General features: G+C 42.9%; 1 protein-coding gene and 1 long non-coding RNA gene across 6 annotated transcripts; one reads left to right on the top strand and one right to left on the bottom strand.

Moving 5' to 3' along the window:
* Window positions 1–12345: 12345 nt before the first annotated feature.
* lingo3b (leucine rich repeat and Ig domain containing 3b) lies at window positions 12346–70246 on the top strand. Of its 4 annotated transcripts, XM_081722486.1 has the most exons (5): window positions 12346–12483; window positions 12585–12702; window positions 33306–33801; window positions 62051–62566; window positions 62749–70246. In XM_081722486.1, the coding sequence occupies exons 4-5, from the start codon at window positions 62096–62098 to the stop codon at window positions 64090–64092; spliced, it is 1815 nt and encodes a 604-aa protein (XP_081578612.1). In that variant the 5' UTR covers window positions 12346–12483; window positions 12585–12702; window positions 33306–33801; window positions 62051–62095; the 3' UTR covers window positions 64093–70246. The 4 variants fall into 4 exon arrangements, with proteins under 4 accessions (XP_081578612.1, XP_026877571.2, XP_026877570.2 ...); XM_027021770.3 differs by lacking the exons at window positions 12346–12483; window positions 12585–12702 and adding an exon at window positions 47082–47183 and having other exon boundaries at window positions 33257–33801; XM_027021769.3 differs by lacking the exons at window positions 12346–12483; window positions 12585–12702 and adding an exon at window positions 37421–37510 and having other exon boundaries at window positions 33257–33801.
* LOC145659676 (uncharacterized) lies at window positions 26754–33387 on the bottom strand. Of its 2 annotated transcripts, XR_014125764.1 has the most exons (3): window positions 33248–33387; window positions 28455–28573; window positions 26754–27237 (listed from the first exon to the last, which is right to left on the bottom strand). It is a non-coding gene; the product is annotated as an uncharacterized LOC145659676 (long non-coding RNA). The 2 variants fall into 2 exon arrangements; XR_014125763.1 differs by lacking the exon at window positions 33248–33387 and having other exon boundaries at window positions 28455–28845.
* Window positions 70247–72089: the final 1843 nt, after the last annotated feature.

Genomic DNA, 72089 nt, shown 5'->3' with positions numbered 1-72089 from the left:
AAACCTCACTGGAGCTCTACAAGACATGATGGGGGGGGGGGAAAAAATGTGAAAATGAAGTTTGGGAAGCAGTGTAATGTGTCAGAAGAGGGACTGAGAGGCAGGAGGGAGATAGGAATCAGTTTGTCTTTATGAAATCCAACTACATGTATCAGTCATTCTGGTGCCGGGAGGAAGTGGGGGATTTGGCTTTAAGCCAGAAGATGTTTTTTGACACTCTCTTAGTCTCTTCTGTCTGCTTTGAGGTGATGAGGAACATGACTCTTGTTCTAGTTGGAGTGTGTGTGTGTGTGTGTGTGTGTGTGTGTGTGTGTGCGTGTGTGCGTGCGTGCGTGCGTGCGTGTGTGTGTGCGTGTGCGTGTGCGTGTGCGCGTGCGTGTGCGCGTGTGTGTGCGCGTGTGTGTGTGCGTGTGTGTGTGTGTGTGTGAGTGTGTGTGTGTGTGTGTGTGTGCGTGCGTGTGAGTGTGTGTGTGTGTGTGTGTGTGTGTGCGTGTGTGTGTGTGTGTGTGCGCGTGTGTGTGAGTGTGTGTGTGTGTATGTGTGTGCGCGCGTGTGTGAGTGTGTGTGTGTGTGTGTGTGTGAGTGTGTTAGTCTCTTCTGTCTGCTTTGAGGTGATGAGGAACATGACTCTTGTTCTAGTTGGAGTGTGTGTGTGTGTGTGTGTGTGTGTGTGTGTGTGCGTGTGTGTGTGCGTGTGTGTGTGCGTGTGTGTGTGTGTGTGCGCGTGTGTGTGTGTGTGTGTGTGTGTGAGTGTGTGTGTGCGCGTGTGTGTGCGTGTGTGTCTGCGTGTGTGCGCGTGTGTGTGTGAGTGTGTGTGTGTGTGTGTGAGTGTGCGTGTGTGTGTGCGCGTGTGTGCGCGTGTGCGCGTGTGTGTGTGCGCGTGTGTGCGTGTGTGCGCGCGCGTGTGTGTGTGTGTGTGTGTGTTTGTGTGTGTGTGTGCGTGCATGATTGAGAAACAATTGAGAGAGAAATAGAATCACAATAAAGAATAGTTTGGTATGGGAGGTGCATGGAATAGAGCAACAGGAACAGACTGATTCAGTGAATCTGTTTGTTTGTAATAGTAGATGTGGTCAGGTCTGGTTGTTCCTAAGGTGGACTGAAGAGGGTGTGGTTTCGTGTTGTGTTTCCATATATTAATGTGGAGGACTGTTAAACATGAATGGGGTATAGAGGACATGTATTAAGACCAGACAGACTGTGTGTATTTGAGTTTTTTACACATAGAACCACTTGACACCAAAATTACCAGTTTGAGTTTCATTTACCTACACAGAATTTATAGTTGTATCACTGTTCTGAAACAGAATAACATTACCTCTTAAAGGGTTCTAAAGTCAATCCCAGTTCTGGATATGGAGGACAAATATAACTTGAGCAATGAGCTATGTGTAGCCCAAGCTAAAATTAAATTCTGAAAACAGCAAAGAAGCATGAGCACTGAATTAGGACAAGCTGGGAAAGAGGTAGACACATGAAACTGTTGTGCATTTATGAAAGTTTCCAGCAGTGGCTGAAAGAATTCTCAGCTCACTCTGTGGGCAGTGTACATGTCTGTGTGCCTCTGTATGTGTGTGTGTGTGTGTGTGTGTGTGTGTGTGTGTGTGTGTGTGTGTGTGTAAGAAGGCAACGTGACTGGTTTGAAAATGACAGCCCCTCAGTAGCAGACCCAGGCACACCACGAATGGCGGAACTTCCATGTTCAGCCTGGTTCTCTGCGCTCGGCTCATCTCTGGATGGTTATAAATTGCAGCTGTAGTCACACCGAGGATAAGGCACAGGCCAGTAGATTAGCCCTCGCGCTGCCAAATACAACATCAGCAAGCAGCGCTTCTAACCAGCAGGGTGCGCCGATGCCATTATGAGCAAGTTGTGCCAAAACCCATCAGCATAACACATCAGCTGGCGAAGCCGAGATCACATCAGAATTCTCAGCTCAATCACCAAATCATCACAGAACAGGAAGACACACAGCTGGGGCCACCAAAAGTGCCTCCTTCTCTTTGTGACTGTTTGATGGAGTGATGCAACATTTTCTGGTGAAGTCTTTAAGCTTTGATCAAGCCCAAGGCATCTGTAGAGTGTGTCTTGTCAAAAATAAAACCATCACTGACAACCATCACAGACTGCTTAGATAATCTTTAATGGGTAGAATCTGTTCTCCAAGATGGTCTTATTTCTCAAGTATGAATGCTTTAATGGCATCTGACCCAGGATAGCAGAGTAGTGGTAATATCTGTACGTTGGCAGCAGCTGTGGACTCTTATAGAATGGAGAACTCTTATAGAGTATGGCTTTAGATTACAGCTGTATGGTTTTGATATTTGTTAATGAAACCCAGACACCTGCCCTTGAAAGGATGCCAGTCCACCAGTTTCTCTCTCTGCACATTTGGGCAGGTGTGGGTGGAGCCTCAGAAGAGGTTGCTGTTTGTGAATAAGCTCCAGGCAATTTGTGTGCTGAAACCCCAGTGTTCAGACCAGTATAGTGAAGAGTGCTTCAGCCACCTCTCTCTCTCTCTCTCTCTCTCTCTCTCTCTCTCTCTCTCTCTCGCTCTCTCTCTCTCTCTTTCTCTCTCTCTCTCTCTCTCTCTCTCTCTCTCTCTCTCTCTCTCTCATACACACACATTGTTTCTCTGTCTTTTTCTCTATCTCTTTTGCTCTCTTACTGTCTCTCACACTGTTTACCCCTAATCTCTCTCTCTAATTCTTTCTGTTTTTCTCTCATTTCAAGATTTGCTTTAGTTTAAGATATGCTTTGACATGACAAGTTTAAATTTGTATTGTCCAAACACTGCAACCATACAAATAAAACAATAAGTTATACCTATGGCATGTATAACAATCAAGAAGAGAAACTGCTCCTAATCAAATATATCTATTCACTGATAATAAAAAAAATTATTTCACTGAAGAATGATCAAGTATGTGTGCATGTGTGTGCGTGTGTGTGTGGTATTGAGATGTGCTCACTAACTGTCCTCTTACACATACCTGGCTGCAGTAGATGCTGATTCACCCTCTCCCAATACAATTGCCATTTTAGCATTATCATCCTAACGTTCTGAAATCATGTAACATTTCTGAAATTGACTAAAATATTTATTCCTGATATTTTCGTATCAGGCGCATTTTAGTAGGAAGTGCGCCTCTCTCTCTGTTTCCTGTCTCACACTGTTCACACATTCTTTCCTCTCTTGTTAAGAGAGGTTATTGAGTCTGTATTTGGTCAGGTTCTCTCTCTTTCTGTATCTGTTTCTCTTCTGTTTCTCGCTCCCTCTTTCTCTCCCCTTATCGGTCTGCCATTCTGCCCTTTTCCTGTTCACATCTCTTGGCCTGGAACACTTGCTGTCTTTTTGTTTCAACCCTCATTTATTCAGCATAGGTGCAGCACTGATGTCCAGACGTATGCCCTCAAACACATGCATTTTGGAACCAAATAACCAGATGACAAGTATGTTGGCAATATTTCCTGATAACGTACAAAAGCGGGTGGTATATTGCATGCATATGCCATTAAATGTTGGACTGTAGATTAGTTTACTTCCATATGTTCATATACATTGGATTTCTTTTTTGCATTGACCTTTTCACTAGACGAAACACCTCTAAACTAGGCTTGATGGGACTGGAGTTTGACTATTGGGTTTTGTGGAAACATGACATGATATTATTGGCTAATTTTATTTTGCCCTTCCTGTTCAACCTTGTTGATGCATCTAAAAGAAAAATAATTTGTAGAGGCAGGTAAGAAATATTACATTTTAATAAAATATTACACAAGATTTTTTTCTTTTAAATCATATAATACTAATGAATTATGCTCATTATGATCAGGGCAAAGAACTACCAAGGTGATAAAGATCAACCTAATTTCATATTCACTTGTGTCTAGTGTGTGAAGAAAGACCATGCCAATGTGGTGAGCTCGTTAGGATGCATACAGCAGTGGGAGAGAGGCTAATTTGGTATTTGGTGCCCTAAAAGTGCAATATGGCTTCCTAGAGCAAAGAGAGGAAAGCAGTCTGGCTCAGGTGGTTGCAATATTAAATAAAGGATTGGGGTTTATTGCAGTAGTGGTCGGTGTGGATCTCACTGACTGAAGTTGTGTCACGTCCCGTAGTGCTCTCGGCCATTGCCACAGTCCTCTGTAGTACTGCTCTGTCATGTACTGCAGTGATGTGATACCATGCAGTGAATCTGCCAGTGAGGCCCCTTTCGGTGGTACTGTGGTAAGACTTGTAAGAAGTGGCTTCCCCAAGGCTCATTTCTTTAAATGCCACAGACGATGCAGGTGCTGTTGTGTTTTCTAAAGATGTAATAAGGGAGATTTTCCATAAAATATATTATTGAGAATAAGGAACATTTTTAATGGTTATGGCAATATTTAAAGCCCAATGACAACCCATAGGTCAGAAAATGTGGACATAATAAGAGTATATTGTCTAACAAGCAAAAAATCACACTACTGTATGACTCACTCTGTGTGGATTTTATGCAGTTGTTTGTTGCTCATGTTCATAGAAGTGATTGAGAATTCAGCAGCTCCAATATGTTGTTCTGTAGCAAGAGCAAATTAAAACCCATTGCAGTCAATAGGGCCCTTGCCAGCTTCTCTCCAAATATGACTTTGTTCGTATGTTATTATTCCAATTATTCAGATTATTCTTTTTTATCAATTTAAGTGTGAGTTTAACTTAGGCTATGACCGAGTTCATCATAAAGTTGTATAAGGCGTCTAGAATCCCTTTATGCTTAGCTCATTAGAACGGAACATCAGTCCTAAAGTAACGTGATCCGATGCAGTCAGCTGTGGCTCTACTTCAATAGAACTCTTCCCGTTAAAGCGCCCTTTGATATGCGCGTTGTGGAATTGAGCCAGCGTTTCCTTGACCTTGCCGGATGGTTAACTCTCGGTGGAGAGGCGAGGGTATTAGGTCCAGCGGGCGAATCTTGACGGCTGTTTGTCCGATGAAAGCAAAGACGGCGAGCTCACTAGCCACTTATCAGCCGGTCAATTACAAGCATTAGCGGCCCTGACAGCATTCTGATGCATGCGCTGAGCTGCAGTGCGCGTTCGGGCCGCGGTGGCTAAGATGAATAGAGAGTAATTAATATGTACGGCCCCCTTGAGACTCCAGTACAATCTCATGGCAAATTGCTCCATCAATAAGCCTGCTTTTACTCGCGGCATCCAAGCGTATCTGCTTTCGCGAGGCTCATGGCCGATCCTCGGGGTTTGTAGTAGGCCTATAGTCGGGAAACGGCAACCTCAGTGAGCCGCAGTAATTTCATCTCAGAAGTATTTAGTCGTGATGGCTACATTTTATACAAATACGCAAATTTGTTTTTAGTATACTAGTTAATGGATTTGGTTAATAGACGAAGTCTGTCACATGAGAGTTTCGTTTTCTTCAAATAGCTAATAAACTATGTTGATTGTGGCTACAGGTTACATGTTCAGCCTACTCATAAGAGAAAATGTGAATTGCCTATCTTGAACACACCACATATTAAATTATCCGATCTCTCTATGCATCCCTCTCCTTATCGCTCCTTCCATCCCATCCTTGTCCGCTGTAGCCGATTTAATGCCCTCTTTAGTAATCGATAGCCCATTTCATCCATCACAGCTACTTCTACACTATTGATAAACTCGACAGTCTATCGCATCTCTGCTGGCTGTCACTCAAACTCGAGTCCCGGCAGGCCGTAAATACGATATGAGCCTCGATAGACAATACTGCGAAATGAGCTCGCGTTGAATTTTTTCGGAGTGTCAGTTTGATCTTCATATGGACCGCAAGATGTGGCGTTATCGGGAGTAGATCTCTAATATCGTCCTAGCGGTGTCGGTATGGGTTAGTTATATGAGATAACAGTGCTGCCTCTTGTTGTTTTAAGAAAAAGGATGGGAAACCACATGTGCCCTTCGGCCCCCAATCATTAAGGGATCCTGAGCTTCCACTGCTTTGTTAGGCCTGTTATGTATCCATCAACCTCGTGGCTGCCGTGTGATTCAGACCACACATGCGTAACCCCCTCCCGTTTCTAATTGTGTAGCCCTGTACAAGGTGTAGCCCTTCGAAATGATTCCGTTTTCTACACAGACTTTACTTCGTGTGATTTCCGAATTTGCTGATATCTGAGCAGAATGGCGCTCAAAGTTTGTGTACAATAACTGATTTTCTCTGTGTCTCATTATGTCCAGTGGGTGATCATATCTTTTTCTTCACACTCAAAGAGAAGTACTGGAAGCTGCTGACGTCAAGACCAGAAAACTCATAATGCACGTGGTACTTCATCCAAGAGCCATCATTCAAAGGCTGTCCACCAGCTGGACGGATGGAAAAACAGGCTTATAGAGGCCTAATGAGTTTTTATGATAAAGACATTGATCATCACACAAAAAGGTCAGTATTTATTCTAACAGAAAAGAGAGACACATTCTGTTTGTAAAAACTAGACAAATAAGGAATTTGTCTACTTATAAAAATCCTACCCTCACCCTATTGACACCACTATGTGGCGCTATAAACCTAGTAACCTGTGATCCTGTAGAAGCTCAGGAACCATGGAATTTTCCCTTTCCTGAGATCTTTGTTCATCATCAAGTTTGCATACACATGGTGGTGGTTAGAGTGGTTTTTTAAACTCTGGATGAAAATTCCCATTCTGTTATGACGGACAGCAGTGGGATGGAGTTCTCTGTATGGCAGTGTGTGCACTCGGAGATGCATGAGGTTAGCGGCCGTGTTGATAGAGCTACCCTACTGAATCTCATGCATATAATCTGCATTCACTATCACTCATGTTTGCCCATAGAGGTTTACTTGTGGGTGAAGCAGAGAGAGGGGAGAGAATGTGCTTAAAGAGATGGAAGGAGGAAGGAGTGAGTGAGTGAGAGAGAGAGAGAGAGAGAGAGAGAGAGAGAGAGAGAGAGAGAGAGAGAGAGAATTGAAAATGTTTGTTATGTGTTTGGAAAGAGATAGAGAGAGAGAAATGAGAGTAAGGGCAAAGTTGTGCCTGTGTGTGTGTGTGTGTGTGTGTGTGTGTGTGTGTGTGTGTGTGTGTGGGTGTGTATGCGTGTCTACTGGGCATTACCCTATAAGGTGGAGTATTTGATGTGTGTGAATTCTGATGGGGTTTTACATATCCTTTGACACTACAATCCCTCAATACCTAACGGGAAGAGAGCGAAATAGCTTATCTCTGCACCGGCTGCCCTTTCAAACGTGTGCAAACACATACACATACACTGGCACACATGCACACACATGTACCTTCTGTTTGCAGGTCTACTAACTGAGTGTTCAGTGGGAGTGGGAGTGAATTAGAATGCCTTAGAAATGTCATTCATGCCACACTTCCGTCCAGTGACCTTAGAACTAACATTATCTTTCACTGAGAGAGAGAGCAAGAGAGGGGGGGGGGAGAGTGAGGGGGGGAATAACTATCAGTGACAGGGATAATAAAGCAAGGGACCTTCATCCAGTGTTTTTTTTTCTTTCTAGTCCTTCCAGAACAGTAATTGGTCTCAACAGACCTCACATTTGCCCTGCTAATAGGCCAATGTGACATTGAGAGCGAGACATCTCAACATGTCTCTTATTTGCTCGGCTTATGAGATGCCAATAAGGCAGTAAATACATTGCTATCTGCATTAGAAGACTCTGAGCTTCAGTGATGCAGAAAGGAACAGACCTACACAAATGGTTTACCAATGTCTGCTTTAATATTCAGCTCCACACTTCACAACTTTATCACCTCTATGGAATACCTGCCACTCTCTAGGTCTCTGTTTGTCTTCTTTTCAGTTTCTTTTTGTCTTTTTCTCTCTCTTTCTCTCTCTTTCTCTCTCCATCTCTCTTCCTCTCACGCCTTTGTTTTCCTCTCCCAGTTATTGACTCTCATTTCACCCCCCTCTGTCTCTCAATCTTTGTTCTATCCTTTCTTCCCAGTCCACTATTTCTCCTTTATCCCAGCCACCCTGCACCAACCCACACACACACATTACCTCGGTTGGCCTCCATGGCAGACTGGCTGTACGTGTTCTTCTCAGCTGATTGGCTGCTGCTGATGACTAATAATTATATTATTACAGCAGCTTTTTGGACGCGCAGCTGACGGAGCACTCGGCCCGCGTGGCTGCTAAATCCGCTGCTCACGGGAGCTCTCACAGCCTTGCCTTCTCACTCTGTGTACAGACTCACCCATCCACGGCTTTTCCACACCGTAAGTGATAAGGGTTCCCAAAAAGACCCTTAGCACTCGCCCCTTTGAGTGCGCGATACAAGTTAGTGATCTGCTCCACTCCCAACGCCTCAAACCTTTGTGGAGGATGATACCTTCTAATGTGCAACAGAATTTGGAGCTCACGCACGTTTACTGGCAGAGCAAAAGTGCAGTGGGGAGCGACGGCATCCAGAAGGCCTAAGCGGAGCTCAGTAAACATGCTGCCCTGGTTCAGAGGATGTGGACTCACTGCTTTGTTCTTGCTGTTCAAAGTCACACAGAGAACTGGCTTGCTTGCTGCAACAAATCCTTTGGGGAATTTTTTGGGGGGGAGGAATTTTTACAGCTTTGAAGCCCTCTTCAAGATATTCCACATTTTAAAAGAAAGTGCCTTATAAATGCCTTATGCATTTGTGATAGAGTTTTATAACCTGTTGGCCGCACGTGCCTCATTCTGAACCTGCAAACATGCACTATAGATTTTACACATAGGGTCTGCCAAACAGATGTGTACTGTGGAAAATTCAGCCCCATTCATGGTCTTCTGTTTTACACACACTGGCAGTTACAGATGGATTGACTTTGAGAAATCCTTCCTCCTCTCCCTGGGTGGCAGTCTAGGCACAGGAGGGAGCAGTAAACGATTTCTTTCCCATGTGTTTCACTGATCTGGGGTCTGATGCCTTAAACTGCATCTGATGCTTGCTGGGCGCAATTGTGAAAAAGTGCATCTGATGTGTCTCTCAGGCTCTTATCTGTGTCTGTGCATTTGCATCCACATGTATGTATGCATGTAAGTAAGTGTATGCATATATGTTTGCATTTGCATTTATATGAAGGCATGTAAGTGTGTGTGCATGTGTGTACATGTGTATGAATGTGCATGTGTGTGCATGTTCTGTATATGTGTGGGGGCTAATGGGTGATAAGAGTGATACAATTCCCACACACCAGCTCAAGCCCTCTGGCCCACGTTCACACACGCACACATGTGCACAGCTTTAGGTGCTGAAAACATGGTAAGTGGGTGGTGAATTTTAAGTGAATGTAAAAAATAAATAGACGAAAGATGTCCTTTGTTGTGTTATTTTTCAGTTATATTGTTATAAGCCTTTTAAAATAGTTTAGGCAAACAGATTTCATGAAAGAAACCTGAGGACTCTTGACTTAATGCTGTTACAAATGTATACATGCAGTGCTGGTCTGATTGTGCATGAATCAGAAACGGTGCTTCTATTTGAAGAAGAGAGCAAAGATTGGTTTGTTTGCCAGTGATAAGTTCATGTATTCCGTGGAGAATGTCTGTGTCTATGTGAATCAGAGACTGAGAACTCACAGGACAAGGGGATGCCATGCTGAGCCGTTATTTCTCTCTCTCTCTCTCTCTCTCTCTCTCTCTCTCTCTCTCTCTCTCTCTCTCTCTCTCTCTCTCTCTCTCTCTCACACACACACACACACACACACACACACACACACACACACACACACACACACACACACACACACACAGAGATATACAGACAGGACTGCACCCACAGGCAAAGCTACTGAAGACATAAGATCAAAGCAATATGGGAACATGAGTGTGTTCCTTGAGACAGACAATTAGACCTGCACAAACACACACACACACACATGCTTTCATGCTCACTCCGCTTCTGTGGCTTCTATTCTCAATTTACCTGGCCCGGTGCTACACCATTTTGTATTCGTCTTTTCCGAGCCCACGTGTATATTTGCTTATCAAGGTTCAACTCTTGTCTGGACGGTGAGACCGACTGGACATGCTGGCTTGTCCTGTGCACCCTGTAGAACCTTCCAGAGTGCAGGAGTGCCATAGTGACAGATTTTTGTTTTTTATTTTTGCTGAACTCAGTAGTCGTCAGCTGTACAGTTTTGTTTTGTTTTGTTTTGTTTTGTTTTGGGGGGGGGGGGGGGGGGTAGTGTGTGTCTGTGTTTTGTGTTCCTTTTACAGCTGTCTGTCCAGGCAAGTTTGAATAAGCTACACTGGCTGCCCTTCCTCTCGCTATCCCTCCTTATCACTCCCCTGCATCCACACAAAGTCAAATCAGCCATCACACGAAGAGCTGGATGATTAATTGGCAATTGGCAGTCACACGTACACGCGCACATAAACACACGGTTACACTGACAAATAGTCAGCCAGCTACTTCTTTATCTCTCTCTCGCAGGCAAGCAGAGAATGTCAGTTCAGTCTGAGAGCCAAGCGCAGGCGCACAGAAACTTTGATGTGTTTTTATACGACCATAAGCCTTACGTGTACATATTTGACGACCGTCGAATTCATTCTAGAGTGCTGAGCTTTATGCTGCTATGTAACTTTGGGTATAGCGTCACCAGTGCGATGATGATGATGATGATGGTTATTCTATAAATTATTTATTTTTGAATGACCGTTTCATACATATCTTCATGATTAATCAGCTGTGATGTGACTTATTGCCAGCCCACGCTGAAGTTTGTTTTTTAATTGTGGGGTTTGCCTTTGAAGGAGTCGGATGAATCTGTACATCAGCGTACTGATGGACTCGATATTCTCCTGCAGCCTTTGGGATGCGCGCGTCTGAGAACAAACCTTGGCGAGTGCACGTATATGCATCTGAGGGCGAGCTAAAGGTTAGCAGGCGATCATGGTGTGTATCCCAGCAGCTGCGTTGGAACGGGAGAAAGAGCCGCTTGTGCACTACCAGCGTTTTGCATCCAAACGCTACCCCCCTTTTGCGCAATCGCTATTCGTGCCGTTTTAAAAGCCAGTAATTCGTCTCCTGAGCCAACCTGCGCTTTAGTAGCCTAGCTGTGGAAAATAATCCAATGTTGTTTCCTCAGAAGGACCGTTGCTGTTGTCGACTTTAGCCGTAGCCATAATGGAAAAGGAACTGCTATCTATTCTGACATGTCTTGGGCTCTGCCATCCTTGGACAACGCCTCCATATTGGATTTTATTTATTTATTTCCCCGCCTCTCCCTTCATGCCGTTTGTTAAAATCTCACTGGGAGAGAATGTCATCTCGGTGGAGTTTATTAATCGCTCCCGAGAGCGTGACGGCCCAATTACGGGCCGAAGCCGGCGGGTCTGCGCGCTCTGCTTCTCTCTTTTTCCCTGGAGAAAGAGAAATATGTGTGGTTGAGGTTTACAGAGAGACTGTGTGTTTGTGTGTGTGTGTGTGTGTGTGTGTGTGTGTGTGTGTGCGTGCGTGTGTTAAAGAAAATATATATGCATATTCATTTGTATTCATTCATATGTTTGTGCATGTGTGCACACTGCTCACTGATGCTGATTTTAAACTATACATTGCACATGAAGTTTGTGTAACATTTACACATGCCACGACTGAGGAGCAGTTTCCTCCAAACACACACACACACACACACACACACACACACACACACACACACACACAGAGACAGAGAGAGAGAACCATGTGACCATACTTATTCACACAGCAGGAAAATTAATCCTGAGCCGCCATGTCCTCTTAGTTTGTCCTTCGCTCGTTCAGGCTGTTGTTTTCTCTCCGGGCAATGGATTCCGGGCTGCACTTGTAATCATGCCAGCTCCATGACAGCCTGTCCCCAGTGGTGTGGGCTCCGCGTGCCCCGGCGCCTCCACCCGGCTGCCCAGTGGTGCAGCAGAGGAGGACGAGAGGAAGGATTCCTTTCCTTCTTTTCCTTCTTCTTCTCCTCTCTTTCTTTTTCTCAGTTTGTATGAACAAAAGAAGCAGGTGAGAAAAGGGGGTGTAGGGAGTCAGTGTCTTGTTCTTATATAATAAACAGGCACTCAAGGGCACCTTGGTGTGGAGCTACACACACCCAGAGTAAAAAAGGACATAGGCTTGAGATGACTGCATGAGTGTTTTAAAAACAGGCGTGTGTGTGTGGGAGTTTGGACATTTTATTGATCTTTTGGTTTTTAATTTTTTTTTTTTTTGGGGGGGGGATGCTTGTATTTGGTCAAAGTCACTGAATGCTGTATTTGATTGTGTGTGTGTGTGTGTGTGTGTATGGTCTGCCCTTCTGTTTTGGTCCTACTCTGTAAGTAAACAGTCATTAGGATGCTCAGTGGAGCGGGTCAGCGAACAATACCCGGAGTTCTAGCACAGCCGCCGGTGCCACACGGACCTCTGATCAGATGACGTCGCGGGACCAGGGCGCAACCCGTGAGGCCCAGCCATGCGTGAAAACATGCTTAAACTGCAGACAGTGCAGCTCGGAGCTCCGCAGATTACAGGTGCAGGCGTTGCTCTGAGGTCTGCGTTCTCTGCATTCTGGTCCTCACCTGGCAAGCTGGCACATCCATGTGTTTTTATTTGTGTTTTCTTTTAATCTCAGCTCCAGCTCGATGACGTGCAAGGGAAAAACATGTCACAGATTTGTAATATAAAGGGATCTTGCTCAAATAGAAATTCCAGGTAGAGAGATGCAGAGAAAGAACGAGAGAATAAAGGAGGTAGGTGCATTTGCTAATGAGGAGGTGTGGCTAAGGAGGTGTCTCTTGTGCAGATGCCCTTTAAATCCATTACTACAGCACAATCTACTAACGGCAGGTTCGTCTCTGTGAACTGTCAAACGCATGTCACGGGCATGTTGTGTGCTTGAGGTGTGCGTCCAAAAAAGTGAGCGTGTGAGCTCTTGGCTACCTGGTGTGCCGAACCACAGGCAGTGAGCACTCTTGCCTCATCAACACAAGCTGAACATCGTTCATTCACACAGCCTTGATGAATCTTCACTGTAATGGCAGACCACCCCCCTCGCCCCATTCACACACACACACACACACACACATGTGCACTCATGTACACAGACATGCAAGATGTGCACATGTGCTTCCAGTGCAAGTCTCAAAGGAACCGGGGGTGGGGGAGGGTAGAGTGTGTAAATACACTCAGGATGGCAGCTCATAGTGAGTCTATAAGCAGCCCCGTGTGCCTCCGAACTCCCTAATGAACAGCCATCATTCCCTAGCCAGCAGCATCAATCAGAGCCAATCACTTGCTGCCAATTAGCCAAATAAAAAGCCTGATTCTGTCTCAGTGGGACAGCTCATGAAATTCTGCTGTGTTCATGGAGCCAAAGGCAGTCGTAGAGAAAAGGAACTGCTATAGTTGGCTGTCTAGGTCATGCTGTTGTAAAATTTCAGCCCACTTTGGAATTATGATCGATGATGCTCATTAGGTGGTCAAAAATATCAATAATGACTGAGTCTTTGCAGCCATTGCAACTTAATCACCCTGTCTAAATAAAGAGGTTTAATCACTTTGTCGCACCAGTTCATTAGACCTCAGTGTTTTTTGAGCCTCGGGGGTCTTCGAGAAAGCAGATTTTTGTCCTGTGCCATTTGTCACATGATTTCGGATTATTGATTTTCCCAGTGTTCTGTGCTCTCGACGGCAGCGGTCATGACAACGTGGCACCGCCTTGCAGTTCGACCTTGGTGCCATCTGTCTCTGCAAGGACATTTCCCATAATGCTTCAGCTCCTCGGAGCAGGTGACAGAGACGGAGGGTGGCCATTTTAGCTGTCCATTCACGGGAAGCCCATTTTCCCCTCTGCCTTCCTCTGACTTTATCGGTCCATCATGAGCTGTCACGGTGTGATTGATTAGCAGTGTCATGCTCCAAAACGGGCGTCAGTGGCCGGGATACGTGCCCTTTGCTTCGAGGTTAGCATCTTGCAGCTGTGCGAGTGTTATCAGAGAGGAGTGTTTTTCTCCCTCGCTGCTCAGAGACACCGGTGTGCGCTCAGAGCAGTCCCCAGGGAAAGAAGAACAGTGGCGGTGTCCAGTGCACACTGTTTTATTTTTTTAAATCTTAAGGGATGTTATCTTTAAAACTGCAGTATGGGAGACCTGTAAACAAACATTAATACTCGTAGTCAGTCATGTTATCCTCATGCGGGTGTTTCACACTAAGCCAATCTTTCGCCTGAACGCCTGCCGGGTGTCTGTAAACAATAATAAACAATAACAAGCATTTTCCGTGACAACTGTTGCCATTATTGTTTTGCTAAGGCACTGAAAATTCCATGAGGTACATATATTGCATCAGACCCTTGTGGGAAGATGTTGGCCTTGCCAGAGCATATTGTACCCCTGGGGTTCCAGATAGGTTTGCCACATGGGACACCCAGAGCATATCATGTTTCTGGTGCTTGGTGGGATGATGTCTCTGGTGCTTTGTATGCTCCTAGGAGGAGTGGAAATAGCTATTTATTCCATAGATTTGGCCATAAAGTTGACATTACAGTTGCCAGGACAAGACTGTGCTAGGAAGCAGAAGGTAGATGATGAGAATACTGTATATTGTTTAAATCTGTATGTTTGTGTGTATTTGTGTGTGTGTGTGTTTGCTTGTTTAATTCCTGTATGGAATTTGGGTGCATGTCCTATGTGTCGCTGTAATCTTGTTAGTATATGTACGTCAGAAAGAGAGAATGTGTGTGTGTGTGTGTGTGTGTGTGTGTGTGTGTGTGTGTGTGCGCATGTGTGTGTGGGTGTGTGCGTGTGTATGTGTGTGCGTGTGTGTGTATGTGTGCGTGTATGTGTGTGTGTGTGTGTGTGTGTGTGTGTGTGTGTGTGTGTGCGTGCGTGTGTGTGCGTGTGTGTGTGTGTGTGTGTGTGTGAGTGTGAGTGTGTGTGTGTGTGTGTGTATGTGCATGTGTGTGTGTGTGTGCATGTGTGGTGTGTGTGTGTGTGTGTGTGTGTGTGTGTGTGTTATAAAAGGCCAGGTACAGTCAGAGTGTGTTCATGTGGGTGGAAGCTGTGGGAGGTGGGCAGCTGTGGGCTGGTAGCAGTTCTGCATTCCTCTTTTGCTGTATTAACACTGTAATTGGATTTAGATTCAATGTGTGTGTGTGTGTGTGTGTGTGTGTATGTGTGTGCATGTGTGTGTGTGTGTGCATGCGTCTGCGTGTGTTGATATTTGTGTGTGATTGATGCTGTAATTGGGATGCATGTCACAGTCTCTTTGGCTGTGCCTGACCATGAGCTAATTTCTCTCAGTCTTCTAACTCATTCAGAATACAGCCTATCAGGATTAGTTAGAGATGACACTTTTAACTCATTCAGAGTACAGCCTTAAATGATTGTTTAGATGATGACACTTCTAAGTCATTCAGAATACAGACTGACAGCGTTGTTTAGACAATGACACTTCTAACTCATTCAGAATACAGACGGACAGGATTACTTAGACAATGACACTTTTAACTCATATTACAGCCTTACAGGATTGCTGACACTCTGGTATCGTGTGCTGAGCATGTTTTTTTTTTTTTTACTTTGACTGATCTGGACTTGAGAAGTCACATCCTGATGTGAACGATGTCATCGAACCGAGGATTAAACATTCAGAGTACTAGTCCCTCTGGACAGCCAATCAAGAGCAGAGTGACAGGGTTACTAAGACGGTGGATGTGTGGGGGTTGCTCTCAGGTACCGGCTGTGTGATGTGTTATGTAGTCTTGCAGGAAATCAGAAAGACACACCTTAAAATGAAGAAGCATCACCATTGTACTACACTGTTTTTCAATGACTGTTGCTGCCCGAGCAAGCAGTCTCTCTCCAAAGAACTTCACCTGTCTGTGCACTTAAGGATGGGTTAAGTATCCTCTGTTGCTGGCTCATTATCCTTGGGTTTATGCCAGACACCTGGACAACATAAAATATCTCATTACTGTAGTGGCCCAGGCCTCTTTTAAAGTGTAATAGGTGTTCGTGTATGATATCGGTAATGGTGTGTGCCTGGTGTGTAGGTGTAGATCTAGTCATTGTGTATTTTGTGCACGTTGGGGCTGCACAGTATCATTTGTTAAAAAATTATTGTAAAAACAGCCTTTGCAATGTTGATATGCAAATGAGCCTTTTAACAAATCGCAATTTATTATTTTGTGACTGTGCGTGTGTGTGTACTTTAAGCAGTCTGACTAATCTCAGATGTTCCAATGTTCTGTGGGCGTTTTGATGAATCACGGCATTAACATGGTCCAAAAATCACCACCACATTTTGGTTAAAAAGGCCAAAATATACCCACCTTACACCAGTGTTTTTAATGTATGGAAATATGTATTGCAGTAAAGTATACAGTAAAATATAGGGTTTTGTCTATATTGTGAAACCTTAGAGCATGTGTTTGTGTATGAATGTGTACATGTGTGCATGCATTTGTGTGTGTATGTGTGTGTGTGTGTGTGTGTGTGTGTGTGTGTGTGTGTGTGTGGAGAGAGGGACATCACAACGTTGTGTATTCAGCACAGCTTGTTGCTCTCCTGCATGTGTAAGTGTGTGTATGTTTACGTCACCAAGCTTTGTAGGTAATGCCTGTGGCTGAACAGATGGTATCGGTCACTGTGCTGTCTCCCTCACCCTCTATCTTTCCGCTGGCCGTCAGTCCCGACATGCATTGCCATCATGCAGAAGTGCACCCGCTGCCAACCACATGACCACACCCACCTCGTGCACGGATGTGGCCCCTCCCCCTTGGCATGTCCTTTACCACCCTCAGACTCTAAACCGACATCCAGAGGAGAGGAGGGGAGAGCAGTCATACGGCCCACCTCTCTGAGGGCTTTGCTGGCTTCCCTGCCTCTCCTGCCCCAAGCTCTGAAGGCTCCAGGGAAGTGGTTGGCGTTAGTAGCAGGAAGGCTAAACAGACGCTTACTCAGTGCCTAAGCTTATAGTTATCTTGAGCGAAGGCGTCATTAGGAGAACAGACTGAAACCTGCCAATCAGCAAACTGGGGGTAGGGATGTCAGCTTTAACCATGGAAACAGAAACCTCATATGATGACCATTTCAGTTTTTTTAAAAAAGTAGGATTTATTGGATGAAGCGTACAGTTTTAAGATGTCAGGGTTAGTGCTTTTTAAATCTCTGGAAACCATGTAATGATCGTTTGAGTTTAGTAACTGAATAATACACAATTGTTACTAAATATTATGCCTTAAGATTAATTGCAAAATAATAATAAGCCTTTAAGGGGTTAAGCAATGTAGAAAAAGATCAGCTCCACTGCCAAACCTTTCTCTTCATTCCCTCTAGTACAGCAATAGCAAAATAAAGCTTAATATGCTTTAAGATTAGAGGCTACATTAAAAATAAAGGCTAAAGGTTAAAGAAACACAGCATAACTGTGATTGAGTGATTAGTGATTTATATATATATATATATATATATATATATATATATATATATATATATATATATATATATATATATATATATATATATATATATGCATGTGTGTGTGGTGTGTGTGTGTGTGTGTGTGTGTGTGTGTGTGTGTGTGCGTATGTGTGTGTGTGAGAGAGAGAGCGAGAGAGAGGGAGAGAGGAAGTAAAAATTCATGCATGTGTGGGTGTAATACACAGGTTACCAGAGAAACAGAATGTTTCAGTCAGAGGACCTTCATCAGCTCTGCAAGCAAAGTGCTTCTCAAGGTGAAAGGAGTTTATACAGCTGAACAGCTGATGGAGAATGAAGGATCGCTGTCTGAAACATTCTGTTTCTCTGAAAACATCTATGATAATTTTTACTATATCAACACACTCACACACACACACACACGCACACACACAAAATGCTCCATGCCATTTCAGTTCCACAAACACCATCTGCATCTGATACTGACCATTCTGTTTTAGGTGTTAGCCTCTATTTTGGACAATAATTATGGTATGATCCAACACAGCACTTCAGTGGTAATATTTCAGCATCAGACTGTGCACTGGTGGCACTGAGAGGCTGTATGACACACGGTGAACCAGACCAGTGATTGGCTGATTGATAGGTGTTCTCTTAAGTCTAGAAATGCCCTTTCATGTCTTGTTGAGTTATGGTTACTACAGATAGCAAAGTATTATGTTCTTGTTAAAAATATATTAAACTATTTCAGTATAGTCCCAAGACTGATGTCATTTTTGAGATGTTAAACTGCGCCTTGATCAATGATGTCAAAAGTAGGGCTTAACTCCTTTAAATCCCTCATCTTAAGAAGTTCTATCAAGAAGAATGAAGTCAGATACATTATTCATTCCAGTTTTGTCTCTTAATACATTTATCAAAGCTGTTTCTATACTGGTCCTAACACTAGGAGGAAACCTATCATGGAATATCAGTCATTTAACAATAAACAACTACTATATGATAGATACAACCCATTTAGAGGAAAATATAATGAAATGAACTTTTTAATTTCACAAAATATCGAGTTTATAAAGAAAAGGGTCATTTCTGAAAGTGCATTTAGTTGCCAAAAAGACACTGTGTCTTTTTAGTGTAGTTGTGGGAAATGTGTACCACTAGAAGTTGTTGGTCAAGTTCTTCAGGCAGGGCACAGTCCGTGTACAAAACTGCAAGTTCAGAAACTCTGTCCTTTTCCACTGAACATGTCTCATTTAGCGTTTGCTCCTTAGCTATACTTTCTTGGACAAAAGTAATGGCAATCTCACTTGCTCTGCATGGGTTCCTGAAACCCAGCTTGTGATTGGGAAGGTGACTTGTATAGAACCATGGCAAGTCTTTTGTTAATTTCCTAGTTCATGCTGAGTCTTTACTTCTAAACCGAATGAAATAGAAACTTGAAGTTCAGCTGAAGAAAAATAAAATTACTACCTTTCATCGGGTTGGGTTGAAGAAATGTCTGAGAGTTTCTTTCTGATACAATGAAAAGTCTTCATAACGGACATGCACGGTAAACCCTTGCAGACCTTCTGTATACCTAACAAATACAGTGAGCTTTTTAACAGCAGTGTGTAATGGTGCTTGTAGGTCAGTGTGGTGAACAAGTGGTTTTGAAGGTTGGGATTCACTATGCATTGACAACTCAGCTGTCCAGGGTTCCAGTACTTTTGAATGTATTGAAGTATCACAACAAAAAAAGAAACTATTTGCACTCATGAGATAAGACAAATTAAAAAGTATACAACCCCATTGACCCCACGATCAATATCCAGTAGTCATTCCATCACTATGGACTACAGCTGTCTGAGGTGTAAATTTAGCCTGAAGCTGTGAAGCCAGCATAGACTCTCCCTTCAGTTGAATCTCTTCCTCCTTTAAACCTGTAGCGCCTCCCACAATTGTCCTTGGCACTACCAATAACAGGCATATTGTTACATGAAACCTGTAGAAGTTACATTGTTGAAACATGCATTAATTGCAACACTCCATTCAAGCATCATTATCGTCATCATCTTTATCATGGCCATTTCCTAATTCCTACATAGATATAGTCATCAACCAGCTCAATTTAATAATGTATTTTCTTTGTTTTTCAGGGGTACCTTAATCCCCCTCTTTCCCAGATCATCATTATGATGACATCATCACATAATATGCAGTCCATTCAGCTTCTATAAAGAAATGCCCAGCTGATGCTAACATAACCCGCAGCTTTCTTAAGTCTTTAGTCTGTTGTAGTTAATGCGAAGCACGCTGATAGTTCAGCTGATCTTTTCTAGTTTGCTGTCTCTCGCTGGGCCTCGTACAGATGTTTGAATCTATTTTGCATTGCTCTTTTGAGTATGACTCATAAGCTTTAGCTCGTCTTTTCAATTAGTGTTTTGCTATGGCTTTTCATCACCTCACAGAGTTTATATCTTATGTTTATTTTATTTATGCCCATATTTATTTTATTTGTAAGTCTCTTGAATGTCTGTTGAGAATCCAGAGTATTTGCTTAGTTTAGTTTGTTAGTTTGTGTTTGTTTAGTGTGATATATGTTGTGTGTGTGCACTTATCAAAGTAATCTATAACAGGAAAATGGATGGAGATCAAACAGAGTGGTAGTACTCAGGTAGTAGCGATGCAATGATGGGGAATTATTTTTCCTAAAAGTCCGGTGGCAGGGGCATAAAGCCATGGAAAGACAAACATTCGAAAGAAAATATACTAGAATTTGTTTAAGGACAAAGGTAAATTTTAAATGTAAGGGCTTCCAACTATAGCAAAATTTGGGCAGGTATTCCAGCAATAGCAAAGAGCCTTTTTTCAATCTATTATCACTTGCTCTGTCTAGTGGCTCTTGCCAGCGCTCTCTATCCCACACTAACTCTACCTGGCTATTGTCTGCTCTTTACCTGCTCTTCAGCCTTGGACTAGACCAATGACAGGTAACTTTACGTTTAGAGTTCCTAGCATCTCCCATTCATTTTGTCCAAATTAATACCTTCAGCATTTAATACATTGTCAATTATCATATACAAAATGTCATTATTAAAATCCACTCATGTTAGAACGTACAATACAACAACCAAGAATACTTCCTCCCTCTTCAACATTGGAAATTTCTTAATACTAATAATGTGATGAGTAAAGAACACAATAAATGTGATGAGTAAAGAACACAATCAATGTGATGAGTAAAGAACACAATAAATGTGATGAGTAAAGCACATCAACTTCCAGTGCTCCGGTTCTTTGACTTATGGTGCACCTGCAGACACGCTTGATGCAACAAGTATAATCTCTAGAACCAAGCACACTTTGAGTCATGTGTATATGGAGAAATCCTACCAACATGCAGGCAGTAATGGCAGTACAGAAAAAAGCTCTGAATACAAGATCAATATAGGCTGGGATCTACTACACCAAGCAGGACCCTGGATGTGCAAAAATGCACCTGAGACAATCCAGAACATAACAGCGGGATGCAAGATGCTAGTAGGCTGTTCCACTATGTGGCACCACCATATATGGCTGGCATAGTATACAGAAACATCTGTGCTTATTATGGGTTGAAAGTAAAGAGTGGGATACACCCCCAAAGGTAATGAAAAATGACCATGCTAAGATCCTGGGGGGCTTCCAGATACAGACAGACAAAGGGTAATGGCTAAACAACCAGACATAGTAGTGGTGGAAAACAGCATAAGAGGGCTGTAGTGATAGAGGTAGCAATTCCAAGTGAACAAGGAACACAAAAGGCTTGAGAAATAGCCAGGGATGAGAGAAACGCTGGAAAAGATGTGGAAGGTGGAGGCCACAGTGGTTCCAGTAGTAATTGGAGAACTAGGGACAGTGACCCCCAAACTGGGAGAATGGCTCCAGCAGATCCCTGGCACAACATCTGAGATCTCCATCTAGAAGAGTGCAGTCCTGGGAACAGCTAAGATACTATGCAGGACCCTCAAGCTCCCAGGCCTCTGGTAGAGGAAGGCGAAAAATCTGCCAGAGTAAGGCAAGTGGGGAAGTTTTTTATAGAGAAAGAAAAGGAGAAATATGTAGAGGTAGGCTAAACTGCAGCATTGTCATGCAGTACACAAGTTTTCCAGAGAAACAGGATGTTGCAGAGAGGTCCATCATCAGCCATGCAAACAAAGCACTTTGGAAGGACCTCTGTCCACTAATGTAAGGAGATTACAATTCGTCCTGGAATGGGTGCATTTGTTTAACTTGATACTGGTCACATAGAGTTGAAATAAAAATAGCCTTTAAAGTCATATTCGTGGTGCACATCATCTTTCCTGCTCCACTATTTTATTGTATATTCTTACGTATAAAATAGCTGACACAATATGAATGTGAATATAATTCTGATTCTGATGGTAAACAGCTCTGCCCAAGATTTTTTCATAAAGGCTTTCGACAAATTGTCTAAACCAGTCTCATTATTCAATTTGTAACCCCCTCTGAATAGCATTATGATACGCTGTGTGTGGTTGTCAGAAATGTAAACCCAACATTATTCTTTAACTTTAAGTATTAGTGCTTGTTCCTCTCTAGCCTTCTATTGAACGTGCTGCCTTGTTATGCGGATGATTCTGTAAATTCGGATGAAAAACAAACAAACAAAAAACACAAACAGAAAACATCTTCCCTGCGAGGAGGGCTGAAGGCCAGTGAGAGTGCTGTTCTTTCCTCTGGGGGACTGACAGCACTGACACATGTGTACATAGTTATTTTTACCTTTACCTCCATCACTGTTCCTCTTATGTTTCCATCCTTGGACCATTTGCATTTATGTCGTTTAGCAGATGTCCTTTTGCTTTAGTGCTTTAGTTGTCTACTCAGTTTCCTTAACTAGCAGAAATAGATATTCCCAAAATACCCTTAACCAAAACCAGGAATGAGTCTAAGTGCTGAAGCCTAGCTTGAGAGACACAATACAATGAGTGTCATTGAGTGTCAGTGCTGAAATGAGTGTCAGTGAGAGTCAGTGAATGTCAGTGCTGAAACTTAGATTAAGAGATACGATGCAATACAACGCTATAGTATACAAGACAATTGAAAAACAATTACTAAACAGCACAGGTCAGGTACAAATATGAAATCTTCTTCCAAGTGCCTGATTAGGTTTAATTTACATGCCTTTCAAATAGATGAGTCTTCAGTCTGCATGTGAAGACACTGAAGGACTTGTCCAGACAACAGTGGCAGTTAATTCCACCAACGGGGAGCTAGGATGGAGAAGAATATTGATGCTCATCTTCCATAAATTTCAAGGGTCATGGTTCAACCTGGACCATACTTAAAGATCGAAGGGCTTGAGGTACAGATACTTGACCACTATCATCAAATAGGAGGGAGCAGGTCCATTTTTGACCTTGTAGGCAAACATCAGAGATTTTAATCTGATATGAACAGCTACAGGACTCCAGTGAAGTGAGCGGAATAGTAGAGTGATATGGGAAGATTCAGGAGCATTGAAGACCAGCCTTGCTGTAACATTCTGGAGATGAGAAGAAGTTGAACAGACACCTGGGTGGCCTCCCTGGAGAGAAAAGGGCAAATTCTCTGAATTTTGAAGAGGAGAAACACAAATTTGTGACATGACCTGAGAGCGACAGCTGGTCATTACACCAAGGTTTCTTGTGTTTTCAGATAGAGTAATTAAGGAGGTCTTGCTGGGATTCAGCTTTAGGTCATGAGCAGCCATCCATGATGAAATTCCTGTCAAACATGCTGAGGTGTGGATCAAAACCTGCATGTCTGAAGGTGGAAAGGGTAGAATTAATTTGGTATCATCAGCATAGTAATGATAGGACAGTCCATGGGAGGACGTCACCAAGGAAATGAGTGTAGATAGAAAAGAGGAGCCTGGCCACCCCTACAATTCACACCTAAACCCACCAACATTTCACTGGAAACCACTAATGAGTACTAATTACAAGTTCTTCTTGCACTTCTTATATTATATAACATGATATCTCCTCCCTCGTTTCTCTGCTGTAAATGTGAAACTATAAAACACCGAAATAGAGAAGCAAGTTGGAAGTAAGGTTGGTATGGTGTCGTGGGTAACTATGCTGCTGCGCCTATAAGGGAGTGGGGTTCAGTCCTCTGTCACGGTGTTCTATGCTGTACCACTAAGGGTCCTTGCGCAGGACTCCTAACACTAAACTCATCGACCTTTGTAACATAACTGAAAATTGCTCTGGATAAGAGTGTCTGGTAAATGTAAAGAAAGTTCGTGACTGATATTGACTGACAGTGCATAGGCTGATATTAAATATCGGCACTTCAGTTTAACCGAATATTTGTCACACTTTTTTCCTTTGTGTCAAGTTATTCTGAAGCATTCACTTCTGGGTGATAAGAAATTAGATGCAGTCCATTCAAAGCACTGAGATTTGTGATCAAACCAGACTGAAGATTAGGCTCAGGCAGCTCACCGCAAGTGTCTCAGATCATTTCTGCATAATCTCAATACTTGATCTGATTATCTGACCCTTGATCCTTCATCTGACTGTGGGTTAAGATGCCTCTATCTATGTGCTTTATTCATGTCCTTAACTGTGCTGTAAGAAAACAGCAGCGAGATTACACACATTGAATCACTGGCAAATTATACATATAAGGATTTGTTCACATTGTTGGAAGGCAGCAAGGGCAGCGTTCATATTCATTTCCTACTTGAAAAGCATCACTGCTCTATTGTTTCTTTGTCTCTCAGTGTGTTGTTAAAATACCCCCTAAGCCCTCAACTCCTCCATCACCCAAACCTGTGTGTGTGTGTGTGCGTGTGAGTGTGTCTGTGTGTGTGTGTGAGTGTGTGTGAGTGTGTGTGTGTGAGTGTGTGTGTGTGTGTGTCTGTGTGTGTGTGTGTGAGTGTGTGTGCGTGTGTGTGTGTGTGAGTGCGTGTGAGTGTGTCTGTGTGTGTGTGTGTGTGTGTGTGTGTGTGTGTGAGTGCGTGTGTGTGTGTGACTGTGAGTGTGTGTGTGTGTGTGTGTGTGTGTGTGTGTGTGTGTGAGTGTGTGTGTGTGTGTGTGTGTGTGTGCGTGTGTGCGTGAGTGAGTGTGTGTGTGTGTGTGTGTGTGTGTGTGTGTGAGTGTGTGTGTGTGTGCGTGAGTGTGTGAGTGTGTGTGTGAGTGTGTGTGTGTGTGTGCGTGTGTGTGTGTGCGTGCGTGCGTGCGTGCGTGCGGGCGTGTGTGTGCGCGTGCACGCGTGTGTGTGTGAAATCAAAAGAAGCATTTCAGGAAAATTTTCTTGTCACAAGTTTCCACAAGGCTTTGAATGAATTTAAATGCAGAACATTGTCCACTGCTTAGTGATTAGTGAAATAACAGTCCAAACTACAGCATTTCCTCCTCTCTCTCTCTCTCTCTCTCTCTCTCTCTCTCTCTCTCTCTCTCTCTCTCTCTCTCTCTCTCTCTCTCTCTCTCTCTCTCTCTCTCTCTCTCTCTCTCTCTCTCTCTCTCTCTCTCACAGACACACACACACACACACCATATTTCCGGGTCATGGAGTCCTGTTATTCTTTCATGAATCCATAGAGATGCACTTTTTAGTGTTGCACGTAAACACTGTGGAACCTCTAAGCTAATAAGGACCTCATTTGCATTTCATCAGCTTGCTTGCCATGACACCCCCATGTCTTGTTGGCACTGCCTGACTTGAACCTGGATATTTTTGGAAGAGTTCCCTCAACTGCCTTCATGTGTTTGCAATGTGTGTTTGCATTTTTCTGCCAGACAGGCTCCTTTTGCAGAGGTAGGTGTGTGTGTGTTCCAGGTGTTTCAGCATATGGCTGAGCAGTCTGCTTTGGCTCTGTTTTCCAAGCCATGCTTTGACCCTATGGCAAATCCACAGGGACATATGAGTTTGAGCTGAAGCTTTGGCTTAAATTCATTCCTACGTTGTTTTACTGAGTGAACTTTGAAAAGTGTTTTATATGTATTTTTGTGCTAGTCTTCAAGGCACAAGATAAGGCAAAAAATCAATGACTTTTCTCCTTGGACTGTCCTTGGAATAAAACAATCTTTTCAGTTAGGTACCTGAATTCCAACAGGCTTTGGTGCACTGATTTCAGGGACATCATCAAGAATTAATATATGTATGCTAAAAAATTACACGAGACTCATTAAACATGAATAGAAGTGAGTTAGTTATTACAGTCATTACAGTTATTACACCTACTTTGTTAACTACCATATTATTTAAAGTTTTCAACAGGCTGGTTCCTGACAGGATTCTCAGTTCTTGTTACAGGCACATATATTCCTCACATTGTTAACTAGATTAACTTTTCAGTGATGCTACTGAATAATTCACAGTAGGTACTGAACACTATGCTTTATGATTAATAACTAATAAGCACCTCAGGAATCCGCTATGAACCGCAACAGCAGCACTGGACCTTGCGACCCGTAACCGAGGGCTTGATTACTCTTTCAGACATTAACGTTCACAACCCCCAGGTCTTCATAACCAGGCAGCCTTGTGCTTGATGCCAACCTCTGAAATAATGGCCCAAGGAGAGTCTTAATGGCCCAAGTGGTAGCTGTATCTGCAGGTGTTTGCTCTTGCTATGCGGCCACACATCGGCGGGTACTAATTATGTGCCCACTGTTGTTGAGGAGGAGAGCTCATTAGTGGAAGCAGGTGGCACGGACCTCAAACGAACGCTTGCAGACAGCGTTGAGAGCAGGCTCTGCATGGAGGAGGCGAGGGAGCCGAAATGCATCCACCTAGATTTCCTTTGAGAATGATCCTTGGAGTGTTAGATTATGAGTATCTGTGATCTTTTGGTGAAGTGTTTGCCCGTGTGCCTTGGCTACCGCTAGCAGTTCCATTCTTCGTGGCTTGCTAAGTGACACAGCTTTCTTCTAGTGTTGTGCTTCGGTTTTAAAAACTCCATCAGTTTCCATCGGCCAGCAATAGGCCAGTCACTGCTATTGGTCGTATCATTCCCTCCAATTAAGTGGAGAGCAAATCTGTTATAATTGGCCTTTTCTCTTTAATGTAGGTCTACAGATTCAAGCTCGACCCGGAAGTGAACATTCCAGAGGCTAGGCTCCTTCATCCTGACAGTGTAGACATTAGTCTTGTGTTCAGCAGTTCTGTGCTTCATGTTTTCCCTGTTGTGATCAAAGCTGGTATCACTAAAATCCCAACTTTTAGGTGTGAAATTCAAATCAAATATACATGTTTCTACTTTTATATTATGTACTTATACAATATAACAATCTATTTCTATGTTTCATAATATGACTTGAGAGGGAATGCAAAACTGAGCTATATGTGTAGTTGGGCACCGAGAGTAAGAAAACATACACTACTGTGTAGGCTTTTGACCTTTTAATGAAATAGTACAACAAATATATGATAGTCAGTATGGTCTGTGCTGTATCTTTAAGGATTACTTCACTTTTGTTACATAATATGTCTTTAATGATTTAATTCTGTATGTTTAGTAAAAATAAATCTCCTATACAAAAACATACAAGCACATACACATACTCACAAACACACACACACACACACACACACACACACACGCACACACACACACCACAGTTGGTAAACGATATGGCTCGCCCACACACACACACACACACACACACACACACACACACACACACACACACACACACACACACACACAGTTGGTAAACGATATGGCTCGCCCACACACACACACACACACACACACACACACACACACACACACGCTGGTTCTTCCTTGAGATGGCAGCCTCAGGGCAGCTTAACCTCCAGTCCTCAGTACATTCCCTCTCTCACTCTTCGTCCTTTTCTCTCTTTCACTCTCTGAAATAAAAACACACCTCTGACACCGAGGTTTTAGAGACGGGGGCCAAGGGTCTATTGATTCCTTATCTTGCTCAATGCACTAGTCTCAGTGTGTTACTTAGAGAGGCGTAAACACGCAATTAACAAGCTGATCCTGAGCTGAAGCTTTTGGAAGACTGATGGCTAATTATACTGTGATGAAGCAGAAAAACTTTACATACTCTCATTCTCTCAGTCTTATTGTGTAATACAAAGCGAGTCGGCTGCCCTATGTCATAGTGAGTGCCTCAGACTCTGTGGGAAACTGGCAGCCTCGTGGGATGTGTGTGTGTGTGTGTGCTTATGAGTGTGGGTGTGTTTCTGTCTATGGGGTAGGTGTTGTCATTCTCCATCTCCTCTCATTGCCGTTCAAAGTGCACGCTGTCATTTGTACATTTCCACTCTCTCTCAGTCTCTCTCTCAGTCTCTCAGTCTCTCACTCTCTTTCCTTTCGTCTCTGCCATCCTCTCTCTCTCTCTCTCTCTCTCTCTCTCTCTCTCCCTTCCTCTCTCTCTCTCTCTCTAGGACCCTTGACCTCTATTCACAGGCTTTTCACAGCATTAAATCAAGTCTCTTTGTTGGTGCTCTGAACTCCCCTTGAGACACAGCCCGAGAAAAGTGTACCTGTACATTTTTTTGTGGTCTGTTTTTGGAGCAGAGAGTTTCAAGCCAGTGCCTGAAACTCAGGTGCCCTTCTCTCCATTAAATATGACCTGCCCTCAGTGGCACAGCAAACAGTCTGTTCCAGTGATATCTTACAGATTGATTTATTTATGAGGAAATGGGTTGGTAGGCTGCTTCACAGAGGGGTGCAAAACCATATAGCATGGTTCTTTTTAAATGTATATAGTGATGCTTAATAGTATGTTACATAGGTTATTGCCCCAGAGGTAAACTAAGACTCAGATTTAATTTAAATTTCAGCATTTGGCTAATGCTCTTATTCAGAGTAATTTACACGTATTTAGCAGTATTACAGTATGTGTTCTCCCTGTGAACTAAACCGATGATCTTGCCTTTATTTGTGTACTTGCTGCAGTCTTATCATCAAGGAACACTCATTGCTTGCAGGATCTTAGAGTGCATGTGCACGGGGCGGAGCCTCGGACGCACTGCTGCACTGACGCGGCCATGGCGACGCATTTACATGCATGTCAGGACTATGGAGGTGCTCAGGCAGAATAACAGCAGCCCACCTCATCGCTGCAACATAGCCACCGTTGCCGCGGCAGCACAGCAGGATCCTCACAGGGTCTCTGGAGGCTTCCAACGGACAGACGCGTGGGACAGTCAGACAGATGAGGCAGTGAAGAGACTGACATTTGAAAGAAAAAAAAGAGTCCATCAGTTCTCTCTCTCTTTCTCTCTTCAAAGCACAGGCACAGAGCTACTGAAGGGCCAAAATGGCATTTTATAGCTGTGGCTTTTACTGCAGAGGGGAAGGTTTGTTTCTACTCATTTTAGTTTTTTTCACCATATCCATTACATGAGTTCATAAATTATTTTCTTCCCTATGAGGAATAATTCACAAGTACATCTTAACGAATCATTCCTATTTGGGTGCTATAATTTTTCACTGTCTCAGACATGAGTAACAGGGACAGGGAAAGAGCAGCTAAGAACATTCCCTCTTGCGTTGCCTGGGTAGAGGGTGTCTGAGCAGGGGAAGTGGACTGCTATTCTGGAAGTTGGCTGTGAGGTTGGCCTTGGGCTGAGAGTTGTACCATACACACACACACACACACACACACACACACACACACACACACACACACACACACAGTGTGATAGATGCAGTAGTTGCTGGACGCATGAAGCCTGGTAAAGTATAAGCTATAAAAATGTGACATTATGACCATAGCAAAAATTTGACAAGAATCATTTGTGAAGTGCTGTCATAGAATGGAATTCTTGCTGTATATTAACATTAAACCTTAAAATGGAGGTATCGCTATCAAACACATAGTAGTGTATCAGCCTGTGCAACTACTTCTTACTGGATTTAGTTCAGTCATTATTAGTCTTTTTAATTTTTTTATCATGCCTCAGAAGGTGTTGTTTGTGAACACCGTCCTCAGTAATTCCACATGCCATGTTAGCTGTCCTGCTCCACCCCTTCTCTCCCTGAATGTGCTACTTTCTCCCTTCAAATCTTCTGTGCGCTTCATTTTCTTAAACACTTTTATTGTTCGTCCTCTAGGGCTCGTCCTGCTAAAGGCAGCGTTGTTGGGGACAGGGTTAGTCTTTTCTTCCTTTGCTTCTCTCGCTCTTACTCTCTCTCTCTCTCTCTCTCTCTCTCCCACCCTCTTTTCTCCTATCTCTCTCCTCCTGGCTAATGTGCTACCTAATGAAGTTGTCAGGGCTGATCTATTGGTCCGTCCCAAAATGCAGCATTACATAGATATCAAGAGAAAGAATGCTGTTAGTTTGGGCTCGCGAGTAAAAACAAACAGGTAATTGCCTTATGTGTCATAGTTGGCCATTCAGTGCCTCTGCCAATGAAATCATATATCTGTGTGTGTGTGTGTGTGTGTGTGTGTGTGTGTGTGTGTGTGTGTGTGTGTGTGTGTGTGTGTGTGTGAGTGTGTGTGTGTGGGGGGGAGAGACACATGATAATTTATTTTACCTACTGCATGGCTTTTCACATTCTATAATTACCTCAGACAATCTATGCTTAAAACACAAAGTAAATAAATTAGTAAACAGTACTTTAATTGCACAATTAGTTTTGAATGTTAATTTCAAATGGCACTTTGATGTGTGGAGAAATAGAAATCATCTCTTTATTTCAATGGCCAGAATGCTAAGTTAAAAGTGATAGTAATCTTTATCAACTAAATCAAGCCCTTCATACCAAGTTAACAGTACATATATATATATATATATATATATATATATATATATATATATATATATATATATATATATATATATATACATACACACACACACACACACACACACACACACACACACACACACACATATATATATATATATATATATATATATATATATATATATATATATATATATATATATATATATATATATATATATATATAGGGTAAAATTAAGTAATACTTACTTAATACATCAGTGCTTGATTCAGTCAAGTCTAAGAGGTGTCACAGTGCTTTGAAGTTAGTTGAAATAAATGTGCAAAGTGTTTTCCTTTGACTAAGTAAAACGTAACATGTAACAATCACATTTTACATTGATATAATGTGAAAACAAGTCTAATTTAATGCTGGTAGGTAAAATATAAAAAGCCAATATAGCCTTGAATGACCTCCCAAGTCTATAAAAAGATTATATAAATATGATGAATATTACATGATGAAGAAGATAACTTCAAATATTTATTGTTTGATGCCCTTGGTGTACTGCTGCCTTGTTTTTGAGAGGTAAATATATATGTGTGAAGACAGAAGATGGTCAGAATGGATTCTAGTTACAGACTTTAATAACTTGAGCTCTGTACAATCAAGAGGATTTTTTTTTTTTTGCAATTTTGTGTGAACACTGTTGAAAATGACACATTAAATGAGGCCTCCATTTGATACATCTAAGGCTGGTGAATCTTTTAAAACTACACCTGGAATTCTAATGAACAAATTTAAGAGGTAGTGAATTCAGCTTTGGGTTTTTTGCATCAATTGGCTAGTATGGCGAAAACATTCCAGCTCAGCTATCCCACGCTTTCATTTTGTCAATGTCAGTTTATCTGAATTCTTCCCAAGAGCTGTTCAAGTGAAATTCAAAAGATCCATTGCTTTGAAGTAAATTGCTTAATTAAGTAGACTTGAAAATTTTAGGGAGATTGGTTAGTACAAATTATGCATTGCTGAATATTACAAATGTGTGTGTGTGTGTGTGTGTGTGTGTGTGTGTGTGTGTGTGTGTGTGTGTGTGTGTGTGTGTGTGAGTGAGTGAGTGAGTTGAGTGTGAAAAATAGAAATAGAGGCAGAAAGGGAGAAAGTAAGAGGTACTGAGATGGAAACAGAGAGGGGTATGGAAGAAAGACAAGGTCATTCCTACACTGTAACAGGCGTTCCTGACCTTAAAGACAAGGTCATTCCTACACTGTAACAGGCGTTCCTGACCTTAAAGACAAGGTCATTCCTACACTGTAACAGGCGTTCCTGACCTTAAAGACAAGGTCATTCCTACACTGTAACAGGTGTTCCTGACCTTAAAGACAAGGTCATTCCTACACTGTAACAGGCGTTCCTGACCTTAAAGACAAGGTCATTCCTACACTGTAACAGGCGTTCCTGACCTTAAAGACAAGGTCATTCCTACACTGTAACAGGCGTTCCTGACCTTAAAGACAAGGTCATTCCTACACTGTAACAGGCGTTCCTGACCTTAAAGACAAGGTCATTCCTACACTGTAACAGGCGTTCCTGACCTTAAAGACAAGGTCATTCCTACACTGTAACAGGTGTTCCTGACCTTAAAGACAAGGTCATTCCTACACTGTAACAGGTGTTCCTGACCTTAAAGACAAGGTCATTCCTACACTGTAACAGGCGTTCCTGACCTTAAAGACAAGGTCATTCCTACACTGTAACAGGTGTTACTAACTTTAAAGGCAAGGTCATTCCTACACTGTAACAGGTAACAGGTGACATCAGGACACAGAGGTCAAGGTGGTCATGGTCTTATATCTGGGGGGCTGGGATTTGTAGAGCAAGTGGCAAAAATGGCCCTAATTTCTCATAATAAATTAAAACTATCTTGAACTCAATCTCATATCTCAGCATCATTACACAATGAACAATGTTTTATACAAAGTTAGCATGCAGCTAAAAAACTCTTAATCAGTTGAAAAGGTCACTCTGACAATGTTAGAACCAAGGTCACAATCAATTGCCCTAATTTGTGTCCCAAACACTGACATTCAACAAATATTACCCAGCCTGACAATGATCTTTGCTTCCACTGGGATAGTGTGGAGTTTTCATGGTAAAATACAAAATTTCAACTTGAGCTTCTATAAAGCCAAACAGAACTATCAGAACAGAATGAAGAATATGTCAAAAATTGAGGGTTTGGTGAGGTATCCACACTCACAATTTATATATCTAGCCATCTTATATTGTTTTATGTTCATTATTGTATCTTAATGATACCTTGCATGTGGCCTTAAATAATGGCTTGAAAAGTAGGAGAGAGAGAAAGAGAGAAGGAGGGGAGAAAGAGAGAGAGAGAGAGAGAGAGAGAGAGAGAGAGAGAGAGAGAGAGAGAGAGAGAGAGAGAGAGTGCCACAGGGAGTCTGGATCCAGAGCATCTAAAGAGGCTGACTGAATACAGGTCCTAATTCTCAAATAGTTCAACTCCTTACATGTTTTCTTTTGATTAAGTTTTCCCCCCAAGCCTAGCATGGACATCAATTACAACTGTTCTTTATAAGTCAAAAATATGTAGGACACTAAACATATGCGGCAGTTTCGTCTAAAAATGCGTGAACACATAATTCCAGATATGCAAAAACTATTGTGTGGTGACAACCAAGTGTTCTAAATTCATTTAAAAATGATGTGCTGTGACCTCAGGACCCTCCACAGCAATTACATGATGTCTTTGTTTCAGACTCAATGGGGGCAATGGGAGGGACCTCCTGCAGACAGGCATGGAGGGTAGAAAGAAGAGTGTCCATACCAGAGAGCTACTTTAGGTGCTCTTTGTTAGGGATTCTGTCCCTCTAGATATTTGTGTTTGGACCTGCCCAAAGGTTGTAGAGAGCAAGACAGAGGTTCCGTATTTCGGAGGAGCAGGAACCTGAGCCTTACTGGCAGAGGTTAATGAGACACTGATGTTTGAGCTGTAGCATTACACTATTGATTTATCTCACCCTGACACTGGTGGGCACAAAGCTCGTGTCCAAACCATTTTAATGTCAGATCAGTGATACCAATTATCACCCACTCCCTAGAATCCATTGGCAACAATCTTAAGTTATTTTCTTCTGATTATCCCTTACCGATTCTGCGTATTTGATTCGCATCTGCACTTGTACCACAATCCCTCTGTGTCGCCAGGGCGAGCGGTAAATCCACACTGCAAGAGCGGCGGAGAGACGGCGGCAGCAGCAACAGCTCAAAGCTGCTCCGGAGAGCAGCGGTGCGCTCCAGAACCCCCCAGCCTCCCTTTACACACTCACACACACACACACACACACACACTCACACCGAAAGAAAGAGAAAGAGCACTCTTTTAGCCTACTGTACTGCCTTTAAACAAGGGTAGAGTGTCAGATGCTGGCTGGTCTATCTGTGGAGAAGAGGGGCCCATGTTTTGGAACACTGAAACACAGAGAAAAGAGAAAAGACGCGTCTGTACCGCTGGAAAACGACCCGCTAATAGACTGTGGGAGGAGGAGAGTGTGACTGCAACGCACACAGGCGCGCACACACACACGCTAACTGGCGTATACACACAGTTCGACTTGAGGACGATCGCCGAATCCGTCGTCTGACTTATGGACAGAGGAGGCGGGCGGATGATGAGTGAAGAGAAGCCACGCTTCAGTCGTAGGTGAGTAAAGTTCTTTCGTTCTCACTCTCTCACCTTTCACGGTCAAATGCATAGCCGAACAGATGAGAGGTCACTATACTGCTGCAGACCTTATCGATCACCTTAGACCACCAAGTCCATGGAGATCTTTCTGGATTGGACCGTGTTCCTGTTAAGTGCCCGTAGGAGTTTGCACTGTCGTAGGTCGTCTCGTCTTTCCGCATCTCTGTTTCAGCACAAGCCCTCATCACAATCATGTCCCACTGACTATGTGTTATTTCGACAAAACTGTTGTATCTATTTAGTGCGTTTTCAGTTGACAGGTATTCATAACTCTAGATGGCCACAACTAGTATTTTTGGTATGAGGAGCAGTCGTGAGACTAGAGGATATTGCGCCTGGAGTTTTGAGAAACACTGACATAATAGATGTTCCTGCTCACTCTGCCTACATTTATGGCATCGTTATGGGAAAACTGAGAAGCGGGGTAAACGCCAGAAAACAGAAAAGCCTCTGAATTTATGTGTGTGTGTTCTATGTGTGCATGTGTGTTGCTATGCCCGTGTCTGTTAAGTGATCACCATGGATGGCTAAACACTTACACGCGTACCTGCCAATGTTGCATGCCCGCCTCCGTGCGGCTTTTGCAAGGACGCGCATGGCGCGAGGTTAAAACCATATTCGGTCACATACATACAAAGGGTGTTGTGCTACTGCTATCTCCCCCGCTCGCGCATCCGTGCCATTATCAGCGAGAGCGCTCCTGACAGGCGCTTTCCTGCGTTGCCCTGGGCGATGAGGCGCTTTAAACAGGCAACAGGAGAACTGGCAGCATAAGAATCACAGCCGGTCAGGCAGAGACAGGCAGGAGTGTAAAAGCAATCACGGCCGCTTTCGCCTCTTCATGTATTTGTGGATCTGTGTATTAAGGGGCTAGGCTAGTTATTCATGATCCGAGTCTCCATGTTATGACAGTTGTACTCTCGGATACTTAATTTACTGAATTGGCCTCTTCTAGTAATAAGACTGAGTGTGAAAATGTGCAGATGCCCTTACAGTGCATGGCTTAAGCAGATGCCTTAACATTATTTCAACTAGTGTGACTGGATGTGAAATGCTGCGTGTGAACTGTAAAGCAACCTTGGGTTCCTTGAAAGGCGATATATAAATATAACTTCATTCAAAGTACATTATGTTCCAATTATGGCCGTGGTCTCATTGTAAGAGCTCATTATTCTGAATGATTATGGACTTACTCATGAAATCATTATATAGTTTGGAGGTTAACATGTGCCTTATGTTAAAGTAAATACCTCAAAGGAAGACCTGCAGAGCACTGGATTAGCCAATAGACCTCAAAGTCATTTCCATCAAGAAAGGGATTTGTGGGAGCAACACGTGTTTCACCTTGCAGTAGATTTATTCATTGTCTCTTTTGCTTGACTGCTTAGATACAGATTTTGTTGCATGTCTAAGCGTAATTAAAACATGGAATCATGCTGATTATGGAGATCTGCCAAAATCATTAGCACCTGCTGGCATGACCATAATGAATAAAATCAGCAAATTAGAATAAATACATTGTTTACCATGAAGATTAGCCAGACCAGAGAGTTAATTATAAATATTATGCATTATTGTTGCCTAAGGTCAAAAGTTGTATAATTTGTTTCTGAAGGATTCCAGTCTGGAAGAAGTCCAGTCTGGAGTACTAACAATTCCAGATAATAATAATAATAATTATTATTATTATTATTTCAGACTGGATTTCTTTCCCAGGCTGGAGTCCTACAGACACCCAGGAAGGGAGGCACCTGAGGGTATCACGTAGCACATCCTGTGTGTCCTGGGAGCTGTCAGTGGTGACAGTGGTAAAGCAGTGTACTCGGTGAGGCCCCACCCACTTGGCACAGGGTCTAATGAGCGCACCTCTAACCTTGCCTGCGGCCAGTGGAGGGGTTCTGGGCACGTAGTCTCACATGACTGCTGACCGGCACTTTATACAAACTTGCAGCTTTCTCGACTTGCATGAAATAAGAATGCCAAGCAATTTCATATGAGTGCAATAGAGCATGTGCTTCCTCACACTATAGAGGTTGTTTTTGTGTGTGTGTGTGTGTGTGTGTGTGTGTGTGTGTGTGTGTGTGTGTGTCTGCTTGCCATTGTTGACTTGTGCACTTTGAACAGATGGTAGTTTTAAGTGACTTGCTGAAAAACTAATGTTCGTAATGAAACAAGGAAGCTTCTATGCTTTAGATTGAATTCCTGTCATTAGTATTCCGATCAGCAGCACTGTCATATATATTAGACTGTCTGATATGAAGAAATTACTAATTCAGTCAATTTCAAAAGATGTCACATTTGTTACCTATTATCTCCTCTCAGCTTGAGTAGGTGTTAGTGTGAAAGAGAGAAGGGATGTGGGGGCAATTCTAAGTAATGCAAAAATCAATTTTCTGCACAGTCATTCAGTGTTTGGCCCGGAGGCTAGTTGGACATGAAGAGGAAAAAGGTTTGGGATGAGCGTGGGTTAACAGCACAAAAGCGACTGTAACCATTAAATATTGGCAGAGAGCGTACACTTACACTGATGTCCTACATGCCGATTTGGCCACTCCGGTTAGAGTGTGGAAGAAGGGCACTGAAAGTTGTCTGGCTTGCTCCCCCTGTCCAGCCCAGGATCTGTGCATACCTTTGTTCTCCTTTAAGGATGGAGGCAGGTGAGAGTAGGCAACCTTGATTAGGAAGCACTTTTATTTTTATAGCCCATTTATGTGTGAGTTCTCTCACTGCGCTAACCGCAACGCCTCCTTGCGTCAGCGACCTTAAAGCAGGAGCGTAAGAGGATCATCGTACGACCGAAAAGCTCTGCCGTGTCTACCCTTATCTTCCGTTTCATTAATCATTCGCGCACCCGCTCTTTCAAAGGCGCGCAAGATGAAGCTAACAGCGCTAATCCGCGAGCGCCCCCCCCCCCGCATCGCTACGCAGCACCGCCGCGTTGTCTGAGCGCTCGCACCCAGCGCGAGACCTGCGGACTGCACAGGCAAGACACGTCAAGGTCAGCCCTTCATACAGTGGCAGAGTCCACCCCCCCTCCCCCGTTTCCATGGAGTGTACTACCCCACCCCACCCCACTCCACCCCCACCCCTCTGCCAGTGCTGGGGTTCAAAGCCGTGTGGAAAACATGGAGTTAGTGTCTGTACTTACCAGCCCCTGGAAGAAAGACTGACATTGTGCTCAGATTCAAAGTCAGAGGGGCGCAGGGGTAGACTAGCTCCTCTGTCATGTGGTATACTGTTCTATGGCATTCTGTCGTATGGTTTCAGCAGTTTTCATTATGATAAAGCTGTGTTTTAGTGGGGGTTTTTAATATTAGCTTATTGTTACTGTTTAAAAAAACACACAGCCAGATGGGTCTCTGGCTACATCAGGCATCAGTCTCAAACTTTCAAGCGGCCCTTTATCAATAATGCATCCTGATTAATCATTAACTAATTAAAGAGGCAGATGGCCTGTGGAAGGCATGTGATCAATACGAAGGGAAATTACAGACATTGTGGACATGGAAGGAGTTGGATCCTGGGGTTTCCGTCTGCAAGATTTATTCAGTTGATTACATTTTTAATGCCCCTTCAGAAAGAGCTGAGCCACTTTGAGCTGCACGGGCCTGTGGCCCTGACTTCTGACGGCGTGGGAGCGAACGGCAATCCTGCAGGACACTGCCAGGTTAGCTGCATGTGAGCGGCACAGCGATGAATCCATTTACTCGCACGGTATTGACTCTGTAGCTGAAATGTTGTGCACCTGACCTCAGCTTTTGTTATCGTGTTCTGCAGAGCACCATGCCCTGTGTTTGCTTTCAAAAACATCCTAAATATCTTGGAAAGCCAGACAACATCCGGGACCATCACCAAAATGCTTTTAGCTAAAGCTACATGTTTCAGATACATTTGTTTAAAATGCAAAATTGTTGCTGAGGTTAAGTTTGGAGTTAGGTGTAGTTTAGGTGGGTTAGATATAAAATATCAGTTATTGCAGACAATTAAAAGATGAGGCACCTTTCTTGCCCTGGGGAAACACGGGCCATCATTAATACATCTTACAACCTAACAATATTGAATTAACACACAAGTACTGTGTATGAGTTCATGTGTGTGTGTGTGTGTGTGGTGCATGCTTGTTTGTGTGTGGGTGCATGTTTGTGCATGGATTCCTGGGTGTTTGCATGTGTATGAGTACCTGTGTCTTTGTGTGTGTGATGTTTGTGAGTGCGTGTGTTGGTGCATTGTGGGGTGGGTGTGTGTGTGTGTGTGTGTGTGTGTGTGTGTGTGTGTATGCTTGCATTTGCCCTTTTAAACCAGACCAGGCCAAGTGTTTAACTGGCAGATATATAAATAAGAGGGTTGTATGTTTGAAAAGCTTACTATGTGACTCTTACTATGTGCATTCCACCATACCACAGTTACTGACAGAGCACATTTATAGACAGAACCACAACACAGTTACTTACAGAACCACACCACAGTTACTGACAGAGCCACAGCACACTTACTGACAGAACCACAGCACAGTTACTGACAGAACCCTGCTGTTTACAAAGGAGACATTTTCTTACATTTCTCCTGATCTTTGTGTGCTCCATAGCCATTGAGCTCTTTTTTCTCAATCCCACTATTGGGTAAGAAGTGACAGTGCACGCTTTTATTTTTTGCCTATTTTCTGTCTCTTCCTCACCGTCTCTTTCTCACTCTCCTTCCTCTTCCTCACTGTCTCTTTCTCTCTCTCTTGACTTATCTCTGCTTGCATCATCATGCTCCTGTGTATCTTCACTCTTTTTATTTCATGCACTCAGTGACACGACAGGCTGCAAGTGAAGACAGAATTTGATCAGGAAGGCACGGGGGGGGGGGGGGGGGGGTGGCTGTTCTTCCCCTGCTGTGGCGTTACCGTGGAGCTCCAGATGAGGACTTCACCTCCGGGTGGCTGAACACAGCCAAAGAGGGTCACGCAATGACCACAGGCTACAGTCTGTACCAGCTCAGTTTATGGCAGGGTATAGATGAGAGAGAGAGGGGGGGAGTGGCAGTGAGTTGGGGGAGCCAGCTGGACTTGTTCATTCTGTTGTGAGAGAACAGATCCTCAGGTATTAGTTCTGCATCACTGTCTTTCTCTCTTCGTCTCCCTCTGTTTTTCGTACACACACACTTTGTCGCACACACAGGTGCATAGGCTGTTCGCCTCTCGCTTGCTCAAGCACACAAACACGTACACAGGTACATAAACTGCTTTTCAGCTAAAGACCACACACAGCCCGACCGACCCAAGCACACAATAATTTCTCAACACACACACACACACACACACACACACACACGTAATAGAACATGCACAAACTCTCACAGGCATAAGTGTTCTGAACCCCTTTACTCTCCCTGATCAGTAAGGCACAGTATAATAGTATAACAGTATAATAGAGACACTGGGACTTTACTCCCCTTTAATGAGGAGAACTATCAAATTGAATATGCTAATACATCATGAAAAATATATGCTACCAGTGTGGAGCTCTTACAAGTCAAAACTTCTAAAGACCCATGCATTTGCTTTCTCCTGTTAACCTGTCACCTCTACTCAGACGCTGCACCACCCATCCCCACCCACACGCAGGAAAAATGACTGAGAGCACAGGCGGCATTGAGCGAGAGAGAGAGAGTGAGGGAGAGAGGGAGAGAGAGAGTGAGGGAGAGAGGGAGAGAGAGACGGAAGGGATTCTAGAGTGAGAAGTGACAGCTCCTGTTTTAAAGTAGTATGGATGATGTCAGCAGCGAATTTCACTATTATACTTCCAGTGCAGGAAAATGCTGAATTATTTATCATGAGCCACTAGTGAAGGTGGAGCCAGGATTTGGAATCAGAGGTGGATGTTTGGGTGACAGAAGGGGCTCTGGGGTGGGTGGTGGGTGGGAAAGTTGGGGGGATAGAGGGATTCGGAATGTCTGTGAGCTGCTCTGTGAGACTGCAGAGGAAGGCCAACAGACAGAATAGTCCAGAGGAGCGTGTCCATATGTTGTTGTCATATGTACATAACATCACCTCCAACTGTATGCCTGGTTCTTCATTTGTTCACATGGTCATTGAGTCTAATGTTAAAATATATAAATGTTGACACTCTCGGGCCACTTTCTTGAAGTCAATGGCTTCTTGAAACCCGTTAAAAGGAGGCCAGTATACCATAAAGCTGAGAGAGAGAGGGAGAGATTTGATGCACAGCTGAGCACATGATTCAGATCAATGATAAAAGAACAGTGCGTCCCAGGCGAAGCGGGACGGCTCCTTTCAAACGCACGCCGCCTGCTCCACCCACACACGCTCACTGCTGCCGTCGCTGTCATGTATGACTCTATTGAGACTTTTCTTTTGGGTCATAGATTGAGAATGCAATTTATTCTGGTGCATGTTGTTTACAGCCTCTTCAATCTGTGTGTGTGTGTGTGTGTGTGTGAGAGAGAGAGAGAGAGAGAGAGAGAGAGAGAGTGAATGCCAATGGTTTTATTTGGATCGAAAGGCCTATAGTTAGTTAAATAATGTTTGCCAGGATTTACAGCGCACTCTCTAGTGGGGTGAAGAGATCGGTTCGGTATTTACTCAAAGCCCTGCTTTATTTAACATCTCACTGCATTTAATTATTCATGCCTGTTTATCAAAAGAGAAGGCTTTGGGAGTTCCTGCATCTTCTGTTTGATAAGGCTTGATAAAACTAACTCTGGATGTTCATAATGCATGTTTCCCCAAATTATAGTAGAAGAAAAATCTCCATTTTAAAAGGCTGATTTTACCCACCCATTTTGGAGAACGGCACTGAGTTTAAACTGTGTTCCTTTTCAACACGGTAAAACAGTTTATTCATGTGAATGGTGGATTACACCACCAGATTCTGCCCATCAAGATGTTTAATTATTACCTTCACAGCACACATTAAACATATTTAATTTCTAGGTCTGTTATTCTAAACTGACTTTGTATCTACTATTGCACAGCCTGACACATTCATAAATATAACAACCAAGCAATCTAAAATCTGCCATGAAACTTTTGAAGTCATTTGCCGTGAAAGACCATTGCAGACCAGATGCGATCTATCAGCAGTATGGATCGGCCTCATCTCTCATCTCTGACCTTATCTGTGGTGGACTGTGTGCATAAGTGTGTGTGCTGTGCTCGCTGCTGTGTGGGGGCAAGCTCTTGGAGTCGGCAACCTCACACAGACTGGGCTGATAAAGATCAGCGGTGACCACACAATTGCCACTGCTCATGACCCAATATAACGCATCAGAATAACATTATAACACATTGTCATACATCCATAAAGTTCATTCACATAATTAATGCATTTTGGAAAGCTTGATCTTTCCATACTGCAGGCCATGACTGACCCGCTAATAACCTCACAGCTGCAATTCCTCTCTCACTGTATCTCTCTCTCTCTCTCTCTCTCTCTCTCTCTCTCTCTCTCTCTCTCTTAGTTTTCTTCTCTCTCCCGACTAAAACTTGAAATAAATGTTCCCATTGGGACTGAGTGGGGGTGTGCAGGGTCCTGCAGAGAGTTCAGGGTTGTTTTGTTCTGACTCCTTGACTCTACTTCCTCCTGTCAAAGTGCTTTTGAACCCTTTAGAACCCCTGTGTAGAGCACCAGATTCAGGCAGCCTGGAGACAAGATGCGACCTCTCTCTCCTGCTCTCTCTCGCTCAATCTCGCTCCACCACTCCCCTCCTTCATGGAAAAATATCCTAAATCCCAAGCCACTTTAAGATTCCCTGCTCTCCTTTTTTATCCCCTGAAAATCCTGGATTTCCTTTTTTGGCAGTAAACCACTACAATATTAAAACCTAGAAAAGATAAATATAATATATAATAAAGAGCCCCCGGAACCTGCCAAAATCGTTCTCTTTTTATTTCAGGTTTTCAGACTTTTTTCCCCCTTCTACCAGGAGCTAGAGTAGCCTTGACATCACCCTGCAGCACAGCCGCCCACCCCCACCCCCAGCCTCAGACCAGCCTCCACCAGCACCTTTCTGAGATTCATCTTGGGGGCAGCACTGTCACCTCTGATTAGCTCAGGCTGGGCGTAGCAGAGGCCAAATGAAAGCTCCCAGTGCTGATGATGACTGAGCCTGTGGGCCTGCAGACCACGTTGCTGCACACACACACACACACACACACACACACACACATACACACACTGGAGTAGTTTCCAGTGATTTGGAAGAACTGGAAGCAGCCGACATCCTTTTCCCAGACTTCTCGTTTGCCTTTAGCAGTGATCGCGTCGTCCCGTTTCTCCCACTCTCCTTTGCTTTTCTATTCACCTTTATTCTTATCTCTCCTTCATCATCCTCCTCTCCCTTGGTACCCCTCCATCCTCTCATTTCCTGCACACCGTGTGGATTCATTGGCCATTATTTCCATTATCTGCTCCTCGTTACTGAGAGGCTCATTTAGAGCCAAGGTGAGAGAGAGAAGGAGAGAGCACAAGCTCATCACTTTATCTGTATGGAACTGAAGGACACTCCAGGCAGTCCACTGTCATTGTTTCCCCTGGCAGGGGAGATGTCATCCTTCAATCCCTCCTTCTACACTTCAGCTCTTCAGCCTTCTCGAGCAACCCCTGCTCCATCTCTCTCTCTCTCTCTCTCTCTCTCTCTCTGCTCAGCACAGAGCACACCATTCCTTACCTCCTTTTAGAAGGTTTGACTCTTTGGCCTGCAGAAGCCCAATAAAAAACTCAAAATGATGATTTGTTCAGCACAGTTCTGTACCCTGTGTTACGGATATCCATTTGTACATCCTTAAATTATGTACGTTATATGTTTGACCCAGTGCGTGTGCTCCTTCCCAGGGATTAATGGATTTTCTTTCTGTGATCATATTTATCACTTATGGATGACTATCTTTCCTCAGAGGGAAAATAAATTCCATCTTTCCTTTCCTGTCTGGAACTAGTCTTTTTCCAGCAGTGGCTCATGGCACCCAAGGCCCTGCTTCAATGGCTATTTTACTGACTAATTCAGAATATTTTGTCCCATGCATTAAAGCAGTTGTAATTAAAAATAAAACTAGTTAAAAGCTTTTTAAAATTTGTAAAAATGTCATTCTTGAATCAGATGCAAATGTATGCATGATAACTTTGTAATTTAATCTTAATTTATGCATCTTAATTGAATTTAATAAAGCCTTTGTTTCCAGCATGATAATTAATGTACACTCTCATCGTCTAGCGATAGCAGTCTCTTTCCCGTTTTCCCCTCTCTTCTAAAACCTGTGCCACTTACACTACTTAATTATAGTTTTGGTACAAACATCCCTACATGCAGTGGTGGCTACAAGCAGTTGGCGGAAAAAAACAAAAAAAATCTGACCAAACGCATTCATTATTTAATTGTTCGACATCAAAGAGATACCATAAAACACTAGCTAGCTAATCAGAACCCTTGAACACAACCATGAAACGCTTGTATTCCAGCGGCGCCCATAATAAAAAGCAAATTAAGGAAAAGAAACTAGGATGGTTCAGTTCTGACTGCAGTAAGAAGACAGGTAAAGATTGTATTTTGCTGTAAAAAATAATGTCTTTGATTAGAGTCCCCAGACATGACTTTGCTTGGAGGCCCAGAAATGCCAAATCCGCCCCTGCCTACACGGGCCTGGCTGTCTTAGCCTAGCAAAGGAGCATTTGTCTTTCTGAATGTTATCTGGATCCCTCTGTTTCCAGATGAAATACACATAAAAGAAGAAGATGATCAAATCTACAGAGAGTTTATGCTGATATTGATGTCTTCAAATGTGTGGCTGTGCTGAGCCTAGCATGCTGGTGGTGCTAGATATAAGCTAGGGTCAACACTGTCTACTGCCCTCTGTAGTACTGTATGAAGGCGATGAAAAGAAGGATAAAATGTGTGGGTGAATCTTGCCATGAATTACACAGAGCAGTAGATTTATTTCAGTAGACCTTCAATATGTGATTTCTGCATTATTTGGCTTCAGTTATAGCCAGATGAGACCATGCAGTAATATTTACATATAGCAATAAGACAATTCCATTTATACACTAATGACACTTTGTCTGCCCACATTGAGCTACGGGTTGACCCCTGACCCTGTGGATGATTTGATCAGCTGAGTATGTATGGGAGACTGTTCTGGGTCCCTCCAAAGCCATCAGTCTGCCACTCACCCCTCAGCCATACAGCAGACACATGACATCTCTTTCGTGAAATAGTGTTTTGGATGTCCGTCAGACCAGAATCTGAATGCCTTGCCCATCACTTGAGGACTGAGATTGAAACCTGGCCAACTCCAGCCATGCTGTTCTAATCGGATGGAGCTGTACCCACCATCTGTCACATACAGATCTTAATGGAGAAAACAACCTCGTCCATGTTGGTATACCAGTTCTTGTCCATCATCCTTGGGGATTTTGTGAAAATAAAAACTACTTGAGAGATTTTCACATACAGACAATATTGCACATGAATCCATGTAGCCGTTCTTTTGAAATAAGCGTCTTCCTTTTTGAGTCACTGAGTTATCTCACCTCACCAATAAACCCATTTTAACTTTAACACTATGGTACTTTTTTGCTAGCTGTCTATATAAGCAGCATTGAAAACTAAACAGCATATCTCTACATAGTACCCATATGCCTTTTCCACTCCTTAACAATGTGACACTTGCCAGCACTCCTCTGAGATCCTTCTACCAAGTATCCAAGCTTGCGTACTTCTCCTGAAAACACTGTCACAGCTACGAGTGAATTTGAGAACTAAAATGATTTGTTCATATGGTGCAAATCAGCCCCGATTAGCTTTACCCTATCATTAACAACATTTTAGAATTAAAGTATTTCTGTAATAGTAACAGACCCATTCTAAGAGCAAAGGAAATGGGTAGTCTTCATAGCCTGAAGATAGGGTTCCTTAACCCAATTGCCTACCGTTGATAGTTCTGTGGCTGGAGGTAAAGGATTTAGATGAAACTTTGCACAATTGTCTCTCCCCTGCGTGAGGTGTGCGGCTCAATGCTTCAGTACGGCCTGCTTAAACTCTATTAGACACAGCTGCGTCAGGGTGCCGGTTTATTAGCCAGGGATGTGGCTAATTAATCCCATAAGCATGGCTTGAAGACAGACAGACACAACATAAAACCTCTTATCTCCCCACTGGCAGGCAGGTGCACACAGATAGACAGAGAGAGAGAGAGAGAGAGAGAGAGAGAGAGAGAGAGAGAGAGAGAGAGAGAGAGAGAGAGAGAGAGAGAGAGAGAGAGAGAGAGAGAGAGAGAGAGAGAGAGAGAGAGAGAGAGAGAGAGAGAGAGAGAGAGAGAGAGAGAGAGAGAGCATACCAAGCCGTACCGATCCTACATTAGTAGTCATTTCTGTTTGTGAGTACCTGTAACTAAGCAATAGCACTCAGTAGTCGCAGGTCACTGATCTACTAGAAAACACATCACAAACTTCCTGCAAGGATCTGTTGACTTCAGCTTTTGTCCAGTTAATTCCCTTCAACACAGTGCACATTGTGCACCTCATTGAGCCCATTTGTCGTGGACTGCCTTGTTACGGGGAGGATTTGTAATTCTGCTCAAACTACTGTTGTCTCCTAATGCTTGGTGAGTGAACACCCTTAATCCTCATACGCATGCAGAGTTGAGAAAATCAGCCAGTGCTGCAAAGATCCCCACTCATTTGGTGTTGATCCTTCTCCCTGGACTGGTGTTTTGGGAGCTGTCCCTATGTTCCTGCTTGTGGGTGGGTGTGTGTGTGTGTGTTCTTGAATACTGATTGTTCTTCCTGATAATCACACTAATGATTACATGAGTAAATGGCAGCAGCATTCCTGTGTGTTTATTTCAGGTACACAGAATGTCTCGACATACAGCTCCATGCTGTATGCTGGCATAAATGTTCCCCAAAAGACCCAATATCATTATAGTGGGTTAACAGCATGCACTGTAATGATATCTTGGATCTATTTTTTAAAAGGTCTTTATCATACTAGTAAACAAAGCACTACAGAATCATCTTCACTGACAGTGCAGTGGTTCAGAGTGGTTCACACCCTGAAAGTGCAGATAATTATAATGCACAGGGGATTCTACAGAATTAATCAGTGTGCAATTTGAACTGGTTAATTCAATGCAGAGCCCAAATACAACTTTGACAATTTAGCATAACAGTTAAAAAGGAAAGAGCTTAGAACCGATAGACTGATCTAAGAGGATACATTTTTTTCTTATTATTGTTCTTGAATACAATAAATGGAATCAAATAAAAAAAAGAAAAAGATGCATTTTAATCGGCAAAGTTATATGAAAGGATAAAAAGATCTACAGAAGAGTTTAAATGTGGTTTAGTGGCATTTTACTTTGCATGCAAGTTAATTGGGACTTAAGTTTACTAGTGCAGTGTGCCTGAACAATAGCTGTTCAGTAGGTCTTGCAAATTCATATAATACTTTAGCTATTCTTGGCCAGAAAGTGTAATCACACAAAAGATGAAACATTGCTGTCAAACCCATGCCTCTCCCTCTGGCTACATTCCAGATGGCCCCTCGAAGAACAAGTCTAACGAACTTCACTTGAGCTAATGGAGTATTGTAATGGCCTTTAAGATGGTGATACAGATTCCCCTTTAGGGAAACTAGGGCGGGCAATTCAATGAGAGCATGTCAAATAATGACTGATGAAAGTGGGCCCTGTTTCTCTGGGTGTCACTGAGTACATATTGCACTCTTCATGGGGAAGATGAATTAGAGACTTAAAGTCACCCCGATTCTTTGTGCGCCCTCAATAACAACTATGATACTCTATACTGGAAGCCAGTTAAGTGGTTAAATGCTTTCTGTAGTGCTGTCTTAATCGGCAAACAGTAGAGTTCCATAGCAGTGAAGAATTAATAAAATCCGTAAACCATTAGAATGATTAAACACCTCAAGTGAACACACTAACATTGCGCAAATAAACATTTGTTCTAACCACTGCCCAGATCCATTTCTGCTACACATTTGCAATCTTTACACTGCTCTTAATAAACTCATTTCTGCTGCACATTTGCAGTTTTTACACTGCTCTTAATAAACTTATTTCTGCTTCATATTTGCAGCCTTTACACTGCTCGTAATAGGCTCATACCATGCTCTGGGATGGGGAGGGCTGGGTCCGCATTCCACTGCTGCCCCCCGTAGCGCACTACACTGTTAGCACACAGCGAGTGCCTGCCACGTCTCTTCCCTCTTGTGCACAGGATGGTGACGCCCGGAGAGCCATATGATCTTGCCGGGATTCCCAGGGAGTGCCTGTCAGCACCGTTTCGTGCCTGATGGGTCCAGAGTCAGCTGGTAACGCGGTATGACAGCTCTTGTTTTGGCTATGAGCTGTTTGCGTGTTTAATTACTAAAAAGACACTGGTAATATTCTTGCCTGACATCTTCCTGAGTTGATGATGGATGAAGTGTTTTTTATATAGCTTATCAGTGTGTCGTTATGTGCACATTTATGATATGCAAAAATATGCAAATTAATGCTATCATAGATGCTGGTTTTATAGGACAAAAAGATGTATCCACTATATTATATTAGACTCGGATATGAAGCATATTGCGTGTTTTTGTCTCTGTATAGATAGGATGAGCTTTTCATTGCTGAACGTAGAGAGAGCGGCTGTGTCACTCCCTTACACCCCCCCACCACACACACACACACACACACACACACAAATACACACGTTCACCTTAATAGCTTTACACCTGCTCACACACACTCAGAGTACATTTTACAAACAAAGGGTCTCACTCTCATATGGACATTAATTAATCAAAAGTAGCGACTTAACCTTCTGCTTGACCTCTGCTAGAGACACATGCAGGAAACACGCTGGTGCAATTATTCACACCTGCTGACATGGACACACATACACACACACGCACACACTCAACACTAGCCCTACATTCGACTCTAGCCCTACGACCTACACTAGCCCCATACCCAACCCTAGCCCTTCAACTGACACTAGCACTACACTCAGTGCTAGCACTACACCCGACGCTAGTTCTACACTCTGCGCTAATCCTAAACTTGATGCTAGCCATACACCAAATGCTGGCAATATACCCAACACTACCTGACATGAGTCCTCATCCCACACTAACTCCCTCCTCTTGTTAAGTTCAACAGGCATGCAGGTAGGGTCGATCGCATTCCAGATATCGAATGCATTCTAAGTAGACACGTTGATGGTGTTATAAAAGATGACCAGTGGCCAGCAGGCAGTCCTTCTTCTGCCATTATATGTTCAGGTTGCCTACACATCCTTTGTTTTGGCTGTAATCCAAGATAATAACTGGCTTCCCGTCTTCGCAATGGCTGATCTCAGCGTCCTTGTGTAACGGACTCATTAGGGCCATGTTTTAGTTTCTCTTTGGGCAATAAGAAACAAGCATGGTAGTGAGAGTGAAAGCAATCTTGGGAGAAAAGACGTCTTTCTGCTTTGTTGTAAGTGCAGCAGGGAGTTTAGGCTTGTTTGTCTTCAGTAGCTGCTGGCCAAGTCCACATGACATTAAACAAATTGTCACACGTAATATTGTTGCCCCTTCATTCATATCAAGAACAACACACCTCCTTTGATTCTTATCCGAGGCTGTTGGCTTCCCTGTGTACACTTGCATTTTCCAAGTATAGCTGCATTGTGCATCACAGGCAGCCAAGATGTTGATTACATACTTTGCTGGCTTGCTGGGCATGAACTGCCTGAAAGGCCAGCGACCTTCTGACAGACACAAAGGCCAGCGACCTTTTGACAGACACAAAGAGAGACTAATTTCAAAATCGGGGTCACAACAAATACAGATATCATGTGTCATCGGTAAAAAAACAAAAACACAAGCAAAAAAAAAAACAACAACTAATAGTTAAATATTAAATGTATTACAAATGTAAAAATGACCTCTGAATGAATGCTCATCCACTGTCACTTCAGACCCTAGATGGGAAAGACAAGGTAGATGTGCCACCCACTTTCCCCACACACCCTGGATTGCCGCAAGTTTATCTCAGACAAATCGTGCAGGTCTTAAGTCATGGTTGTCAAATCTGAGAATTCTTGAAAAGAAAAAGTGTGAAACACCTTCAGAGGCATTGTGGCAAGAAAAATGGCCCTTCCACTCTCAGCAACCCAAAGCCTGGATGTGGCCTCCCCTCGGGACATGTGTACACCAGCCAAGATTAGCAGACCTATGCAGACATGCACGTCGATGGCATCCATCTTCTTCCAGTCTTTTCCATACTTGCAGAAACCCTGCGTATTTGTCATTTCAAGGATGATTTTCAATGGCTGGTGTAATAAAGGGACAGAAGGTTGAGGCAATGTCCTTGGCATTGGACATAGCTAATCTTGTATTCCCTGGAGTCATCTTCATTATACTGTGTGCTGCCAGCCTGCCCTGATTGGCAAAGGGTGATGAGGACTATTCAGTCCTGTTCTTTGACAAAAATCTCTCTCTCTCAGCTTAATGGTCTTCAGGGAGTTCTTCCTCACACAAAGCTGAATCATCATGATCAGGAATATATTCTTCAGCATCCTCTTCGGATATCTCTTCTTCTTCTCTTCCATTATGATTTTGTTCCTCCTGTACACCTTCTGAAGTCAGCAGGTCATGGAGCTGTTGGACATCGTATCGTGTGCTCATGGTTTCAGCAGAGAGAGAAACTGGGGTCCCTACATGAGCGGTGCCTTTTATAGAAATATGACCACCACCCCTATTACCCGTTTCATGCGAGAAAGCGATGCTATCCCAATGAGTAATGCTCTTACTTTGAAACATTGTATGATGCAGTGTATGAGACATTTTTTTCTCACAATATTTGTGTGTGTGGGCATTACAAGTTCAAAAGCACAAAAGGTATGTGTTTCTCAAGGGAAAAATGTGTTGCCACAAGAAGCAGGGTCAGGTGTGAAGTTGGGGGAAAGTTTTTTTCTTGAAGCATGTATAATTATCTTTGTTATTTTCTCTTTCTCTCCCTGTGTGTATGAAAATGTATTTGAAATAATATTCTTTTTTGTTGTTATAATTAATTTAGCAATGGTTCAGTTGGCTTATAAATCATTTAATAACTGCCGGATCAAAAAGACAATCTTTGTATCCTAAACGTGTAAAGCTTTCTTAAAAATATTTTATAAAGCATTTTTTACTTTTTCTAAAGGCATGATAATTTCCGGAAATATTCATGCAGAAAAGGTTAGAGTGTTTTTTCCACAATTAAAAGTCAGAATGGGTCATTTTTGACCCGCAAGACAACATATGAGGGTTAATACACAAATTCATGGGCACTCGTTAGATTGTGAACGATTGCACAATGTCTGCGGTCATGTTGGCCATATCACTGCAGGCCTGGGGACTCCCGCGGCTAAGGCTCCATGGTGTGGAGGCCAGACAAGTCATTGGTATTAGCGTTTCAGAATGTCTTTAAGACAGCTTTGTGTCTGCATCATTAAGAGGTGGGTAGGTTACAGCTGCAGTGTCTCTCTCTCTCTCTCTCTCTCTCTCTCTCTCTCTCTCTCTCTCACACACACACACACACACACACGCACACACACACACATACACGTTTGCACATGTGCACAAATACACACAATACCAGGACCCCAGATCCCCTCTGAACAAGAGAGCTGGTTATGCAAATGTCACACATTTTCTCTGTGTGGCTGTGCCTAGAATCCTAATGGCCTGTTCCATAGTTATTGCAATCTACATGTAATCACAGTGCAGAATAAATGACGTTGGTTGAACATTCTATATGAGCTATCTGCATTATTTCACTGTAGGTGATGTGACACAAGAACAATTCAGCATCACTGCACTGCATTGGAGGTGAGACAGTAACACACATACCGTATGAGCTGTGAGTGGGTGGGTGGGTGGCTGGTGTGTGTGCGTATGTGTGTGTGGGTGGGGTGTGCGCGTGTGAGAAAATCATGTCTTCAGAAATTGTCCTTTCTTCACCTCCACCACCCCACAACCCAAATCCTCTTTCACTTGCTCACATGGTCCTCCAAGACCTTCCTTCAAAAAGACTTCAAAAAGGTTATTTTACCTTCACTTCATCCAAGCTAGGCTTTTCCCGACTTCAGAGAACACCTATCAATCAGCCGATCACTGGTCTGGCTCACCGTGTGTCATACAGCCTCTCAGTGCCACCAGTGCACAGTCTGATGCTGAAATATTACCACTGAAGTGCTGTGTTGGATCATACCAGAGTAGAGTGTAGTATCAACTTTGTCTTTGTACTGAATAATTATTGCCCAAAATAGAGGCTAACGCCTAAAACAGAATGGTCAGTATCAGATGCAGATGGTGTTTGTGGAACTGAAATGGCATGGAGCATTTTCTCCCTCTGTGTGTGTGTGTGTGTGTGTGTGTGTGTGTGTGTGTGTGTGTGATGTAGAGAGCTTTCATCCTGGGGTTCTTTGTCCGCTGTGTACTGTTTGCCTGGTGTGTGTAATCAGCATGAGTTTCACGATGGGATGGAAATTGGTAAGCGCAAGCACACATTTTCCACTTGAGACTGCTCACCATGCTGGGCGTTACCACAGCTAGCGAGTTCAGCTCTCATAGACTCATAGACTAGCTCTGTTAAATACAACAAATCTATAAAGTAGTCCATAGGACAGATGCTTTATAGATGCTCAGATTACACATTTTTTGAGGTTTTGTTCGCAGACAATTATGTAACCTTTGTGGTGGAACTCTTCCTGGACAGGTTAGAGAAACAATGTAATGATCGCAGCAGTCGCTGTGCTATGAAGTGACTCAGAGGAAAGGGTTAAAAAGAAAAATAAAGTTTATTCAAAGACTCAGCCTGAGGGCGTATCAGTTACACACGCAAGCAAACTTTACACTGTTCATCCAAAGCAGGAGAGAAAAAGGAGCAACTCCCTGCTAGGAGTTGTTTTGTCCTGCTGCACCTATCTGCCCAACCAAAGCATCAAAAGCTGGGTGGTCTCAGATAGTGGCCAAGGTCAGGGTCAGAGAGACAAAAGGAAATGCCTGTTACATCTTAACTTACTGCACAATCTGTTCGAGAGGTTGATTGACTATAAATTTTCCATTACACCTTGTAATGATATATTTCAGAATGAGTACCAGAGTGCAAGAGACCTGCCCCTCCGAAAATGTCCCGCCCCTTAGAGGATGTGCCACCCCTGTGAAAGCCCTTAGTTCTTTATCTTCTTCTCTTTTTGCCTCATGAGTTGCTCTGCCCATTGGGGTGTGTTTACGGAGCTCCCCTGCTAACCTCTCACTCTCTTTCTTGCAAAAGCTGACAGCGGGTGTGTGTGTAGGCCCAGGGTGATGTGCAATTGGGGGAGTGGGGAATAGAGTGTTGACCCATGTGATCTTGACGGTGGGTGGGGGTGGGGGGGGTAGGGGTTGTAGAACAGCCTGTCAACTCGCAGCATAAATCTCAGAGCAGAAGAAACGCAAGCTCCGAGCTATGCACTTCATGCACGGGCACATTGAACAGAGCAACTACCTTTAGTCTCCTCTTGCCTCAGTGAGAAGCTTCTGCAAAGAGCAGAAGAATAAGACATGCAGCTGATCTGGTTATAATAGAATGCATGGTCCTGAAATGTGGTACGCGGTGAATATGTGGTCCTGAAATGTGGTATGCGGTGAATATGTGGTCCTGAAATGTGGTACGCGGTGAATATGTGGTCCTGAAATGTGGTATGCGGTGAATATGTGGTCCTGAAATGTGGCACGCCGTGAATATGTGGTCCTGAAATGTGGTACGCGGTGAATATGTGGTCCTGAAATGTGGTACGCGGTGAATATGTGGTCCTGAAATGTGGTACGCGGTGAATATGTGGTCCTGAAATGTGGTACGCGGTGAATATGTGGTCCTGAAATGTGGTACGCGGTGAATATGTGGTCATGAAATGTGGTACGCGGTGAATATGTGGTCCTGAAATGTGGTACGCGGTGAATATGTGGTCCTGAAATGTGGTACGCGGTGAATATGTGGTCCTGAAATGTGGTATGCGGTGAATATGTGGTCCTGAAATGTGGCACGCCGTGAATATGTGGTCCTGAAATGTGGTACGCGGTGAATATGTGGTCCTGAAATGTGGTACGCGGTGAATATGTGGTCCTGAAATGTGGTACGCGGTGAATATGTGGTCCTGAAATGTGTCTTCAGCAGTTAGCCTAGTTCACACCATTAACATATCAAGTATACAAAGAATGTTACATAGGATATTTACACTCTTAAGCAGGTACACCGCAGTCGTAGAGTTCTTATTCTAGCCAACATGAATATGGCCAAGGGTTCCCATTCTGTTACAAATGCATTTCATTGGAAATTCAGAATAACAGGGCCTAAGATGCATTCCTGCAGCACATCTTTACAGAAATCTATTGATTTGATTGATTGAGTAGAAAGAACCCCTAATAATAACTAGGGCTCCTTAAATGTGCTTTCGTATATCATAGGTATTGTTTTTAATGTGGTATTTGGAGCTATTAAAATGAGGCATGTTCAGGTTTTCTGGTGCTTTCATGCATTATAGACTCCCAACATTAAAGCCACTGCTTGACATTAATGGTGTAGGTGACTTTAGTACATCAGACTAAAAATGTATGAATGCACTTATTAAAAATGTAATTTGAAATACTATGCAGAACTGACATAATTCCACCTTTCCCCTTCTTCCTCAAATGCCATTAATCCTATAACACAGTCTGTCCTCATTTCTAATTCCTTGCTACTAGCAGCACCTTAGCCAGTTCTTGGGTTTTTGTCCGTTTAGAATAGTTTCAGACAAAATGGTTTCAGGATACACACAGCGGTGGTTTCCTGCAGGTATGGGTGCATGTGTCCACATTTCGAAGCTGGGGGGTGGGGCTGCCCTTAGTGATTGTTATGAAAGGATTGATTGGAGTAAATAGTTTAGATTTACTCAGTTCCTGTTAAAAAGGATGTGCATAAATCCACATAAACAGAAACAAGTCTCATTAGATTGTACAGACAAAATACCAGAGGTGTTCAGCGTGCATGCGTGGGTGCGTGTGTGTATGTGTGTGTGTGTGCGCGCGAGTGTACAAGCAAGGTGAGGCAGAGACAGAAACAGAAGAACAGAGGGGCCAGTCTATGCCACTATTTTTAGGATGAGAGCAGGTTTCACAAGAGACCAAGCAAAGTCTTCCTCCCAAATCCCCAAAAGTGCACAGCAGAATTCTGGGTAAAATCTGTCTCATTGGGATTGTGTTGGCAAATTTAACCTACACTGTGTGCACAATTATTAGGTATAATAATTGTTGTATTTTTGAGGATTCATTTTATTATTGAACAACTACAGTGCTCTCAGTCAATCCAAAATGTTAATAAACCTCAAACCTGAATATTTAAGAAAATAAAAGTGAGGTTTTGGCTTTTTTAGAATAACCATGTGTGCATAATTATTATTAGTGTGCAGAGTTATTATGTAACTAAATGAAAAATTGAAATTTTCTCATCTCACTTGTTTATTTTCATCTGTTAAAATGAGAATAATAAACAACTCAAAATTTACAAATAAACATTTCTGACATTTAAATAAATAAATAAAAATCAGTGACCAATATAGACATCTTTCTTTTCAATAACAGTCATAAACCTTCCATTCATGGAGTCCGTCAGTTTCTTAATCAGCTGATGATCATCCTTTTGTGCAGCAGCCATCACAGCCTCCCAGACACTGTTCAGAGCTGGACTGTTTTCCTTCACTGTAAATCTCCCGTTTAAGAAGGGCCCACAAGTTGAACATTGTCCTGCATAAAAATCATGGTCTTCTTGAAAGATGCAGACTTTTTCCTGTACCACGATTTGAAGAAAGTGTCTTCTAAAACTGGCAGTGGGTTTGGGAGTTGATTTTGAGTCCATCTTCAAACCAAAAAGGTCTGACTAGCTCATCTTTAATAATACCAGCTCATAGCAGTACCCCACCTCCACCTTGCTGGCATTTGAGTGGAGCTCTGTGCCTGTTACTGATCCAGCCACGGGCCTATCCATCTGGTCCGTCAAGAGTCACTCTCATCTAATCAGTCCATAAAACCTTTCTATAAAATCTTTCTTTGGATATTTCTTGGCTCTGACTTGACATTTCATCTTATGTGTCTTGTTCAGTGTTGGCCTGGTTTCAGCCTTCCATACCTTGGCCATGTCTCTGAGTACTGAACACCTTGTACTCCTGGGCATTCCAGGTAGGTTGCAGTTCTGGAATATGACAGCACTGGAGGATAACGGATTCCTGTTCGCTTCAGGCTGATTCTTCTCAAATCTTTGGCAGTTAATTGGCGTCTTTTTTTTCTCAACACGTTTCTTGCGACTCTGTTGACTATTTGCAACAAAACATTTGATGGTTCTGTGATCACACACCAATAGCCTAGCAGTATTAAGAGTGCTGCATCCCTCTGAAAGACCTTTTACCATTTTTGACTTATCAGAGTCAGTTAAATCTCTTTTTTGTCCCATTTTGCTTGAGGAATAGAAGTTGCCTAATAATTCTGGACACCTTGATACAGGGTGTGATCTCCTTAGGCCACACCCTCCCTCATTACACAAATACTTGATATGCTTAAATGCAATAAGCATTCAAGTTTATACAGCTTAGAGTTGAAAATTATGCATAAAATTCTGATATAGTCAAAATACTGTCTTTCCTAATTGTGCACACAATGTATTTTGTAATCTTTCACAATGAAACTGAAGTGGTTAATGGTACAATGAATATCTAACTTGTAACCATTCTAGTGTTTCTGTTATGTTTTCTTAATTTTAAATTGTTCAGAAATGGGATATCTATAATATAAAACATCTATAATAAAACGTGTGTGTTTGTTTTTGAGGGTGTGTGCGTTACTGTTGCATATCTCAAAAGAAGTGAGCATTGTAGGTTGTTTTTAGTCAAAGTATGTGTTCACCACATCTGTGTGTTTTATGACCCAGTCTGACCAAAAAATCAATGTGTGTCTGTAACCGCCTGCTGTATCTGTGACAAAGGGAAGGCCGACTTCATCTGTCTGAGTCGGAATTGCTTCTCTTTTTCCTACTATCACTCTTTCTCACACACGCACCACACACACACTCCCCCCATCTTTCTCTTTCTGTTGGATATAGTATTCAAAATTAGATTGAAGGAAAAGAGACAGCGATGTTGAACAATGAATTTTGAATAACAGCTGTCTAGATGGCACAACATGGCTGGCATACAGTCTCTGCTGATTTATCTCTCACTGCAGTCTATGTTCAGATAAAAATCTATCCGAAGGTTATGTCTATAACTTCTTCTTTCTGTGTTTTCTGGGCAGCAGTATGTTTATTTTACTCTTGCCTAGCAGCAGCAGAACAGATGCTTTACACGTCTCCTGCAGGGCTCTTGACTCCCACCATTGTGACCATGCAGAGTTACAAATCACTGGTAGGTAGGAACAGTGCCATCTTATTGAGGTAAGGATGGCCGCTGAAGAAAGAGTACATGGCTCAGCTGGGATTCAATCCTAAACCAGGGCAGCACTTGAGAACTTTACAGGACCTTTTTTGACTACATCTGGAAGACCAGCATAGGTGTAGATGTCACGTGAAGGTAGCGTAGGTGGGAGTGACGTGTTTCTGCGCGAGTCATGGTAGGTTCTTCATGGCCCAGTCCACTGCATTGGCTTTAGTAAGTGCTGATGATGTAGGTATGAGATTACGCGTGCGCTTGCAACGAACTAGCACATGAAGCTGCTGACGAGTGTTGGTGTTAGTTCGAACTGATGAAAGGGTGTTGTGTGAAAACGCAGCATGTACTCATGTAAATGCATTCTACGTCACAAACAGCATCCCAGGTGTCTCTAATATTACAGTGCAACTACATGAAAATAGCATTAGCACCCTCTGTCAGTTAAGTTTTAGTTAGAATACTCTACCTACTGTAACCTATCCTGTGCTGAGCATTGTGTCTTATCTCAGTGGATGATTCTGCTAATTATCAGGCCTTTCTGGCAATGTCAAAAGTATGTTTCAGTATCCAAAACTGTGCAAAGATGTGTAGGACATCCAGTGGCATGATTGTTCCCTGGGGCAAAAGAAAATTATTTTTCCCTCTGCAGGTCTGAAAAGTGATCTGTTGAGGGTTTAATGTACTAACGTGATGCGACATGAGTCCACAGCCCTCTGAGACCCAGCAAGAGCCATGGAGAGTGGGGGATTTGACAATTACATGGAGCACTTCCACTTGGCCAGAATCCCCACACGAGACTCCAACTACAATGGAACTGTGCCCAGTGATTCAACTTTAAGTGTGTGTCAGAGCTCACAATCAACAAACATATTATTCAACAAACATATTATATATACATATAATATTCATGCAAGACAAACACATTAGATTAGGGACCTGACACCTTCAGTGGGTCCGTTCACGTATTATCTACCACAATATAGGCCTATTCTGAATAACTATAACTAGTATAATTTTAAACAGCTAGGGCAGTGGTAGCTCAGTGGTTAAGGTATTTGACTTGTAATTGAACAGTTGCTGGTTCAAGCCCTGCTGCTGTTGGGCCCCTGAGGAAGGCCCTTAACCCTCAATTGTTCAAGTTGTACTCAGTCATAACTGTAAGTTGCTTTGGATAAAAGTGTCAGATAAATGTAAACAGACATAATTCATTGCTTCAAGAATGCGACCACTTTTCTTGGTAGAAGTTTTGCTTATCTGTGAACAATGTGGCAGGAGTTGAACTTTTAGGGCTCTACTTTTGTGGACTCAGAGCAATGCAGAAATACAGCTGCAGAAATCAGACCGCGATGCAGGCACACGTGGGCTTGGCAGAAATAAGGCATCAGACCCTGGCATATTCACATGTGGGCTTGGCAGAAATAAAGAATCTGACCTTTACACAGTCACGTTAGTGTGGCAGAAATGCTGTTTGCATGACTGGCACTGATGCACTAATCCAGTGCAGAGTAGCGCAATTCCAAAAAGAGGTTTGGTTAGACTGATCAAAGGATCAGCAGGTGTGACGCTGCAATATCCAATCAGTTGACCTTCTCATTCCCTATAAAAAAAAATTTGGTGACCAATGACCAATGTATAGTGACCAATTTTATCACAGCAGTGAGTGTGTCAGAGTAGGTCATATTATAGTAACAATAATATTTTCTTTTTATAATAAGAATTAACAACAATGATGCTATAATAATTAGCAAATAAACATTAACTATAAAAATATATACTATTATTGTTATCATTGTTGCTCACTGTGATGAGAATAAAATTAATATTTACATAACTGTGATGTGCTTAATTATTTAAATTATATAATTTGCCATGGGTAATGACATGCCAACTGTCTGATGCACATTTAATAGTCACAATAGAATTATTTATCCTTACGGAAAAAATAATTAAATCAGTTGCATTTAGTTAGTAACTGGGAGATAGTTTTAGTGATGTCTGATCTAAAATTTGTTGTGAGAAAATGGACACAAAATGGTATTTTGTGTGTCTGTGAAGTGAGGACAACACCATGATACACCTGCATCTGCGCTAAGAGCAGGTCTGAGGAGACAGTAGTGCAAGTGCAGTTTGAAGCCAAAGTTTGTTCAAAATTAACGTTGCACTGGTGAATTTGATGTCACACGCCCTGTTATTTATTTCTACCACCAAATTAACAAATGGCAATAAATGCATGTTCGCCCTACAAACTTAGTCAAATGTGTGTTAGTCATCTCCAACACCCCAGCACAGGGACAAAATTAGAGTGCTTATTCTACTAGAACAGTTCTATCATTACTTTGTGTCAGTGCCAAGAGCTAGTAAACAACTAAATGAGAGGAAGCATCCTACAACTAAACAAGAAAAGACAGAGGTAATTATATCTAGCAGTAAAGAGCATAAACTCCAGTCAAGTGCTCATCTTGACACTGGAGCCCTGACATCTAAAAACCGAGTTAGAAATCTTATCATAATAATGAATTCAGATATGAACTTTAGCAGCCGCATCAAATCAATAACAGAGTCAGCCTTTTACCTTCTAAAGAATGTGTGTATAAGCAGGACCTGGAGAAACTAACCTATGCATTTATCTTCAACAGGCTGGTCTACTGCAGTGGCCTTTATACTGGTTTTTGCACAACCACTATTAAACAGTTACAGCTTATTTAAACTGCAGCTGCTAGAATGCTTATCAGAACAAAGAGAAGTGACCATTTTACTCCAATTATCAAATCCTTATCCTGGCTTTCAATTTATTACAGATTTGAGTTTAGTACGACTACTTTATAAATCACTGAATCACTATCTACTCCTGTCTGGTCCCTAGGAACCTGTCAACTAGCAATGAATCATAACCAAACATTGAAGCACTTCGAATTGACAAACTTGTCCCACTCTTTTGCTCTGGAGTTGATAAAAAGGATAAATCTTAATGTGAACAGTCTTAGTAAGAGATTCTCCCTTACCAGCCTCATGCTAACATGCAGTGTACTGAAGTATAATTGTCGTTTCAATACATGATTATTTTGTGTATTGACACCGACTGCATGTCCTATTTGGCTCCATTGTGAGTGAGTTTTAAACATACTTCCCATAAATTGTGTTATTTTAAGAAACATCTTAATTTTTGCCTGTAATAGCATATAAACATTTAGTTGCAGTCGTTCTAAAATATTCCTTTAAAATCCTTTTGAAAAATGACCTGGTTGTAAAAATCTTGAAAAAGGTTTTAAAAGTTTTACATTGAGAATATTCACAAATGTGTATTAGGATGATCTTGACTGCTTTCAGCATAGTGACTTCCTTGACTACATTGTATTTAAAAATAGTCTAATTTCTTAACAAATTTTTCAATATCTTAGTTCTAGACAGTTTCCTGCTATAGCAAGATTCACTAGTGTATCACACAGCAGTAACAGTTCTTTCGAATTTAAAGTAGCAAAAAGTCACTCACCATTTTCTCACATGGAGGTGGTCATGTTTAAAATGGACTTAATACAGAATCTCTGAAACACTCAGGCCACTAGGTGTCAGTATGAGGACTGTTTCATAGTGTGAAGAATCATTAGAAAAATGAATTATTGTTCCTTTAACAAGCCTCAGACATCCTCTCAGGAGCACCAAGTAAAAGGTACTCTGAAGAAGTTGATTTAAGACTGGTGATTATTGCATGAGTGAGCAAAGATAGCCGTTTCGTAATATGCAGAAAAACTATTGGAAAAATGACTTATGGTTCCTTTAACTTTGACAAACCTCATAGGAGTCCACTCAGGGCAATATGTACTCCAAGAGTTGATTTAATACTGGTGATTATTGCATGATTGGGCAGATAGCACACACCTACTACCAATCAGCATTTCAAGGTCTCCCCGGCATGGGCAGCATATGGCTACAACTGGGATTCAAACCTGAGACACTGGAAGCAATGCTGTGGCTGCTCGGGCATAAAACCAAAACATTTTTAAATGAGCATTTGTGCTTCCTGGTTCTGGACCCAACGCACTGCAGAGCCATGGAAAAATTGCTTCTCTTACACTGTCAAATACAGTGATTCGTTGTAGGAAGCCTTCTGGTGGCATTCGGTTTTGAGCCCATGCAGGAGGGAGCGAGAGCCCAATAATACACCTCTGTAAATTTCAGGACAACGGCTATCATTTTAATACCTCCTGCACCATCTTAATATGTGTTACACTTCCAACAGGCACAATGCAAGAGGTAGAATGCAAAATGCAGGAGGCAGTTTATTTCATGAGGAAACACGAACATGAAGGGTAAAACAAACAGAGGCTAAGGGGTGCTGAGGGTAACCTAACACAGCTGGAGTACACAGAAAAGCAGCAACAACAGTAAAACAAGCCTGAGGCAAACCTGACAGAAAGCCATAACTTACCACAATAACCAACAACTAGAAGCCAAAACCACAGGGCTTAAATAACCAAGACAATCAGACACTAAACAGATACAGGTGAACATGGGAACAGCGGAAACTAAAACGAGGAGTGGAATAGAGGAACAGACGGAGCGGAGAAAACGAAACTAAGGCATGGAACCACAGAGTGCAGGAAGACAGGGAAACCATGACATCAGGGACGTGAGGAGGGTGACCATTCGTGATAATATGCAGCCCCCTCCGTTTTATAAATCTGAGGTATTTCTCTGCAGTGCAGCCATTTCGCTTCCTGCTGCTTATTTCAGTTTAAGAATCGGATGTTTTGATTGCTGCATTTCCAGAACAAATGGAAAACTGGCTCTCACAGAATGCTATCTCTTCTGACTGCCCCACGTTGTGATCGTATCAGCGTGATGTTGAGATAAGCCACCTGTCTGCCCCTCCCACAGTCACCGTGAACGATTGCAAGGTTTAATTTGTAGTTGGACACACTGAGTGTTCAGCCGTGCTTTATGGCCTTTTCATACCTGCCATTCATGTTACATAAGAAGCCCTGAAGCCATGTGTAATTTCTCAGTAGGTCTGTTCTATCTGCATAGCCACAACAGTGTTATCTGTAAATCCATGAGGAATATAAATAGTACATTAGTGTAGGACAATGGATCTTCTCTCTCCCCCACTCCATCCCCAATTCAGTGTCATCTGCTCTTCCATTGTGCAACAAATATTTCCTTCTTTTATGTAATCAGAAGGTCACACACAGTCTTCCAGCTTTAATTTATTCAAAGTGAAATGACACACTCAGGCTGTGCAGGCAGGCACAAACACACATGTATGCTTGCGCACACGCACACACACATACACACACACACACACGCACATGCACACACACACACAGACTTGGTTTCCAGGCACGTCTTCCTGTCTCTTTGCATTATTCCACAGGTTTGATGAGTTCAATGTGCATTAAAGTGAGTGGTTAACACATGGTTTATGCACAGTGCTATATGTATTCAGTCATGCAAGATTGGTCATTTTTTTTCAGCAAGGCTTTTTGCCTACATGAGCACAAAGCTTAGAAACAATTTTATCCCAGACATTGATACAAATCCCTTTTGCCCAAAGCTTTTGGCAGTGTGCTATTTTTATATGCTAATATGCATATCACAGTTTTTCACAGGACACTTCGGAAGGGTACATATGTTCTAATTACACACCTCCCCCACTTCCTACCCCCCCCACCCATGCTTCTCCCTTCTGTCCACCTCATCTCTCTCTCTCTCTCTCTCTCTCTCTCTCTTTCTCTCTGTAGGTGTGTAGTAGACTGATTCCTCCTGAGTGAGGTGGTGGGGTGCTCATGGCAGCCGTATGGGGCCTGGGCTGGCTGGGTGTGAGCCTGGCTCTGCTGGCCCTCGCCCCAGTGTGCCCGAGCTGCCCACCACGTTGCGACTGCGTGGCTCAGCTCCGCTCTGTCTCCTGCCAGCGCAAGCGCCTCTCTGGCGTGCCCGAGGGTATCCCCACAGAGACGCGGCTGCTGGACCTCAGCCGGAACCGGCTGCGCTGGGTGGCACCGGGAGACCTGGCACCGTACCCACGTCTGGAGGATCTGGACCTAAGCGAGAACTTCATCTCCACGCTGGAGCCCAATGCATTCGCCAGCCTGCAGGCCCTGCGCACACTACATCTCCGCGCAAACCAACTCAAGCTGGTGCCCATGGGCGCCTTCGCTCGCCTGTCCAACCTCACCACCCTTGACCTGAGTGAGAACAAGATTGTAATCCTGCTGGACTACACTTTTCAGGACCTACACAGCCTCAAACACCTTGAGGTTAGTGCATGGTTGGGTGGGTGGGTGGGTGGGTGGGTGGATGGATGGATGGATGCATTGGATTGGATTGGATTGAAAAATATCATTAGACTAAAGAGAAAAATTAAATGTGCATGGTCACCAGTATACTGACGTTTGTACTTCATCCAGTATTTTGTCATCCCTCACCCCACATTCTCCAGGTTGGAGACAATGACTTGGTCTACATCTCACATAAGGCTTTCTTGGGGTTGCTGGGTCTGGAGGACCTGACAATCGAAAGATGCAATCTGACTTCTCTCTCTGGCCAAACGTTGTCTTACCTACGCAACTTGGTTACCCTTCGACTGCGCCACCTCAGCATCTCCGCCCTTGAGGACCAAAACTTCCGCAAGATGACTGCTTTACGTGGTCTGGAGATCGACAACTGGCCATTCCTGGAGTACATCTCCCCCCTCAGCTTTCAGGGCCTAAACTTGTCCTGGCTGTCCATCACTTATACCAACATTACTGCTGTACCTTCTGCTTCTTTCCGTAACCTGGCCTACCTGACCTCCCTCAACCTGTCCTACAACCCCATATCTGTTCTGGATCCTTGGGCATTCAAGGATCTGATAAGGCTGAAAGAGCTGCACATGGTCAGCACTAACTTGCAGACCGTGGAGCCACATGCCCTGGCTGGCTTGAGGCAGATCCGAGTGCTCAACCTGTCCAACAACGAGCTCGTCACTTTGGAGGAGAGCTCCTTCCATTCTGTCAACAGCCTTGAGACTTTGCGGGTGGATGGGAACCCTTTGTCCTGTGACTGCCGGCTTCTCTGGATCCTGCAACGCAGACGGACCCTGAACTTCGACGGCAAGGTCCCGGTGTGCGCCGGGCCTGCTGAGGTCCAGGGCAACACGCTGAGCAGTTTTACCGATTCAGCACTGTTTGATTACTTCACCTGCCAGAAACCCAAAATCCGCAACCGGAAGCTTCAGCAGTTGACGGTGCGCGAGGGCCAGCCAGTGTCCTTCCTGTGTCGTGCAGATGGCGAACCGGCACCCGCTATCATCTGGATCTCGCCACAGCGTCGGAGGATCACGTCAAAAAGCAGTGGCCGGATCACAGTCCTGCCAAGCGGTACACTGGAGATCCGCTACGCCCAGGTGGCTGACAGTGGCACATATATCTGCATCGCCAGCAACGCTGGCGGCAACGACACATACTTTGCCACGCTGACGGTGAAAGGGCAGCCTCTAGACTCAGCGCCGTTTGTCAACCACTCGCTGTACACGGCAGACTTCAACGACACGGGTCTGAACAGCACCCGTGTCTTCCTCAAGTTCACCCTGGACCTCACCACCATCCTGGTGTCCACAGCCATGGGCTGCATCACCTTCCTGGGTGTGGTACTCTTCTGTTTCCTGCTGTTGTTCGTGTGGAGCCGCGGACGAGGCCAACGCAAGAACAACTTCACAGTCGAGTACTCATTCAGGAAGACAGAGGGGCCCACCACCAGCGGGACCTCCGGAGGGACCCGCAAGTTCAACATGAAAATGATATGAAACAACGCAGCCAGGGGTCCCCTGGGGGAGGCATGAGCACCCAACATAAACACTCAGCGCAGACTCGCAGAAAACGCGTAGCAAAACTGTGAAATAAAACCCTGAAGGTCCCAGGTCAAGATTTAATCTTAGGAATTGACATGATGAAGCATACCTTGATCTCAATGCCTTTAGAAAGGGAATTAATATCTCTGTGATGGTACCAATATTATTGTGCGATGGTACCATTATTTTTGTGACACTAAGTCACTTTTTATAAATTACTTTAATATTTATTAATCATAGAAAATTAAGCTAAAAATTAAGTTTCCTTTCCCAACACTATTTGCATGGGTAGTTGGTTGCCACTTTTCTAAAAACACAAAATCCTGTTGTTAACATACCACATCCTGTTATTAAGATGATAACTATTTTGTACAAACTGAACTGCATCTTAGAGGGACCAATAGTGGCACCCAATCCCAAAACCAATCCTTTTTCCATCAATTTAACATGCAGTAGCTTCAGAACAATGGCATAGGTGAACTCCTTACAAATGCCAGATATGAAAATAATTGATGCACCGACAAAGCATCAGCTATTTCCTTACCCCTTTTTTTTTTACACCTACCTTAAACATCATCCCACAGCTGGAAACAAGGTGCCGAGGCAAGGACCTAAATAAGACTTCCCTGCTTTGAATACTAAAAAAGATTTGGCCACCATACAGCTTAAGCTTTACCAATAAACAAAAAGTGAAGCGATTAAATCCCGTTGAGTTTGAGAGCTTTGGCATTCTGTTGTGTCTGCGATTATGCGCTGGGTGAGTTGGGGCAAGCACACTGGCCGCAACCCTGCAGGTGCGCTGCTACCACGGCGACGCCGATGTTTGGTGCTCCCGCAGCAGCACTGCATCGCAGTGGGTGCAAACTAATGTGCAACCAGGACCTCAGGGTCTGGTTAGGAAGCCAAGCCTTGGGTACTGGCTGCACCTTCAGTGCAGGCAGAGTGTTTGCACCAGGGTGGTGGAGGGCTGGTATGAGGGAGGTGACTCTCTCATATCCTCTCCCCCCTGGGACTAGACACACGCCCACGACCCACAGGCCTACATGGGGGGAGGCCGCCTGGGTATCGGGGCCACTGGATGTCTCACACACACACACACACACACACACACACACACACACACACACACACACACACACACACACACACACACACACACACACACACACACAAGCCATATGCATTCACAGCTCTGTACAACATTTATAGCTTTATTTATTTACAATGATGAGCAAATGCATAGTGCTATGCAGGAAGAGATGTGAGACATACACTGAAGATGTGAGACATACATTGAAGATGTGAGACATACATTGAAGCTTCCTCACCACACTGCAGTTTCTCCTGATTGCATTTTCAGTTAACTGTAAAATAATAGTACCAGAGCTCATTTTATTTTTCTATTATGCCATTGTAAAGATTTTTTGTTTGATTAACTTTCCTAATAATTTATCGCTTAATATGTTAATTGGAATGCATGTTAGGTTCAGAGCTGCTGCTTTAGCATCACCATGCACATCCATTTTAATTATGTTAATTGGAATGCAGTTTTATTTTGCTGGCTCCGGCAGTAATAGCATCAGGTGCAATAAGAGAGATTATAGTGTTTATTGCTATACTTTGAGAGCATTTGCTACATTGATAATGTAATGTAGGAATGACTTTTCATAGTCAGTTAGAGAGTTTCTTTTTGAAGTTGGATTGAAGGATGGACAAATTCAAAAAATCTAAATGCCCAGAAGCGCATACTGATATAGTGCATTCATAACGGTATTACCATCATATCATGCCACGATTTTAAGCCTTTTGATGACACCAACTGATTTTAGGTTCAGTGTTATACAGAAGTATATTATCATTTAGCATCTAACCAACAGTTTCTGTGCATCACAGCATTGCAGTATGTTACACATGCAAGGCATATATGTGAGAGCATATTTGGTGATACCATTATCACCACAACTCACTATGGTTTTTTTCCGACATTTATTTGGCGGCCAGTGTACAAAAGTCTCTGCTTCTCCTACCCAGTCCCCCCCACCCCATTAAACCCCGCCCCCTACACCCCGACTGGGTCTCAGTGAGGGAGGGGTCCCTGGCTGGTGACCACGGATGTAAATGAAAATCATGACACCCATCTAGCGTATGTGTATTTGACTGTAGAAGGCATTAACTCTTTATATGTTAAGTTTGATATGTATTTTGTACTTACTTTGAATTTCTTTTGTTTTCGGTTTTCACTGATGTTTCATTGCCAGTTGTTATTCAAATGTTATGTTAAAGAATTATCTTTTCTCAATACTGTCACCACAAAAAGATTTAGAGGTTTGTTGAGAACAAATTGCAGGTTAATTAACCGTTCAAGTTAATCCAAGCAGCCCAAAAGTGAGTCCTTAACGGACCATGAGTTGGCGGTGCGCTCCCTAATAGTGTACAGTAAAATACTCCTCCATAAAATAAATAAATAAATAAATCATAGTTCTGCTAACTCCGAACAGAAAATCGATACATGCCAAAAGACCTAGCTGGGAGCTAGTGTTGGGAACAGATTAAGAAACCAAGGAATCCTGAGTATAATGGTGATTTCTGGCAAACTAATCACTCTTTTTGGGCCCAGCCCACCTACCTCCAAGTTTCGCTCATTATTTAAAACTTATCTAAGTGTTCTCAGACCTCACCGAGATCATCAGCAGAGAGGTAGGTTGGAGTGTGCTTGTCGTGAGTGCAGTCGATGTTGTTTTTGTGACTCGGTGTCGTTTCGTTCGTTTGGTCGGTCGGTCCGATTCGTTCTCTAGGTTCGTTAGCGCTTTTAGTTGGCGTTAGGTCTTAGCCGTGCAGTCAGTCACTGTGTTTAGGTGTGGTGTTTAGAAGGAGAGACCCGAGGCCCAGACGGGATGTGGACTCGTATCCTCCCGGCGTTACCCAACACCCGTTTATCCTTGACGCTTCCTCTGTCCAGCAGAGGATAGAATTGCTTATATGTGGTGAGGAAGATGTTATATCGGATGCGGACTGTTCTTGCGTTGTAGCTGACAAACAGTAAAATCTGACAGCTCTGAGGATTGTGAGGTTTTTTTCCCGTACTGCGTTCCCTTTGAAATGATGCAGATGCGAACTGAAAAAAAAAAAGTCTAATATATTTCATTCCAGGTGTCTGACCTGTTAAAAGATAGATAAATGTAATGGGTAGAAGCGTTTCATATGACGTTTTGATGGAGCTGTATATTTTTAGGCTTATTAAATACATCCCGTTGAGCCGTTTCACTGCAGTCAGTGCCTCTATCTTGTCAGCTGCAAGTTTGACAGGACAGACTGGAATCCCTTTGACCTCCACTCTGTCCTCTTCTCTACTCTGTTTTTCCTGTGTTTTTTTTCTTTTCCTCTGTGTCTGTCTTTCTTTCTATTTTAGCTTTCTTTTCGCGTCCCTTCGCGTCTCAGAGGACTGAAGCTCTGACACCTGCCTCCCAGACACACGCTCTACTGCAGTAACTAAAGCTCCGTGGAAAAGAGCGAAGGTGTTTCCACAGTCTCCACTACAACTGCTTCTCTTCAACCAGTGGAGCTTCGCGGCGACAGTTTAATACTTTCAACGGGATTATTGTTATTACACTGAAAGGATTTATCAGATCGCTGACCTGGTAAAATGATTCCTTAGGAGCAATCCAAATCTGGAATGTGGCTGCAGATAAATAAGATTAAAAAATATAGTAAATTAATTAATCAAGTATTCTCTTTACAAAAAGCAAACAAATATTTTCCTGCACATCATTATATTATTATGTGGCTGTGTAATGTATTTGTATTCATATATTTAGTTCTCAAACAAAAGCACAGAATTTCTATTTTGCCATAATGACGTCAATAGCAACATTTGCTTTCGACACATCTATTATAGTGCGATTTAGCAAGTGTCCCAGACATTCTCCTCATGCTTCCATTCTGGCCTCGTACTAGCCTCTGATTTTTCTGTGATCTTAAGGAAGTCGGTCTAACACTCCCCTCCATCTCCTCATCAATCTGCCATCATATGCAGTGTACTGCACACACAGGCAGCGGGCGACCTATCGCTCGCTCTTTCTCACACACACACACACACACACACACACACTTTCAGACATCCCACACAAATGTGTCACACAAGAGTATTTGTATACCACTTCTACTAGCTGAGAGAGACTAACGCACACACACACACACACACACACACACACACATTGGCAGTGGTGTTCTGCGAAACATGCAAGACAGCAAACAGCCACACAAGCTTGTCAGCCACAGACTGAAGGTTTGTGTAAATAAGAGGATTTATTTATGCATTACTTTCATTTATTTAATTTATTTCAAGGACACTAAATGTTGCGCTCTTGTACGAAGGAAAAAGAAGAGCCTGGACGGTAGATGTAATCTGTGGTGTTTAAAGGGATTCCATTTACATTAAGGGAGAACAGTACACAAGAACAACTCTGGATCTCCATTTAGAGGCTTACCTTAAAATCCTTATTCAGATTTTGTCTCGCAAATTTAAAAAAAAAAAAATTTTAAGATCGCTAAGCAACAGTTTTATTGACATAGACTAGAAGAAACATCAAATATTTCGTATCGATTTTTGAGCATCAAGCGTTGAAAATGCCACCACTGCTCTCTGGTGGTGAATAGTTGTAATAACATACACATAATAAATCCGAATCATACTGATTAACAGTATCTTATAAAAAGTAAGACTGATAGCCTCACATAATATAATAACGATAATATCTGTACAAGGTACAATGTTTTAGTTCATTTGGGCAAATTAAAACAGTGAAAAGCACACCAGGGTCCCTGAGCTGTGCCAGTCAAGTAATTTTAAACAGTTTCAGTTTGACCTTCTACACAGATCAAGTTTTCTGATTCAAGTAAATGTCAAACTCTTGATAACCTAGCCCTAGATTTATTAGCTGTCCTTATTCGAAAGAATGGTAGTAGTTTTGTCGACAGCTGTGAAAGATAGAATATAGAATAGGCTATATGAAATATATCAAAAGTGCCATGGTTTTGGTGATACATTTCCTGTTAATATTTGTACTTATAATGAATAAATCTTATTAAGAGATTCAGGAATGCTATTCGTGAAATGGTTTTCTCTCTTGTGAACTAGCAGATCTGATCTATGCATGCATTTCTTTGAAATCCCTGAAAACTCCCAAACACGTCTGTTCTTGTGTAAATCTCATTTAACATCCTTAAAGCACACTGTGGGACTGGATGAAAAATAATATTTGGGATAATAATGTCTATAAATAAGAGCCATATGTGTGTGGCTGTTCAGATCCTCCTGGGAGCAAAGTGTTATCACCCCTTTGTGTTTATTTCTTGATTTGTTACATGTTTGAAGTCCTTCCCAGTGCATTAACTCTAATATTATACACTCAAGATCAGAGAGGACTTGCTTCTAGGTGTGTGGTTCATTTTGGTATTTGATGACAGAAAGGATGAATGTGTGTGTGGGTGATTCTCTCTCTCTCTCTCTCTCTCTCTCTCTCTCTCTCTCTCGCTCAAATTTTCTCTCTTATTCTCTTTCTCTTTCATATAATAATGCAATCCTGCTGTTAAAGTTTACATCCAGAGCCACAGATAGTCTAAGCACAAAACAATTACAAGGTGATATGCCATAGATATTTAGGAGAAGCTCCCAAAATGAATTACTATGGCAGTGCCACGGCAGCATGCTGCTCTGTTTAAAATACTGGTATGGCTCAACAAAAACTCCTGTCACTCAACACCACACAAAACTCAATCTACACAAAGCACACAAAGCATGCGGGTTTTTGATCTTGAACTACAGCCAGCCTTTCAGGGTCTTTACTGGATTCAGTGCCATATACACATTTCCATTCCCCTGCAATCCACTGACCATATGGCAGCATGTGTGTGAGAAGTGCATGCTACACTGACTTGGATTGACTGAGGCTCTTGGGGTGATCATGATTTCAGTGCCGGTATTTCATCCAACCCCACAGAGGCTTGGTCTTGTTTTGATTATGTTTTCAAGCATATATTTGTTTTATACTGTTTGTCTTGTAAAGGAAAAAAAACACATTTTCTTCATAAAAGCATGTTCCACACTGCGGACTTGTCTCTCTGTCCTCTTTCATGTGTATTTGTGTAAATGTGCACTGTTGTGACCCCTTCACCATGCCACCATAGACACACAACGCCTAAATCATAATTAGACTGCTCAGAGTGCAGTGCTGTGTTCTGAGAGAGAACTCTTTGCTTTATTTTTCAGTTGTGTGCTGGGGTTTGAGTTTGTTATCACTAGGTGGCATTGATGAGATATAATTGGCTAAGCCTTAAATCCCTCACTTAAATCCCTGTTAAATTTCACTTCAGACCATTTTGTTCTCATCTTTGCTGATCATCGAAAGGCAAAGAAAACACTTATTTTCCAATTGTTTCTTTATTTAATTAACCAAAACACACAATTGTTTTTTTTTATCCATACTAGTCGTTTCATTTCATTTATGTTCTGTAACAGTTATTACTTGGTTTTTGCCTTCTTTAAAGGACTCAACATGTGAACATAAGTAACTGTACAGGCCCTCTATACCTGTGAGACTAAGACTGGGAGAACAGGAATTCAGAGAAATGAGTGCCTCGCACAATTACAGCATGTGATTTTGTCATGTCATGGTGGCAGAGGGAGAAATACATTACCAGGTAGGTGACTCTAAGAATGAAAGGATGAATGGTGAAATGGTGAGATTTAGATTGTCAGTTCTACAATCTTTGGCTCCCCACGGGCACTCTCATAGTGTAGATTGTGTGCAAAGATCATGTGTCTGTCACATTTCACGTACCACCCCCCCACCCCCGCCTCTTAGTTCTTTGTTTCAGGTTTGGTGGATTCCTTCTGTTCTTTCAATTTATCCCCAGTCATGTGTGTCTTTTTAAATTAGGGAAGGTCATAACCCTGAAACAAACAATGCTACCCTTTCATTCTACGCTTTCAGCCAGCCTTGTAGCTATTAACCTGTAACCCCGTCCCAGACACAATCCATGTGATTCAAAGGAGCCACAGTTCTTTGTTGCCCCAACTGTGCCCCCTGGTGTTTGTAAGGTCTACACCGGCATACTTCAGATAGGGAAGTATACAGCACAAGCTCGGTGAGTTTCGGTGCGCATAGTATAGGCACTTCATTGAGGACAACGCTGATATTACATTTGATAGGGGAACGTGGCAGCCGCAAAAGCACCATGTGGAATCATAGCTGGCTTTAGGGGGTGGGATGGAGAGAGGGAGCATGGGACCAGGAGGAGAGCGAAGGAGAGAGAGAGAGAGAGAGAGAGAGAGAGAGAGAGAGAGAGAGAGAGAGAGAGAGAGAGAGAGAGGGGACTGGAAATGGTGTTTGCATAGCTCTCTGTGCAAAAAAAAAAAAAAATTTACTTTTCCCTCCTCAGTCTCTAGATTCTACAGGCATCACGCTCGAGGAGGCCAACATTGCTATTTCACAATGGTGTGTAGGAGAGGAGTGGAGAGAGTTGTAATGGTCACTCCTCTACACTAGATGCACTACAGGAAGGTGTCTGCTGTGTTCTTTAAAATTAGACTGATAGGGACCGAACTATGCGTTAACTTTGCTCTACAGACGAGGGCATGGTTCCTTTTCATTATGGCGGTGTGTAGTATTAATGAAGACCACTAGATGGCAGTGGTCTTTATTGATAAACGTCATGGTGAGAACTGCATTGTTAATGGCCTATTTACTAAAGTCTCAAATTAAGACTTGCTGATGAAGATTCAGATTCGGATTACTGTACTCATTAGGATAACTGTAACTGTAACCACTAGGATAAAACAGGTCAGTGTAGATCGGTGTTCTAGCAAAGGAAAATTTGATAAATTAAAAAGCTATAGTTCATGGAGGTGGTGTGATTAGTCAGTGGGATGCTATTTACATAGCAGTCCCTAA

This window comes from Electrophorus electricus, chromosome 11 (genome assembly GCF_041902795.1).
Source record: "Electrophorus electricus isolate QZ-2024a chromosome 11, ASM4190279v1, whole genome shotgun sequence".
Taxonomy (NCBI): domain Eukaryota; kingdom Metazoa; phylum Chordata; class Actinopteri; order Gymnotiformes; family Gymnotidae; genus Electrophorus; species Electrophorus electricus.
The sequence above is the reverse complement of the archived record's forward strand: the minus strand, read 5'-3'. Positions and strand labels throughout refer to the sequence as shown.

What these genes read in the sequence shown, in the direction of transcription:
- lingo3b (XM_081722486.1), top strand. Translation starts at nt 62,096, where the DNA reads ATGGCAGCCGTATGGGGCCTGGGCTGGCTGGGTGTGAGCCTGGCTCTG. An exon ending in ACAGCCTCAAACACCTTGAG is followed by an intron (nt 62,567 to 62,748) that starts GTTAGTGCATGG and finishes CACATTCTCCAG; the next exon opens with GTTGGAGACAATGACTTGGT.